The sequence below is a fragment of the Haliotis rufescens genome, unplaced genomic scaffold (assembly GCF_023055435.1).
Source record: "Haliotis rufescens isolate VD_foot unplaced genomic scaffold, xgHalRufe1.0.p SCAF_1, whole genome shotgun sequence".
NCBI classification, from domain to species: Eukaryota; Metazoa; Mollusca; class Gastropoda; order Lepetellida; family Haliotidae; genus Haliotis; species Haliotis rufescens.
In genome coordinates this window covers 26,239,269-26,311,357 of record NW_025963779.1, presented here as the reverse complement: position 1 = coordinate 26,311,357, position 72,089 = coordinate 26,239,269, and the positions used below count along the sequence as shown (strand labels likewise).

Here is a 72,089-nt window from a genome sequence, read left to right as displayed (position 1 = left end):
GACGACTGGGCCACCCGTGCCCCCGAAAACGTTTGAAAGCTTAAATGAGGTCTTGAATGTTGCAACCCTGATCAAACATTTCTTTAGCAAGAGTGGTATTGGACTTTCAAATTTGATATCTCAAAAGCCTGGTGCCTTCACTGGCTATACTAATGGACATTAATTTCATGACACGATCTTCAGAATGCAAACATTTACTTTATCCTTCACGCTTAAATGTCAAATAAGCGTCACTTGGATGATCCACGCAACACGTTTCATCAAACACACAGTCGTGTTGCAATTATTGACCTCGCGTTCCGACATATGACCATGATTTGATGAACAACGACCACCTGCAAAGGTTTATTAGATAATTGTTCGACGTCTCATGACCCTGACCTCTACGCAAGGACAATGTGTACTTAACGGTTCGTGTTAGCAGACACAAGGTCACGTCAGAGACTGTTTGGTAGAATATCAACCAAGGGCTTCCCAAAGGAATCTAAAATCTTGAGTGAGTGAGTGAGTGAGTTTGGTTTAACGCCGCTTTTAACAGTGTTCCAGTTATATCACGGCGTGTCAGCTTAATGTGGGAGGAAAGCCCGAAGTGATGCAGGTCCTAGACGTTTACCACTTCGGTGAAACCCACGAGCACGGGTATGGTGCTGACAAACCTAGAAACATAATTGGGGCGAACCGGGATTCGAACCCACAATCATAGGTTTCTGGCGTGCCCAAGGGACGCAATTCTGCACAGCGAATTGCGGCGCCTTAGACGACTGGGCCTCCCGTGCCCCCCTAAAATCTTGATTCTAATAACAGTGACATTACATGTACTAAAGAGGCAACAGCGATACTAATGAAAAAACACCAGCGTTGCCAGGAAACAACATGGTAATTCTATTATTTGATAAAAGTCACAAATTCATTTTGCCTTCTATCCCTGATTTAAAATAGAAATCTCGTCTTTATGGCACTTATTTGAAAATAATCCAGTTAACGCGGAAACAAAGCTGACAAGAACAACGTCCATGGCGTGTGATACAGAAGTGGTCGAAACCTACAGTGAGTGAGTGAATATGGAATATGGAATATATAGCAATATTCCAGCAATATCAATGCGGGGGACGCCAGAAATGGGCTTCACGCATTGTACCCATGTCGGGAATCGACCCCGGGTCTTTGGCGTGACGAGCGAACGCTTTAACCACTAGGCTATCCGACCGCCCCTCAAAACCTACAGACAATTACTTCTCCAATCTTCTGTATAATGTTGACACCTGGCCCTGTAGTGTTCAGTACCCTATCCAACCAAGAATTCACATACTAACCACAATATGTTTGAGTACATAGTGTATTTCGGGGCGGTGGGGCAGCCTAGTGGTTAAAGCGTTCGCTCGTCACGCCGAAGACCCGGGTTCGATTCCCGACATGGGTACAATGTGTGAAGCCCATTTCTGGTGTCCCCCGCCGTGATATTGAAGGAATATTACTTAAAGCGGCGTAAAACCATACTCACTCACTCACATAGTGTATTTCAATTTAGCTTTCAGTTTTACTGCTTGTTTTAGCTCTGCGATCTCCATAGCGTTTACTTCTACTTAGGGAGCGGTCGGGTAGCCGAGTGGTTAAAGCGTTCGCTCGTCACGCCGAAGACCCGGGTTCAATTCCCGACATGGGTACACTGCGTGAAGCCCATTTCTGGTGTCCCCCGCCGTGATATTGCTTGAATATTGCTCAAAGCGGCGTAAAGCCATACTCACTCACTCACTACTTGCACTTAGGTCTCAAGGATCAGTCATGGTGTCAATGTGTAGGACAGAGCTGTCAGTACTCGGGCAAATCGGACACTACTGTGTATCAGTTAACACCTTAACGACAGACATCCCAGCCTGTGGATAAACGCGGGATGGAGTGGTCGATAATTATCTTGGTCCTCAGAAACATGGTCCGAGGTACGACGTATTTGCTTTTAAAAACAGTGATATGTAATAAAACCACACTTTGTTAATTTAAGGGGTATATATTTATACCGGGGGTAGACTCATTTTGTCACCGTCTTCATAACGTGCGCTGCCTAATTTTAAATGAAATGTCAGACTATGTTCCAACATTTGTCTGTTGACAACCATCCAAACTTTAGCCCGATCGATTATATATTCAGAATTACTCACGCTGTTTTGTACATCTAAATATATACGAACTTATGCATTCTAACAATGAATCAATGAATGGCTATGATCTTATGTGTGTCCCAGAAAACAATTGTGCCTGTCTCTTGGAGTAACACGTTAATGGTGAATCCAGTGCAAGAAATGGTTCGGGCATTCCCACAATTCCCTATTTGGATATTTGTTTTTCGGGTGAACAATTGACTTGCTTTTGCATGTGTTTGTGACGGGAGTCATCAATCGAACATGATACGCGCGCTTTTTCACGAACACCTGGTATAATCACTATTTGATAGTGATTCATAAACATATGCTCATGATATTGTCAGAATCTGGACTCTGGAATCTAGACAATGGACTCTGTTTTTAGCAGATTATGTAAATGGTTTTGTCGCTTTTGTGTCAAACTACAAGTACATACCTTCGTTGTCTTTTTTTATGTGCTGAAGCAAGTGATTATCACCAGAAATGCATTGCTTACAAAGGAAACCGTGAAAAATGGTTTTATTTAATTTAATTCAAGTATTCTTTATTAGTCAAATCTGGAATTCGAAAACACACATGTACATTATGAGATAGACTATCTGGTACAACATAACTAGCGTGTGATTTCCCAAAATATTCAATCTAAAAAAGTAAAAATATTAATATGGTGACCTTTTATATAAATAACTTACAAGTAAATATGCACCTTTTAAACACAACATAAGAAAGAATAGAATTACCTGTAAACTGTTTCCATAACCAACTCGTAGTGTCTTCACTCCTCTAGCATCTGAAGGAGGAGAAACTATTCCCCAAATAAAGACCATTAGGCCGACACTGACGCGGCTGTACGAGAGCATGGTGCAAGGCGTGTTCTATTGACAACGACGAGGATATGAATGGAAAGCGTGGGTCTCTGGCTCTCTCCGTTATCGCCACAGCCATCTTAAGGCGCCACGAACTCTTTGATCATGTCATCTAAAATTTCAACCAATCGATGCAATAATCGTACGTTGCTATAGTTACATGTTCCAATGTTCAATGAAGTTAGTCATGCCAAATGTAAATAGCCGAATTGCTATGAATCTCAGAACCTGGCCGGAAGTTAGAAATTTACAAAGTTACTCTGAAGGTGAATGAGTCAATTGTGAGATTTATGCCCTCGATCATAATCGCAGCAACCCGGGTATTTCCTATCAGAATTTCTTGTTGCCTTTGGTAACGCGCTGTTCCCGGGGCTACACTTCCCGTGTTAGGCGTAATTTACCATGAACCGTAAATCAAGTTGGACATAAACAATTTCTCAGGTAGCGATCTCAGACAATGGAGGTTTGCGATTCATTGACTCTGAAGACGCCCAACGCTGATCTTTAAGAAGTTTTATCAATAATGAGTAGCATCATCTTTGTCACCGTGACAATTAAGGCGGGCAACATGAAAGCAATAATCAATGTATTAATCTCTTTTGAAAAAAAAATGTAATTTCTTATTTATTTCCAATTAATATTCTGAATATTTTGATCAGTTCGGCAGTCTGGTCACATGTAGAGCTGGGACATTTAGGAGAAGGGGCATGGTAACAGAATAGAAAGGGAATATAAAGCGCGATGGAGTGAATGATCAGGGATCAAATACATACAGTCATTATAACAGCGCGGTAGAAGATTCACATCCGTTGTGAGACATTTAAACTGGATTCTATTTTTCATTTAACTTTTGAAATTTTCTTGCTTTGATAATCAGGCGGGTATTACAATTGTATATTTGGCATTCAATGACAGAACAAAATTGTATATTTTTTTTTCTCTTGTTTACTCTTATCTTTTCGGAATATCCTTAAAGGTTAAATTAATCGATGACATACAATCAATAGCTAGATCATATTCCTACACAAGCATTCATATATGTGATGTGTATAAAATGATCAGTATTTCCACAGTTTTCTACGAAGTGAGGATAAGAATTTTATTACAATTAAGAGCGACGATTCGGTGTATGTTCTAACACTATCATGGATGGGGACACAGGAAATCGGCTTCACAAATTGTAATCATCTGGGGAATCGAACTCGGGTCCTAGGCGCGACGAGCGAGCGCTTTGACCACAATGCTACCTCACCGCCTAAGTTGATTATAAGTGCTTGATAACGGTGTTAGAACCTACACCAAAACGTCGTAATAAAGAAGTTGTTCTTTAAAAGTTCTTAATTCTTATCCTTACTTATTAGTACAACAACTTCTAAATGCCTATCAAAGAAGGTTTCTACGAAGACAGATAATCGATTTGGCAAAATCCTTCAATGGTAAAATTTGTGGTCACACACACTCATTGTCTACAACATTTGCTGACATAATAGACCTGGAAATATAACACGTCTCCTCCTCTATGACACATAATTCTATCTAGGATCTAGTGATTGACATGAGACTTTCCCGGCGTTACTCGGTACTCTAATACAGTAAACCTCGGTTATAACGAACTCAAAGGGACTTCTAATTTTAGTTCGTTATAACCGTAGTTCGTTATAAGCATATATACAGCATAACTACAGCAAATAGTCGGGACCAAACAGTAAGTTCGTTATATCCGTCAGTTCGTTATAAGCGAGTTCGTTATAACCGTAGTTGACTGTACTTAAACAGGATGGCAATACCAACTGAGTAATATAGGATATTCAGTTGGTGACATATATCTATAATACACATCTCCATATATATTCTACAATATGTATTACATTGTTTACAGTCGAGTTGTGGCCTAATTATCAACTCAGAATAAAGACAATCAATGGCAATTTAAGCTCCGCGCCCATCCTTGTTCAGCCCACTGTTCCAGGGAATCGATATATGCGCCCACTAAGTAGAATGGCGGTTACTGGGGACAGGTCATAGCAGAGGCGTGATCGGCGTGCCTAATTAAAGCATTAATATATGGACCGCTCAAAATAATATGAGATGTCTGTTACCATACGTTGGGGAATTGACAGAACGGATACAGCCATGAATAATTTAGACCTGTGCATCCGCGAATACGCTGTGATAAAACCCCTTGTTAAATGTTAAATTATTTCAATGTGTATGGTTGTACCATTTGTGTAGATTAGGTCCCTAAGTGCCCTTTTTTTGTCTTTATAATCAACTTGGGCAGTGGGGTAGCATTGTGGTCAAAGCGCTTGCTCGTCACGCCTAGGACCCGAGTTTGATTCCTCAGATGATTACAATGTGTGAAGCCCATTTCCTGTGTCCCCATCTGTGATATTGCAGGATTATTGCTAACAGTGGCGTAAGACCATACTCGCTCACTCATTCACCCAAAACGGCACTCACTCACTCACTCACTCACTCATAGTCGACTTATGAGTAACTTGGATAATTTTGTATTATAATCTCCCGACGCTTCCCCTGGATAGGGCAAAACGACATTCACTTGCTTACTGTTTTGACAGATTTCAGCCGGTAACAATGTTTCTGTGAGGGTAAGCAATACTTTTTGAAAATAGTAACCCTTCAAAATAAACTTTTGCCAATCCTTCTGTCGCTAAGATTTGCACACAATATATGGTGTCGATAATCGACTATCTTTAATGGGTACAGAACTGAGAAGTATCACTCAATTGTGAGTGCATGCAGATTGACAGGTCAGGACAACTGAAGTGGCCCCGAACGTTCAATACTGCTTATGCTAGGATACATGTCAGTGGATTAACGTATCGAGAGGGAACTCTAGGGCCTGTATCGAGGGAAAGCCTAGCCTGGTAGCTAATGTAACCATCATTCTTGATTGTCTGTTTTCGTTCGATTTCGCAGGGTTACACGCACTACACAGAAACTGAACTGGACTGAACTTTCTAGTCGATTAACATGTTTGTGTTATTGTTTAAAAACATCATGTATCATTGAAATATCGACGCCTTGACCTTGGACGCATTCTCCAGAGAGGGCAAAGTGCATTCTAGTATATATCTTCTGAATAAATAATAGCGACAATATATACACACACACACACGCACGCACGCACGCACGCACGCACGCACGCACGCACGCACACACGCACACACACACACACACACAGACTGCCTCCGTGGTCTAGTGGTAGAGCGTCCGCCCGGAGAGCGGAAGGTCCGGTGTTCGATCCCCGGCCGCGACAGACCAAAAGACGTTAAAAATGGTACCTGTTGTTACCCTGTCTGGCGCTCGGCATTAAAGAGCTAAAACAAGGACTGGTCGACTTGGAGTCAAAATACTGTGTCTGAGTAGGATATTCATGTTAAAACTGCTAGCACTATAAATCGGCATCAGTCCGGACAAGTACAAGCAGCCACACACACACGCTATATAAGTGCAGACGCGATGTTAAACCAAATTTCACCTCACCACCTCACCACCTCTCTCTCTCTCTCTCACACACACACACACACACACACACACACACACACACACACACACACACACACACACACAGAGTAAACTACGGTTATAACGAGCCCAAGGGAACACTAATTTTAGTTTGTTATAAGCATGTGTACAGTAAACTACGTTTATAACTAACATGTTTGACGAACTGACCGATATTACGAACATATTTTTCAGTCCCGGCCATTTGTTGTATATATGCTGTATATATGCTTATAACGAACTTCGGTTATTACGAACTAAAATTAGTAGTTCTTTTGAGTTTGATATAACAGTAGTTTACTGTATACAGCAAATGGCCGTTATATCCGCCAGTTCGTTATAAGCATGTTCGTTATAAACGTAGTGTTTGCTGTATACATACATACATACATACATACATACATACATACATACATACATACATACATTTACGACTGTATCACGTGTATGTGAGTATGAGTATCACGAGATACCAGGTAATCACGAAAAATTGAGCGTTTCCTGATCCACACCGGTGGAACGGGTAAATATAAAATATCAACGCCAGAGAAGAAATGGACTAGATTATCTGCCGAAACAGTATCCACTGCGCGTAAAAGGCAAAATAATGGTGAAATTATGTCAATGGATCACTTAATATCTGTGATGACACCAGGTGTTCACGAAAGGGGTAAGCATGTTCCGCCCTACCGTAGGGAAGTCAAACTTAGCATCTCCCCTGGTGAAAACGTACAACCATATCAGCTTCCTTCTAGAACATGTTTCTGGGTAGGAAGCCTTATCGGGTCGCCAGTTCCCAAACTCACCCGCTGATTGTTTAACGGTACTACTATAATGGTTTCTGTGGAGGACATCGTGCGTTCGTGTCTGTTTCATCTTCATGGATCCTCCTATCCTTCATGTGTCTTGTGAAAGTGGACATTTGAGACATCAAAATAAACATTCAGATCGTAAGAGCTTATTGATCATACCACCTCTCTGTTTCACAGCCGTAGGTGTGGCGTGACTATGTGCTTCTGATTCTTGTAGTTTCCCTAAGTGTCGTTATGAAGGAAATATGATCAAACTAGCTGTGTCGTGTTATCATTTGGAACTATTTAATCATTGATGTTATAAACCGAGTGTTCTAACAGAGGTAGTTTGTGACCATAGTTTTGTACAGGCTAAAATCTAGGACCCTTTGTTATTATTCAATACCATGAGAAGTGAAATCGATAATTATTGTACACCTCAATCAACAATATTCCATCAATATCATTCTCGGTCAAAACAGGTTCCCCAGTGCCACATGCGAATATCATGGGGACCGGATGGGCAGGGTCAGTTCCTTGGTTGATTTTGTCCCATCGTAATCGAACGGCATGGAACACTGATCATGATATGAGCCACTGTTTAGAAAGCATGAACAGGCCACCCTGATATATATATCTTGAATACAGATGACTGGATCGTAAAACATCAAAGTGATATATTTAGAAGGTAAATTCAATGAGACTTATATTGCCGTACCTCTCAGTGTTTGCGAAATGGGGCGAGGCACTATGCCCTGCCCTGTCCACGTCTGTCGTTTTAGTAATTAATCTAGTAATTTGAGAATAACGACATTTGTCGTAAGTTTGTCGGTTAGAGTTTTAGAGTGAGTGAGTGAGTGAGTTGGGTTTAACGCCGCTTTTAACAGTATATATCACTGCGTGTCAGCTTAATGTGGGAGGATAGCCTGAAGTGATGCAGGTCTCAGTCGTTTACCACTTCGGTGAAACCCACGAGCACGGGTATGGTGCTGACAAACCTAGAAACATAATCGGGGCGAACCGGAATTCGAACCCACAATCATAGGTTTCTGGCGTACTCAAGGGACGAAACTCTGCACAACAGCGAATCGCGGCGCCTTATACGACAGGGGCCACCCGTGCCCTCTTAGAGTTTTATACGTACCCTTGGGACATTGGGGACGCTTTAGAGTATTTAAGTTGACGGCGTGCCAGCTGGAGGTGGGAGGAAAGCCACGGACGTTTACCCACGAGCAGGGTATGGTGCTGACAAATCATAGATCACAATCAAGGCGAATCTTGGATCCAACCCACAATCACAGAATCCTGACAGTACTAGGGAACGCATTTCTGCACAACACGTTAAGGTGCTTAAAACAACTGGGACAACTGTGTCCCCGTCCATTGGGAAATAGAACTCAGAAACATATTACATGCTAGGAAGTCCAGCTTGAATTAACATTTAAAAGCAAATTTTATCTAAAAAAAGTGCAACATATTAAATTTCCTTTACGTACATGTCACCATACACAGAGTTCGAAATACGTATTAATCTGACATCATATATAAGTATGAAGAAACTGAGTGTTTTCATAATGGTATGCCCTTTACCCAGATGTTGTTAAACAGCATGATTTCACGTACAAAGAACATGATTTTAAATATTTCTAAGTGTAAGTGTGAGGGAGTGAAGTTTGAGGGAGGCCTGGGCATAATCGAGTCTACTCCAGCCAAACAAGTGGTTGGGGTGAGCAGCGATTAGCACTGTTGGATTCCTATAACATTCAATCAGTAAGACCACACAATTTACAACTGGGGACCTTTTTGTTCTGAGAATTAGTGAGTGAGTGAGTTGGGTTTAACGCCGCTTTAAACAGAATTCCAGAACTATCACGGCGTGTCAGCTTAATGTGGGAACAAACATCCCGAAGTGATGAAGGTCTCAGACGTTTACCATTTTGGTGAAACCCACGAGCACGGGTATTGTGCTGTAGAAGTCTAGAGACTCACGATCATAGACTTCTAGCGTTCATAAGGGACGCGACCCTGCACAGCGAATTGCGGCGCCTCAGGCGACCGTCTCCCCGAGAACTCTAACAACAGCCTGGTTGTGAAGATCAGCAATACTCCTACCATACGACGGATACGACAGCATACGACGACGTCGCTGTCAACCAAATCACTAAGTGTGGCCTCCCGATCCATTCAAGTACGTGTCAGTGGATACGTAGGTGTGAAAGCTCGCCGCAAAGGTCAATGCATGGGATAGCATCGTGTATCGTGTTTGCACAACGTGTCATTATTCCTCTCAATGTCCCTCATAAACCTTCTGGCACTAAATTGCACATAATTGCCAGTTATACCAAGTTACACACTCAGCGATGCTGTTTGTTTTATTCACGATAATTGTGTATACCTTTTTCTTTATTCTTGTTGCATTTGATACCTTCAATCGAAACAAAATAATATACTGTAGAGCAAACAATAGGTGATGTATATGGGTATGTCCCGACCACTGTGACCTGAGACTAATTACATCGACAATATTGTCAACTGTTACAATTGTCACATGTCTGGAAGACCATAGGGTCTCCAGTTAGAACAGGTCCACATCACTATTGCTTGCTCCCAGTTGGGACCTGGGGTAGAACATGTCCCCATCACTATTGCTTGCTCCCCTGTATGGACCTGGGGTAGAACATGTCCACATCACTATTGCTTGCTCTCCTGTATGGACCTGGGGTAGAACATGTCCCCATCACTATTGCTTGCTCTCCTGTATGGACCTGGGGTAGAACATGTCCCCATCACTATTGCTTGCTCTCCTGTATGGACCTGGGGTAGAACATGTCCCCATCACTACTGCTTGCTCCCCTGAATGGACCTGGGGTAAAACATGTCCCCATCACTATTGCTTGCTCTCCTTTATGGACCTGGTGTAGAACATGTCCCCATCACTATTGCTGGCTCCCCTGTATGGACCTAAGGTAGAACATGTCCACATCACTATTGCTTGCTCTCCTGTATGGACCTGGTGTAGAACATGTCCCCATCACTATTGCTGGCTCCCCTGTATGGACCTGGGGTAGAACATGTCCCCATCACTATTGCTTGCTCTCCTGTATGGACCTGGGGTAGAACATGTCCACATCACTATTGCTTGCTCCCCTGTATGGACCTGGGGTAGAACATGTCCCTATCACTATTGCTGGCTCTCCTGTATGGACCTGGGGTAGAACATGTCCCCATCAATATTGATTGCTCCCCTGTATGGACCTGGGGTAGAACATGTCCCCATCACTATTGCTTGCTCTCCTGTATGGACCTGGGGTAGAACATGTCCCCATCACTTTTGCTTGCTCCCCTGTGTGGACCTGGGGTAGAACATGTCCCCATCACTATTGCTTGCTCCCCTGTATGGACCTGGGGTAGGACATGTTCCCATCACTATTGCTTGCTCCCCTGTGTGGACCTGGGGTAGAACATGTCCCTATCACTATTGCTTGCTCCCCTGTATGGACCTGGGGTAGAACATGTCCCCATCACTATTGCTTGCTCCCCTGTATGGACCTGGGGTAGGACATGTTCCCATCACTATTGCTTGCTCCCCTGTATGGACCTGGGGTAGAACATGTCCACATCACTATTGCTTGCTCCCCTGTGTGGACCTGGGGTAGAACATGTCCCTATCACTATTGCTTGCTCCCCTGTATGGACCTGGGGTAGGACATGTTCCCATCACTATTGCTTGCTCCCCTGTATGGACCTGGTGTAGAACAGGTCCCCATCACTATTGATTGTCCCTCTGAAAGGACCGAAGTAAGAATAGATCCCCGGCACTATTGTTTTTCCCTCTATAGGGACCTGCGTTAGAATAGGTCCCCGACAATGTAATTTGCTATCCCTGTAGGAACCTAGGGCAGAAAAGGTTCCAAGCCCTTTTGTCGTCCCCCTGTATGGACCTGGCGACAGGTATGGGATAGCATGGCGCATCATGTTGGCAAGTTACGTGTCACATTAAATAAAAAAAATAATCCATCTGATTGTCTGCCACAAAATGTCTGGAATGACCTAACCAGGTCTTTGGTAGGGAAAATATGACTGAAAAGCTTTAACTGTAAGCAAAATTTCCATTCCACGAAAACATGTCTATTTTAGATCAACTACATGTATTGCCCTTTCAAGACGTCATGCATCACCCCTTAAACGACCCACGCCATTGGGGAAAGATGGCACGCAATCACGTCAGTCAAAGAGTCTGACCACCGACCCACTGTCGTCGACTCTTACGACAAGTGGGTTTTAGGGACACTGAGGTCTAACACCAACTGCTGGGGCGTCATGTATATTGCATGAAATAACGGGAAAATGGACGAGAGTGTCTTTCAAGAAATACACAGCCATATATAGATCTGTCTGGAACTCAGACCAATTTATTTTTTTTGCCCTGCTGATACCGATTTATGCATCACATCACTTAATTGCATTGTCTATTTACTTTACTTCAGTTCTTTTCATAGTTAGATTTATGCATAACGATTCAGGGTGACAACAGATTCTCCACAAGACTATTTGACAAGAGGCATTACAGATCAATTCAACTTCCAATAGTCAACTTTCTCTTTATGTCGAGCACCATTCCACCAGCTCCATCCTCTACATTTCACAACTTGCGAGGTACAATCGAGCATGCTCTTTCTTCAAAGATTTCAAAGAACGTTATACGAAGTTTTTTCGTTGGGGTTACACAATTTAAGACCGCGGTAAAGACTAATTTATTATTATTATTCTGAGTTGAAAGGTTATTGTAGAGGTATTTTCAAATTTGACACATCAGTGAGAAAGATGATGTCCGATGAATTTGACTTGTACTATATCTTCCCGTGTTTTTTAAGGTGAACAATTAATTTACCCTTGTATGACGCTCACCACCCGTGGGGAAAATAAGCTCACTTTTACGCGAACACCATGCGTCATCATTATTTGATAGTGATTCCTAAACACATGCATACGATATAGTGGGAATCGTACAATGGACTGCTTGAACAGAGATATTAAATGATAATGGAAATGTTTTTTTTGTCCCTTTTATCATAAACATCATTAATATTTTCCTACCGATCATTTTATGAACCTGAACCATAGCTAATTGAAAATTATATTGGTACATATGCCTCCAGCAGCATCAGTGATATTTTAAAATTATTATTTTTGTGCGCGCAATCTCGGTTAATAGTGACAAATACTTTTTCTTCGATGATGGAGGGAATTACGAATATGTTATGACGTCACATGACATGTGGGTTTTGTTTCAGACGCGTGAGTTGATGTCCATTAACGACCGAATCTGGGTCAGATGAACCAGTGACTGAAACATGATCAACGATTCCTACCATCAGGATATTCAAGTATCCATGTCACCGAGTCTATGTACCAAATGCTGAATAAACTGGGGACCAATTCCTCCCCGGAATCCTCACTGGTAACCCAAAGCCTTGTAAATGGCAGTTGTAAGATGAATATTTCATTGTAATGTGTTTTGGAGCCTCACGGTTTGCAGGATTTAACCGTTGCACGGGTGTTGCTGTGTGCATTTGATAAGGTTCTGCATTTTGACATTTGGAATATGGCCAGATGTTCAAAGAAACGTTCCGACATCTGATAACGCCATTGCTAGTCATTATTCATTTTTTACTGGCATATCAAGAAGGGATGACGTCATCTGTGGAATCATGTTCATATGTTTATGTCAAACGATGCACGTATCACTGACAGTGGCAAATATCAAATATAATTTATTGACACTGACAACGATAACGTTTCTAATGTATGAAGACCCAGAAGTTTGTCAAGGAGAGTTTGTCTCAACTAGTTATAATTGAAGGGGTGCTCTATTCCGTGGCAGTGGCTACTTGGGGTGGCACAGTTTGATAAGGCGCCTCATGTTGCCCTACCAAGTCTCTGTTGATCGGGACCCGTACGTTTCCTTTATAAAGAAGCAATACTCATCACAGTAGAAAGGTACCACTGATATACCTAGAACGCATGGTATTACTTTGAATATTTTATCAGAAGATCAAACTTGCTTATTACATTTTAAACCCTTTGGAACATATCGATTAATGTTATGTCAATAAAACATGTAACTTTACTAAATTTCCCTATTAATTGAGTCATGTTAAGCAAATCATAATTCGGAATTGATTGACCATTTTTCATAAAAAGCAGCAAAAGGTACTTATAATGCATTGCCCTAGGCTTATGTAACTTACCCAAGACCTTGGCCCAATTGACAAGGGCATCTCTATGATAAAAAACGTTCAGTTGCATTTAATTGTCCACGCAAAATGCATTTTCCATACCGATACTCAGAGGCATTGCAATACTTGAACTTCTACCCAGGAGCAAACAGAAGGATAATGACCATCTCCCAGCCTTAATGATGTTTGACATACTCTTCATCAAAGCAAACAAGGATGCAAGAACATATTAAGTAGAAGCTATTTCCTTGCGGAGAACCTTCATATTTTTATATATTGACGTGCTGAGGGTGTATTTTTGTAAGTATATACAAATACACTTGTTTTCTTTGTAAACCTTAAGGAATATGGAAAATTAATGTTATCTAAACCTACAAACTTATCAATAAAAGAGCGGAAGGCGTTAATTGAACATTAAATATTCATCCCTTCTGGAACGTTTACAAAAGCAACAAAGCCTCAGGCTGTTCTTAATTGGCATAAACCCAGATTTGTTATGGCAATTTGGCCTTATAATACTGAGAAACATTGGTGGTACCAAAGTTTGCTGAGATGTCTTTGTCCAAGGTTAAACTATTGTATTTCGTCGCTGGTATTGTGTTGACGCTTCTCAACTTTAGTGGTCATTATCATGGCTGTATTGATGATGCTTTAATAAGTAAATATGTATTTCCTCACAATCTCCAACCGGGAGCTTCCAGTTACAATGAAGGCCGATAAATCATGAAATACTACCTTCAAAATATAAGCATCTGTTAAATCTTTCTATGGTTATACTACTTATTATCTTTTAGTGATGTCAGTTATAAAACAGTTTTGGGGTCAATTAAACCAAACAGAATCAGTTTATCTCTGTAAGTCTTCCCCATAAACAGTTGTGGGGAACTGTTAGTGCGTCAAATTTCAAGGACTCATGTGATCTCGAAAGGGGGAAATGTAATTGTTGAGTGCCTGCGTTATGCATGTCATAGCTTTAAAGCATGTTTCACGGCATGTCAGCGTAATGTGGATGGACAATACAAACGGATGCGTGTCGTACACTTTTACCATTTTCGTGAAAACAACGAGAATGTGTATTGTGATGACTAACCGATGAGCATAATCAGGACAAATCGGGGATTCGAACTCACGATCATAGGATAATGACACGCCAAAGTAGCAACTCCGCATATTGAACTGCTCTGCTGTTGGCGACTGGGCCACCCATGACCCACTGCCCTTTGGCTTAGCGCCTTTGTATAGGTGTGAGTGTCACAGCCAAACTGATCAAGCAATTCCTTTCGAAGACCTGAGATTCCCCGCATTTAAAACAGCGCGTGAATCCCTTTCTAGGTATTCACCGATAGCTGTAATAGTGCTAAAAGCTGTTTAAATATTAAACGTTGACGCCAGTGAATAATCTGTCTTGGATATCTGCCGAAACAGATGCCATCGGGCGTAAAAGGAATACAGAGGTGAAGATTATATGAATGGATCACTGAAAATCAGTGACGACACCAGGTGTTTAGCGAAGGGTAAGCATGTCCTGCTCTCTCTGAAGCACCCACCACACACAATTTGCTTTAAAAATGTAAACGTTTGTACTCCTGCCATGTCATGGCGGCCTGTACTCAATGCAGTCCGCGCCAGACAACCAAGTAATTGACCAGACAATGGCATATTTACTGATTTTGTTGAAACGTGAAACGACATGTTAATTTTGAATTACGTCTGCTATGTATTGCTTAACGCCGCATCAGCAATCTTGCAGCTATTAGCATCGACTGCTGTGTACATGTGCAAAGATTCTGGGGTTCGCTAAGGTAATCGTATCTCCCATACTTTAACATACATTTACGGCTGTGTAATGGCGCCCTGGCGCTTAAGAAAGAAATGTTTAAGATAAACGTTCATTTTGCATCTCAGTTAGGGCAGATTTAATGTTTTAATGAAAGAAAGTTAGATCTATTTTACATTTAGCATAGTTGCATTACATGTGCATTCACTCACTCATAATACATATTAAAGTGGTTACTTGTTCTTAGGATGATGCTCTGATATGGAAACAACTGAAAATGTGCAGTTTCTTGACATATCGTTGATAAATTCACTTTAGACAAATGGTACCGACACGACAGACACACATTTACAGATAGACAGTGCAGTACACGTTACAGAGGCTTGAAAAGTCAACATTTAATCAGCGGACAAGTACAAGAGCGAACATGGCAAGCAAGCCTTCTTAGGAAACGTTGTGAATTAGCTCCAACGTTGTCGAATTAGCTGCCAACGTGGTCATTAAGGTGTTTGGGCTTTATTGTGGTAGTATTGTGAATAACAGAAGTTAATAACCTACACGATGGTGACCTAGGATTTGTTCGTGCTGTGTGTCCAATATTAAGAAAACGAATGTCATTTGTCTGGACCTGGTGATCAGAACAGAACAAGTTTATTACTCTCGGTTCGAACTCTTCGGCATGCGATGTGGAAATGACAAATGAATATATACAATGTGAGAAGGCGAGATGGACACTTGATTTACCAGATGATTCAACATTTTCCATTATGACCTTACGAAACATGTAGAGTTTGTTTTACAACAGAAAGTCTGAATTTAAAAATGTTTGGTGTCTCTAAATATGCTTTTTGTGTTCAGTTGTCTCTCTTCATTGAACTATTTCAGTTTTTAAAACATAATGGAATCCATCATCAATATCAATAATCAATGTTACATAATTTTCCTTTCCTTTCATATATTGATATTTTAGTCCATCTTCCCTCTTTTCAATAGGCAAGTGGTGGCATGTTCAAGGCTTAGAATATGTATTTGCTGTATAATACGACGAACCTATCACCAAAGCTTGGAGTAAAGGTTTTACTTGTGTGAGATGTGTTCCTCTTCTTTTAGATCCAGTTGATAACACGTGTCAAGATAAAACGTTTCTATTGTTACTGACTCTCTCTCTCTCTCTCTCTCTCTTTCTCTCTCTCTCTCTCTCTCTCTAAACAGACTGTTTCAGTCATCTCTACACATACCACTCAACACACTGCGTCAGACACACACATTATATTACGTTCACCAATTTAGAATTTGGGATAAATCATTAAGGCAAGAAGTCGGCATCCCCATGGGCGCCAACTGTGCTCTCCGTCTTGCTTATCAGTTTCTTTATGCACATGAATCGGAATTTCTGCTTGGATTGGCGAAATCAAAACAAGGCAATTTGGCCAAGAAGTTTATCTTAAGCTTCAGGTATAGCGATGATCTGAAGTCGATCAATAACAATGAAGGAGCCAATTCCCTTCCACTGATCTACACACCGAAATGACAAAACACTCTCCACTGTATGGCAGGAGGGAGTTATTTCATCTTTCCAAATGAAAAACTTAACCTTAATGTCGAGTAATATTCCAGCAACTCCAGACTTTGGTGTCTACATTTTCAGCTTTTGAAGTACAATCAAGAAATCTCATTCTACGAAGATTTTAACCAGCGTCATACGACTCTTGCTCAAAAGTTGTTTGATCAAGGTTATAACACGAAGGCCCCAGTAAAGCTGTCATAATGTTTCATGGTAGATATGTGGAGGACATCTCCTAATGTCATCAATGTCATCAATGACAAAGTCCGATGCAGTTCCCAACTTGTACTTATACCATATGTCCCCGTGTAGTTTTGTTGGGTGAACAATTGACTTGACTTTGCAAGTGTTTTCGAGAACACCCGGTATCATCACCATTTGGTAGTGATTCATAAAAACATGCTCATGATATAGTCGGAATCGTACAATTGACTTCTTTTGAATATCGAAAGGTTTTGTCGCTTTTATTAACACACCGATAAAACGCACCGTTTCAGACATTGATGAACACATTGCCTAACGCTGATAAACACTTTGTGTCAGACATTGATACACATATTGCTTAACACACATGTACACAACTTGATACATACGCTTTCACACATGGAGAAACACAATCCTAAACACACTGGTACAAACACTGGCACACTGATACATGAATGTACATCTACCTACATACACACACTACCTTACACTTGCTTCACACACACGCACACGTACGCATACAGGCAACGCTACTCTCAAGGTACATTTTCCACCTGATCACAATCGTCACGATATGGCTGAAATATTGCCGATGTGACGTAAAGCATAAACTCACTCACTCACCTAATCACAAAATAACACGATACAATCTTTCTTAGGAATTTTATTTTGTTCTAATCATAAGAGGGTGGCATTTAAAATAACTTCAAATGACAACTTTTGACGTCATGCAGTGAGATTTGTTGAAGCAGGTCTTAAGCAAATCACATGGCTATTACATACGAAAATGTCCTGTTACGAAATGCTTTGCGACATCCTTTTAATAATTTTACAATAACAAGCACAATTATTGATGCTTCAAAGGTATTTATAACATGAAGTACCAAAATAACACAACGCGGGAATAACACGACCATACTTATCAGCAATTCAAAGGTTTGTATCGCGACAGGGGGTATCAATGCAGCCAGCTTATAATTTTATTGACATTTTGATTGGTACATTTCTTCATCGTATGCCATGGATATTTACGTTTCCTTTGATCAATTTCAAATAATGCGCTCAGAAATAGACATGCTATACAGGCTTCATACACGTAATAGTTTCATTAATAACAGACTATATTGAATGAGTCCACCAAGTCAATGTCTGGGGCATTAAGCATTCGCTTCATACGAAACATTAAATGAATTGCTGATAATGGCCACGAAATCCATTTTGAATGGAATTATCTTTCGTTTTATCATAAAAGTTGTTTCGGTGAGGTCTTCTTTTGTATATCTTTTACAATAGCAGATAACATCAGTGATGCCATAAAGGGCAGATTTCATTGAGATTTCATATCTTTTATCATTGATAGAAACACTTCTTGTCGTAACAATGTCCAGGTCGTCATTTGTTGTGCTTCAGGCATTTCATAATATTTTCTGCCTCCTACTTTATTGATCCGTCGACTCACAATTTCACAAGTGATTACAGATTTTTTCTCCTGACGAGACTCTTTGAGACCTTTCAGTGAATCTGACAATACTGGGAGCGAAGTAACCCTTTGACTTTTCTTCAAAAACGAATACCTTTTCATTTCCCTTTATTTCTCCCGACCAAAGATTCTTTTTATAAATTGCTTTAAACATGTCAATATTTTTCAAGGATATTGTTGACAATCGACCAAATGGTTTGGGAATAAAACGCGATTGTGAAATGACCTTTTTCCTTTCATAAGCATAAGTTCTGTCTTTGGATTAAACATGTCTTGGGTAAACTACATTATGCTTTAATATAGGTATCGTTTTCAAGCCACATCATATTTTGACACAGATCGACCGTGGGTATATGCTCTTCAGTTGACCTTTTCAAGATGTTCGTACAGATAGGCAACAGGTTGACTGACACGCATGGTCTGACCTTATGGCATGACCTGACACCCGTATAGTGGCTGATACACGCTGTGTCCAGTGTTTAAAAGAGTGCTGATATTTATTTTCTTGGAGACTGAATGTATTGAGAACAGAGCACGCCATAGTCTTTCTCGATTGTCAGGCTCCATCTTTGTATTGAAACAAAACAGATGACATATTAACCAGTTACATCTTTCGTTCAATTATCGAGATGAAGGACCAAGAGTTTACTCAAGACACAGATAGTAAATATGTAAAACCTGCTGCAAAAGGTTCAACGACACTGAAAGAGTTTTCAAATGCAATGCCCATGGCCATTCCACGTCGTGCCGGTGCTGGTGGAAATGGGGATTTCAATGAAAACTTTAAATGTGCGTTGAAGAATGCAAGAATGGAATCTGAAGTTTCCGAAAACCTTCCAAACATTCAGCCGAAAGTTTGGATGTCTTTTGTGAGTGAGGGTCCAACTCCCAGAGTTGGTGACCAAATCAGGGCACGTGATACGGTTGAAATTGTTGATGCTTGTGAAACGATGAGAGACATTGAAGTTATGGTAACTGCAACGACGTCGTTGCTAAGTACAGCTGAAAGTGATCTGGAATCGACAAAGACAACTCAGCAGCCAAATGACACTGATGGGGATTACGCCTTGCTTCATATAATAACAGGTACGACATTACCAGTTCACGTTTGCCAAAACATAATGGCAAGTACACAGTCACTCTTTTGAAGGAATGTTCCTGATTCTATTATATTTTTATTTTCTGTAGATAATTGTAAGTACTTCATATTGACTTAACGAATTGTATGAATTGTATTGTTCGTGTTCCAAAATTGTTTTAGATGTATGGATGTAACTGTAGACAAATGACTGGTATCGACATTGTCATCATTTCGTCATTGTTTCAGATACCTGACATCTTAACTGCCGGGTAAAATATAGATTATGTTCGATGGTGGCTAAAAATGAAGCAAACAAAAAGTGGTTATTCGATGAGGATATATTTGATATGGGTATCATAGTTATGTTTTGAACTTCAACTTTGTAGTGTTTTTCGCGACTGTTTTCAGACTAGTAATGTTTTGATAACTTTTGAAACTTTCCAAATTCATAGGGAGTACTTGCTTTTGCCCGGCAATGTAATACCTTTGTGTAGGGTTTTACATGTGTGTCAGTATTTTATGTTGTGGATGTATGCAATAACCTCGTCCATACAATTCTGTATAAGAACAGACTCTTTGATTAAAAAGTTCCACAATATAAAAAGGGCAACAAGTATTAAATCTGACATACCACTGTGTTACCTGAGTCATTACGAAATAGGTGAATATAATAAAACAAAGCGAACCATACTACTGGGTGTCCATGGAATATACTCGGGTGAGATTCTCTATTTGTAGGAAGATATCTCATCTAAGCAAAATATCCATATTTGACATCAATTTAACAAACTGTCTTATATTGGTATAATGAAAGTAATATGTTGGTTAATATTAGAGTACATGATACATGATAATCATCTTCTATGCCCGAATGACAATTTAAGCAGGGAGATGGAGTTTCATATTTTATATGAGATATTTGTCCAATCGACTATTTACTGACTCAGATGAAAATCATGGTACAAAACACGATAATATTTTGTCTGCAGGTGACGCTGTCCAGAGGGGTGTGTCTACAGAACTCAGGTATTCATAGCCAATACACACACAGGCACACACACACACACCACATACACACATACGCACCACAGACAGATATTTAAATTTATGTATGCATATGTATGTGTGTATGCATGAATGTGTGTGTGTTCTCAAAGTATTATGCCATATCTGAATACATTTCTTTGAATATCGACCTGTTGAACATAACGTAAGACACTGAATCGTACGTTAAATATCCATGATGTGCATTGATGAACCCTGTAATCAGTCAAAGTTAAAACAGATTGCCATGTTTAGGAGGCGCATTTATTGCATATACAGTAATGGGCTCTCCGTCTTCATGTTTCTGCAAACAGGAAGAATGTTTTCAGAATACTGAGTGGACTATACGGCATATTCTTGGTCATGCTTGGTGCAGTGTTACCCATAGCAGAAACATTCGTAGATTCTCGTCGCCCATATTTCTTTGAGGTAAGCTACCGCGCATAACATACTCTTCTTCTTTACTCCTATTTTAGAGTATTTGATTTATACAAAAAAGTCCACGGTAATCCGGACAGTATCTTTCTGACTGATATCGCTGGGATTAACAATGTTCCGGAATACAAATCATACAAACGTAAGCTTCACCAGAGGTAGAAATTAGTTCAGACGTTCCTGTTGACAAGGGGAGGTTGGGTAGCCTAGTGGTTAAAGCGTTTGCTTGTCACGTCGAAGATCCAGGGTTCCATTCCCCACATGGGTAAAATGTGTGAAGTCGATTTCTGTGCCCCCCCCCCCCCCCCCCCCCCTAGTTATAGCTAAAATCTTGCTTAAAGCGGCGTAAAACCATACTCACTCACTTCTGTTGGCTACTCTTGAATCCTATTAGGATGTCGTCTTAAGCCATGCAGTCTCGGGAAAGAAAAGCTATTTGTAATGTTAGAAGGCAATGTAAATCTACATGTAATTACATAGAGAAAGTGACTTAATTACATTTTGACGAAATTACTTGACTGATTTGTATCAGTGCACCATGTAACAAACTCTACATTATCACGTGGATACGTATTTAATTAACAATTGTCCAGACTATGTCACGATAGCTTGGCTTGTGTAACCGGAAAGATATATAACAAGCTACAGTCATTACTCAACAGTCTTGTGAGTCCTAGAAGCCTCCCTAATATATACTCGTTTACATGTAGGAGGAGGCCACGTGCTAACATTGTTGGGAAAGAAAAGTGATGCCACCAGACAGGAAAAATGTTTAAAACAATCATACTTTTTACTGCTGGGTGGTTGGTTAAAAAGCATTGACTGGTCACGTCTAAGGCAACAAATTCAAGTCCCCGCGTTGGTCGATTGTGGACACCTGTCCCGATGGCTCTTAATGAAATAAACCCCGATTCTTGTATCTGACCGTGTGCTTTTCTAACCTGGTGTTTGGTTCAATTTCCAGGCGTTCTATGTCTACCTGTACTGCACCAGCATGGGATTCCTTCTGTATGTCTACCTCTACCTTCTGCGCAGGCGCAGACGTAGCATTCGAGATTTCGTGCGGAACTTCTCTCGCAACTTCCGCCTCAACGTAGATGACCATTCCCGGTCATCGAGTTCTGCATCTTCTTCTTCAAATAGACAAAGACGTAGGAAAGTAGCATTTGATGACAGCACAACTAGTCGTCACACCGGTAGCTTTTATCTGAGGCTCGGTGCAGTAGGTGAGAGTAAATGACAGATATGTAGACCTGTGGGCGATGTATTTAACGAGTGTAGAATTCAAATTAAAGAATACACGGGCTGACATCTAATATATAAAATTTCACAATGCAGAGTTGCGTCTCTTATGCGATCCGGGGCGGTCGGGTAGCCTAATGGTTAAAGCGTTCGCTCGTCACGCCGAAGGCCCGGGTTCGATTCCCGACATGGGTACAATGTGTGAAGCCCATTTCTGGTGTCCCCCGCCGTGATATAGCTTGAACATTGCTAAAAGCGGCGTAAAACCATACTGACTCACTCACTCACTCACTTATGCGATCCTATGGTTTTAAGTTTGAATCTAAGATTCGCCCTGATTATGAATCTTGGTCTGTTAGTACCATACCCGTTCTTATATCTAACTTTGTTTTTTAATTATTAACTTAAATATACAGGTATTGTTGGGTAGTATACATAAATGTAGTTTATATTTGTTTAAAACTTGAAAACCGGCACCGAGTTGCCATGGAAACATTGTCCTTCAATGTTATTGTTCAAACGCTTTTTTCCAATTATTGGTCAAGACTGCACTTAGCCATATTTTTAGTTTTTTTTACAACATTAATAAGACATGCCGCCCCGGGCTATATACACTGACGGCCTAAAGAAACTTTACCATAGTTTTAAATGACTCTTTAAAAAAAGAACACAACAGATAGATGCATGAATGTATAGAAAATATCACAATCTCAACGAAATCAACATTTAAAATGACAGTCATACGGCATCCGATATTGGCACGACAGTAGCAAAAACTAACTTTCAACGTAATGGACAAAGGGCACAAACGCGAAACCTCTCCGACGCACAGATAAAGTCAGTCGTTGCCATTTTTCTTTGAGGGCCTGGATCAGTTCTTGTCGGTTGGCTAGAGGATGTGGTCGCTGTGGAACACGACGATCCATGACATCTTAGGGGTGTTCTATGGAGGAAATGTCTGGGGAGCGTGCTGGACACGGCAACATCTTGACGTTGTTGGCTGCAAGGGAATTAATTCCTCCCCACACCCTAACACCCCCTCGACCATACGGCACGATCTCCCGAACGCTTGACCACCCGGCGGTAAAGCCGCTCTGAAAAGCCAGAACCGGCTTAAATCAGTGAAGACCCTCTGCCAGTCACGTCGCTGCCAACGACGTACAGTCCGGGCCCATCTCAATCTCTGACGATGATGTTAGGCTGACAATAAATGCCCTCGGTAAGGTCACTAAGCCTTAATTGATTGAGCCCCGAGTCGCCTGACCACTGTCTTTCGACAACCATATGCCCTAAGACATTCGTCGCTGATGATGTCACTGTCAGGAATGGATGCAAAGTACGCAAGTACCGGTCTTCATTAGGTGTAGTTGGGTCTGCCTGTCTGATGTCTGCCCGGTCTGTCTGTAACGTTGCTTCAGGTTAGTTACAGCAACACGAGAGCAACCAAAGTGTGTACCAATGTGGGCATGGGCGTCTCCCATCTATATCATACCCAGGGCCTTGCGTTGTTCTGGTGTCAGTCGTGGCATTTCTGTGGTACTTTATTATCAGTGTGAGTGTCTGACATGTCGTCCGCATCATTTATAAACCCTTATTGAACGTGTAGTTTCGGCTGCCCAAGCGGCACATGTTTTTCACTATTTCACATTTTCTACAAACGAAGAACGTGCCCTGGACGTGTTCTTTCTGCCTAGAGCATTTTGGGGTTTTGCATTGATTTAGTTAGAAGTTGCGTTTTTAAATTTTTGCAATTTTATTTTGAAAGTGGTAAATTTTAATTTTGCATGTCAGTTTATAACGCATGTAAATCAGAGCTATTTCCAACAATAGGATTTCAGGAAAGTCTTTTTTGTGTACTCGCAAGTTGATCTAATTCAGGTTTTAGGTCTTACCTAGACGCATAACGCACAAACGTGTGTGTCGCATAAATGTGTCACGACAAAACTCATTGGTTTTATTCCATTCTTTGACCGATTGTTCGATATGTCAACGTCTCAAGGGCGTTGGGGTTTATTCCAAATGGTTTCTCGACAGTGTGCGGAGTTTGCTGAATGAATTCTGTCTCGGCACCGTCCGTAGCCCGAGTCCTCCCATCCCTTTTTACAGTTATATGCTGTGTTCAGATTATTCAGAATCGATAGTTACTTGCACTTCACACCATGGATATCGCATTTAGTGTATGTTTTTATGCTAGAAATGTATGGTGTGTTCCAATTCAGAGAGTTTTTAAGACAAGGGTTATGTACGTCTTCAACATGCCAATGTCAAAAGATCTTAGTAACTCAATTCCATTACTTTTTATAATTGATGACCATTGTTGAAGCCCTCAAAGCATTTCATGTGCGATGCAGGAGCGTATCATGTATGCTGAGAAAAGGCTTAAGGAAATCAGCTGACGAAGACCTAGAAGATACCATCAGTAGATGTCCTCAGTAAATCAGTAGATGCTCTCAGTGAGTACCGCCTTCCAAACGGGTTAACATCCTGTCAAAATTGAGCAAAAATAAGCTGCTACATGGAGCATGATGCACATGTCCTATTGAAAACCTTAACATGAACATCGACCTTAACAACGACCAATTCAGCTCTTGTCGTCCTAAACTCACGAATCACTGTCAATTTAAGACGGTAAAATCACGAATTCAGTTTAATTCATGTGCGCACACCCACGAATCACCGTTAGTTCCCGACCCTACACTCACCAATCACCGTTAATTCTCGACCGTACACAAACGAATCACCGTTAATTCACAATGATGGCGACGGGTGTACGGAAGCACCCGTTTGAGTGAAAATCAAGGTCATGACACACACAGAGGTGATATAGGTAAAACTAAATATACCAATTAACCCTGACAATTCAAGAGTGACAGCCGAGCTGATCATTTCGACAATGTTTTGTGCGTGTACGTTTTGTCAAGTAAATGTCAAGATTCACTTCCTCATAACACCTATGTCTCCAGGCTTTGGCATTGGCAGCATGATTCACAGTGGACTGACCATAGGTCACTATTTCGAGATAACGCACTACCATGACTCGTGCAGTGACGTCATCCAAGCCATTAAGCCCGTGGCCAAACTCGCATTTACCTTCGTACAGCTGTACTTCCTGTTCATCAACTCCAAGGTCAGTGGTCACAGATGTTATCAGGGTTCGTAGCCCCAAGAACGACACGACGTCAATTTAAAAAGTTGTAATGAAAGGGGCAAATGTCACTTACTTCTTGTGAATGAGAGAGAGAGAGAGAGAGAGAGAGAGAGAGAGATAGAGAGATAGGTGTGCGTGTGTGTGTCTGTGTGTGTGTGTGTGTGTGCGTGCGTGTTAATATGTGGGTGTTCATATTGAAAAAAGCTCGCTATTTCTCATTCACAAATGCCTTAAATCATTAATCTACGCCCGATGTTTCTTTAATTTTATTGTAAGAGACATTTTATTTAAATTCCCTCTGTGACTTAGATGTGCATCTACCGCTACAAGGTTCTGGCACAGTTTGGACTCATGCACATGTGTGGCACCAACATATGTGTCTGGCTCAGGAGCATTGTCGTGGAAACGTTGCACGTGACACAGAAGTGGGAGATGCGCCAGGCCCTCGATCAGCAACAGACTCGGGTGGGTTCTACTCCTCTCAGTATGAGACACACGGACAGCTCTGCCATCACAGGTGCAGGTGAGTATAGGCAGGTATAGGCAGGCTACAGGTATGGACACGAAACAGTGAGTGCGGTCAATCGTGTTTGATTGTTTAAAGAATGTGGTAAACATGTGTTCGAAGTTCAGAACGTAATGTTGGATTAAGCACCACCATTTCTACACATTTCTAGCTAGGGTCGGACATTATTAATTGTCCACCTGTCTCGAGAGGTACATAGGTTGACGTACCCCCTACGTTAGAGGGTACGTCAACTCATGTCACCGAATGGTCCGGAGGACAAGTTCAATTACCAGCGCATAGCTATTGTATGACATGTATGAATACAACAGTCAGGCATGTTTCCACTTCGTTTATTTTTCACATTCATCGAACAACAACAGACGACAGAAAACAAACTGAGATTTATTCCCCAAGATCTATTTCATTCGGAAACTATCGTAAATATCCGGAAATATTAAGTCGAGATACAAAATTGTGGTTTGGTATGCTGCAAATGTAATGCAAACATGGGAAATTTACCTAATATTTTTGAAGGGTACATTTGAAATAACAGAATGGGTCTCAGCCGATCAGAATCCGAAGGTCATGTTATTTCTGCCATGTGTGCAGTTAATGTCCAAATTTACTCAATTTGCTGAGAATGGTTTTCAGAATTACCTCCCTTGCAGGCCGTCATCGAGGAAGTCACTAACAAGCACATACTACTTACATGCTTATTGTTATTTATTTCATGTTAAAAGGTTCACAAATCTCAGCTTATTGTTTTGCAGCATAAAATATGTTTCAGCCCATAGTCTCTTTGTTGCCGTTTTTCAAAAAGTTTGGTTAGCTTTTAGCATTGTAGCTTTATCCTAATATGAGTAAAACAACATCATCGTGTAAATACAACTAGATAAATAGATATAACACAATATGATAAAGCAGACACAATAATGTTTGAGTGACTTAAACCAAACTTGCTACTGATGCAGATTGACCTGTTGACCTCCTTAAGCTGTAGTCAATGAAGGTTGAAGGCTCGTGTCTACTTTGTACCACAGAGTGTGTCTCTGGTCGACTATGTATACTGTTCATAGGAATCTGATGGAAGTACAAGCGGGTTTATTACACCAACCACCGACTCCCAATTGAAACTGGCCGATGGTATAACCTCAATAGGAAAGATAGGCTTTGCTCTCTCTGGAAAAATAAAATTGGAGATGAATTCCATTTGATACTAGAATGCCATGAATTGGATCATTAAGAAATAAATATCTCCCATTATATTATTGTAAATATCCAAATACTGAAAATGTGTTTCACTTATGCCTTGTGCTTATAAACCTCTCCTCTTACGACTAGCCCAGTATGTAAAATATGGACTGCGTATGCTCCACTAACTATTGTCTCATTTCTTTGTATATATGTCTCTCTTGTCAACTTCTTCATGTCACCACGGTGACTCATAAGAAATAAACATCTTCAATACTAAACTGAACACCAACACAACCGTTGACAAGCCGAGCGTGATAACTGTGAAATGCATGTTTCATAAGTAAAGAGCGTAAATTTGGGATCGTGACCACGAGTGCTTGATTTGCGTATAAAAGAGGGATATGGTGCGCGGTATCCAAGCATACATTCAGACAGCAGAACAACGAGCAAGCCTTAGTATTAATACGGAAGGCAGCTATGAAACGAGGACCCTATAGAAAAATATTGCTCGAGGATTACGCAGTACTTCTATGTTGTTGTTTCAGCAGAAAGGGCGGGGTCGTTCTTGCCTGAATTAAGCTGTCACTGGGATGCCATGATGGGGAAAGTCGTTGAGCAGGCCGCCTACTACCTGTACCCTTGTACCATTGAATACAGCCTCATCTCCGCAGGTAGACAGGTCATACTGTTACAGTAAATGCATTACCTCCTATAATCTGAGATCCGTGAGGATCCGGGGCAGAATAGGTCTTCAGCAACTCATGCTTGCCGTAAAAGGCGACTATGCTTGTCGTAAAAGGCGACTATGCTTGTCGTAAAAGGCGACTAACGGGATCGGGTGGTCAGGCTCGCTGACTTGGTTGGGCATCGTATCCCAACCGCGTAGATCGATGCTCATGATGTCAATCACTGGATTGTCTGGTCCAGACTCGAATATTTACAGGCCGCCGTCATAAAGGTGGAATATTGCCGAGTGCGGCGTTAAACAACAAACAAACAACAAACAACATCATATAGTCTGATAACCTAAGAGAAATCTGAATGGATAGCCATATTCACTGTATTTTTATTCTCATAAAACAACAATTGTATTACAATTTGAATAACTGAATACAATCATTAATTAAGTTGTTAGTATTATCTGACCTGGAAAATGTTTACTGTAGACACTATGCAAGAAATAAATACAGGAAAACCTTGTTAACTTGAGTTGTGGAAATTGAATATCGAATTTTTCGCAAATCGAGAAAAGCGACATTGCAATGTTATACCAAAGTACCTTCCGGGATTCTTCTAGACAATGTGGTGATTGGAGATTGGATTTGACCAACAAATTACCAAAGTTATCAAAACGTTAATAAGCCAAAGAAATCGAACTGCAAACTTAAAGTAAAAACACGTATCAAATACATCTCCGTCGAAAAAATATTTCTTGTTTGTTTCATTTAAAGTCACCATCAAACATTGGTGTATATTGTCTTTTGCCCATCAGGGTATAATATAACCTCAAACGATAAATTGAGCTGATCGAGCTAAGCCATGGTATAATATCGACCGAGAGTCTCTAAAGAGAGAATGATGCAGATGTTCAAATACATTTAGGAGAAAGAAAGTATTAGCCTCACTTGAAGTTTCATTGAAAATAAAAATGGGTCAAATATTGATACAATATCCAAGTTTAAAATGACCTTGTTTTTCTACAGGTATATTGTACCTGATGTGGAAGAATGTCGGCAGTGACCATACACACAGACCCCAGGAGACCGATGAGGAACACGAACTACACCGTATGAGCGTCGACTGTGCTGGGTCCAGCAGGGGTCTCTTCTGCGGACTTCTCGTCCTTGTGTTCGCCGTCATCTGTCTCGTCGCCTTCTATGTTTTCCTGGGGGAGGAACATCTCGGCTCTATCGCCTCCCTTGTCGGGCACCTGTCAGAAACGTCGATATATATCGTAGCCACTGCGGCTCTAGGTATTGGAAGTTACCGTATGAAAGGCATGCATTTCGACCGTCAAGGACACCGCGGCCTTGAACAAACGCTACTCTTGATCAGTTTAAGTGGGTTAATGCTCTATTCCACGTTCAGTATTGTATCTGCCATGTTTCACTATGGTACTCTGGAGGGTTGTCTCACTATCGTTACCAATTCTATCATGGTGTTCCAAGCATCCACACAGGCGTTGTTCATCATTGTCGGGCTGCGCATGACGGTTGCTAATGCACACCAGGTTCGGGCCAAACCAGGAAGAGAATGTATCACCTTTCTGTTGATAAGTAATTTTGCTATGTTTGGAATTAATGTCTTTGAGACACAGAAGATGGAACACAACCCCCTCCAGGTGGCTCTTTATGGAACCAAGGCGTGGTCAATCTTCACTCACGTGTCCGTTCCCCTTGGCATATTCTACCGGTTTCACTCAACAGTGTGTCTGTCTAACATATGGAAGCAGGCATGGAAGAGGGAGCTGTCAAACTGACAATTATTAGTATAAATATAAGCGTCGTTACACACGGGTATTCGCATCCGAAATGAAAACGTTGGGAGAGCATACATTCCCACTGGACTTATAGTCCCAGTATTAAAGGTATCAAACAAAGTAATACCCACCTATCATTTCCGTGATTTCTAATAACATGTTATGTATTGATCGGCATTTGTGATGACTTTAGCAATGCTTGTTCAAGGGATGCGACTCAATTATACATATTTCCAATAGACAGACTTTACTGACGAAAGACAAGCTTGTAACCAAGTGATAGTTTTGTGCCATGTATTGTTTACTTCTCTGTTGTACTAAATGGTAGTTTCTCCGTTATGTGTAGGTTGAGTTGACTGTTGTACTGAATGGGTACATCTCCGTAATGTGTGTAGGCTGTATTGACTGTTGTACTGATGGTTACATCTCCGTTATGTGTAGGTTGAGTTGACTGTTGTACTAATGATTACATTTCCGTTATATGTGTAGGTTTTGTTGACTGTTGTACTAATGGTAACATCTCCGCAATGTGTAGGTTGAGTTGTCTGTTGTACTAATGGTAACATCTCCGCAATGTGTAGGTTGAGTTGACTGTTGTACTAATGGTAACATCTCCGCAATGTGTAGGTTGAGTTGACTGTTGTACTATTGGTAACATCTCCGCAATGTGTAGGTTGAGTTGACTGTTGTACTAATGGTAACATCTCCGCAATGTGAAGGTTGAGTTGACTGTTGTACTAATGGTAACATCTCCGCAATGTGTAGGTTGAGTTGACTGTTGTACTAATGGTAACATCTCCGCAATGTGTAGGTTGAGTTGACTGTTGTACTAATGGTAACATCTCCGCAATGTGTAGGTTGAGTTGACTGTTGTACTAATGGTAACATCTCCGCGATGTGTAGGTTGAGTTGACTGTTGTACTGATGGTAACATCTCCGTTATGTGTAGGTTGAGTTGACTGTTCTTGTTATGGTAACATCTCCGTTACGTGTGTAGGTTGTGTTGACTGTTGTACTGATGGTTTCATCTCCGCAGTGTGTAGGTTGAGGTGACTGTTGTACTGAATGGTAACATCTCCGCAATGTGTAGGTTGAGTTGACTGTTGTACTGAATGGTAACATCTCCGCAATGTGTAGGTTGAGTTGACTGTTGTACTGAATGGTATCATCTCTGTTGTACTGAATGGTAACGTCTTTGTTATGCGTGTAGGTTGTATTAACTGTTGTACTAATTTTCCGTTATATGTGAAGAATGTTCAGGTGACCAAATGATAACGTTAGTGGACATGGTGATAATATTTACATGTATTTTCAGGCGCAAGCCTGTTAGGTTTTTGGGAAGTAATCTAAATAAAATCCATTAACTGAGATCATGTCTTATGTTGTTCCGTTCTGTTTGTCTACATCTTGTTCTACATGCCTGAATGAATCTGTCAGATGACCCTTGAAGATCACCAAGCTTTAACGAATTTCACTGAAAATCTTAACACGTGAATAATTTCGAAGTGATGGACTTTCATTCTTGACTGTCAGCCATATATTGACGGTGGTGGGTCTGTGTCAATGCACGGCCACAACAGAACGCCCACTCCTGCGCGTCATAACATTAATGAATGCATAGTAATTATCATCTGCCGTCAGAAAGTGGAAGACAATTTCAATGTGACGTAGGTCATAGGCGTTACCATTTAGGTGACACCCACGAATACGTGACAAGGATCAAGAGAGGAGTGATTCTGGGACCCCCTTTCAACGGCTACTGGCAAACTTGATACGTGTGAAAGGATGGGTAGCCAATGTTTTTTTTAAAGATCCCTGATCCGTTATATCCATATTATGCCACCCTATAGCAAGGCGTCACCCGGCATCAAGATTTTCATAATATATATTGTTATCACTTCACAACTCAGATAGGGCGGTGGGGTAGCCTTGTGGTTAAAGCGTTCGCTCGTCACGCCGAAGACCCTGGTTCGGGTACCAACATGGGAACAATGTGTGAAGTCCGTTTCTGGTCTCACCCGCCGTGATATTAATGGACTATTGTTAAAATAGCGTGAAACCACACTCCGAGAACACAGATGAACACACCTTGAGTGTCTTTATATATTTTATGGGCGCTTCATTAAATAATAAATCCACATTCAATCATGGATACACGTTGGAGTGTGAAGTCATTTGTCCCCGATTAATAATACACAGTAACATAGCAATATTTTGAACATATCTTTAATACCCTACTTTAAGGATGAAAACAGTCGAGATGCACACAGATATAAAGTTTGATAATCCACATCAAGAATATCATCATATCTCTTGTCGAATTTTAGGTTAACTCGGTTATAAAATACCATGACTAATTATGATAATTCGGATGTAAGAAGGTAAATAATCATAAAGTAAACAACACACTACATTTTGTGTTTGCATCGGAATGCAATGATTATGTCATACATAAAGGGTCAGATTCACGGCGGAACCTAGTCGTTTGTACGTTTATACATTTTGTAATCTATTAAAAAATAATAATATATTCCCTCCCTAAAAATCACGAGAAGCAATAAGTATTTTAAGTGGCCTATTAGAGGCGTTCACGGAATACACACAATAATGTTGATGGTGATATTATGCCTGCGCTAGTAACGATATGTCAACTCGAATCAGTTGTGGTGTTCCATTCGGGGTGGTATCCCAAGCGTGACAAATCCACCCTTATGTCTGGCACGGGAACAACACCCTGGGTGGGACTGCCCGGTCTGTAACTAGGTGGTAGTGCTGGAAGCCGTCATTAAAGCATGGATGCTATGCCTAACGTTATGTCTCAAAAGCAAGAAATAGGGGGGATTGACAGATGTTACCCAAGTGCAGATGCCTTTGATATGCAACTGATGGTAACATTTCCTCAGATTGTAGTTAAATTACCGGATGAAGGACATTTTAGCAGAAGGGTCACGCTTGTTCAAATTCAAAACCGGAAATCATCATGAACGTGTTTAGGCACGGATATATATTACAAGATCCTAGTTGCACTGGAAATATTATTTTCGATAATGTTTTATTCATTTCCAAATTCAGTTGTTTTCATATTGTCAGGTTCGCAAAACGGGTGTCACTAATTGACCAATTCGAAAGCTATACCCGGGGGCAAAACTAACTGTGATCGTCTTTTTTTATATCATCTGAAGGAGATAAACCAACTATGCTTGGAAATTAGAGGAATGTTATTCCAAAATGATATCCTGTAAATTTAATTTGTAACCGAACGCTAAACATTTATTCGGAGTAATATAAGTGTACACAACTTCTATATTTCACTTTCAAATTCTGCAGTTGTTATACCATCGTGCTATGGTGAAATGTCTTGTTTGGTTCATTCCCAGTTGGCCAGTTGGTCAGGAAATGCACGCGGTTTGAAATGAAAAGAAAACGTATTTGAGATACCTTGACAAAACTGATCTTGTTCAATCGGTAAAGCTATATAGTGCAAGGCATAGCTATTTTGATCAATATTTAGTTATCAGTAAGTTTGTAGAATATTCCGCTGCATCTGCTTGACGTACAATCATATTCATGAAACGTCTACTTACCTCAACCCTTGCCTTTAGAGATGGTCATTGAGGTAGTCTAAAAGACCTGAAGTAAAGCGTGGCCCAAACATCTCAATGGAATTCTCTCTCTGCACCTTCTCCGTCTCTCTCTCTCTCTCTCTCTCTCTCTCTCTCTCTCTCTCTCTCTCTCTCTCTCTCTCTCTCTCTCTCTCTGTGTGATGCCGGTTTTATGGACCAAGCTCACTGAGAAACATTATGCAGCAGTTGTAACGTGAAGACCAGACACAATTTACTCCGAGCCGACCGGTCCTTGTTTTATCTCTATAATACCGAACGCCAGGCAGGGTAACAACAAGTACCATCATTTAACGTTTGTTGATATGACGAGACCAGAGGTTGAATCATCGACCTTCCACTCACCGGGCAGACGCTGTATCCACTAGACCACGGAGGCGGTCCTTTAGTGCAATGGTCACACGGTGGCTTTCTTTAAGAGAGGGAATGTGGTTTTACTCCGTAGTTTGCAATCTTCCACCCAAGTCACAGTGGACTGTACGATATCGAGTCTGTACCAGGAAACCCAGTGATTGATAGCTCGAGCAACAATGTCGGAGTACAATGACCTTCAATCTGCCAGTTCACACATTTTAACAACCCGATGTTCATTAGTTGGTACAAGCCTGGTGTGTTGGATACATTTCTTTCCTTGAATATCCACAGGAAACTTCCGTTTTAGCTTTGAGATAATTATTCTCACATTCTTGCGATCTATTGCACATTCGTTCATGCCGTTGGCATTCAGAGGCAGAATAGAAACCCAGTACCCCATGCGCGTCGCAAATGTCTTCTAAAATGAGGCTTGTATGACTTGGCTGAATGTCACCATATGCTAAGCATACCAATGTGCTTGGCCGAGACAGGATTATGTAAAGGTCGGCCTTTAAATAATCCTGTCGCTGCAAAGCCAAATGTTTGTTGGCTTTTAATGTTGCATTTGACAGTATTCCAGCAGAAGGTGGTCTGTAAATAATCGAGTCTTGACCAGACAAACCAGTGGTTGATATTATTAGCTACTCCGCACCCGGTCTGATTACGATGACAAACAATCAACCGCGTCACCGTACCTGACCACCAGAACCTTTTCATCGGCTCTTGTGACCAGCATAGGTTGATGGGGACCTATTCGAATCCGGAATCTTCAATATGGTCGATCCGATATATAGGTGATTGACTGCGTAAAACAGAACTCTGGGTTACCTAGCCCAATGTAGGGCGAGTAAAAGCAGCCTATTCAAGTATTATTAAAGTATTTTGTCGATCAAGGGGCGTATTGATGAGTGAGTGAGTGAGTGAGTGAGTATGGGTTTACGCCGCTTTTAGCAATTTTTCCAGCAATATCACGGCGGGGGACACCAGAAATGGGCTTCACACATTGTACCCATGTCGGGAATCGAACCCGGGTCTTCGGCGTGACGAGCGAACGCTTTAACCACTAGGCTACCCGACCGCCCCGATCAGGCGTATGAAGGGATATTTATGCATTAAGACAGTAACATATGAAATGTCATATTTTGTTTGAATTTTCACTCTTCAAACATTTGCCACAATAGTCGTATTTATCAAATATAATAATTCCATGTGTTCCTCAGGGAAAAAGGAAAATGTTGTAACTTAAATTTATTGTTCGACCAGTCTGCTCACTCAACATCTATCAAACAAACAAACAAACCATTTGTCAAGTTTGAATGCTTATTTGTGTGTGAAAAATGTCTGAACTAAATTGCGTTCCCTTTCTGTGCTGTGCGCATTTCTAATGGGGTTTGAAAATAACTTGACATTTCACCATAACACGTTTTAGAAACATTTTCGAGGCAGAAGTTGAATTTTAAATTTAGAATTTGTTTAATCTAATAAAATAAGTTTGCGATGAATTGTAAAAATACGATTAATAAGAACATGATCACAGTGACGTTTGTTAAAACACACAACACCATTCGAGCAATAACGCTAGCAATTATTGATTAATTAACTATGGAAAATTGGTACGTATCCGCTTTCTTTTTTGTTGGATATCAATATCAAACATATAATGGTTTTCAGCGCTTATTGATTACTTGGACGGTTTTCAAACATGTGAATTAATGCGAATTACATATCTTCTGAAACATGGTCCATATAAACTGATGAGCAAAAATATACCTCTCGGTTATATTTGTGCAAAAGAACTGTACTCAGTCTTGCTCTTAGCCAGTACGGAAAGAGTACTTCTATACTTGAAAAATAATAAAAAATCGCACAAAACAAACTGCTCGTGGGTATCATAGACATCTTATCTTTGAAAATCAACAAATTTGCTTTTTCAGTACAGAGTTTCAACATTTCAACTATTTTGTTAGGTTGCAAATCTTTTTCTAACCCCATTCTTCAATGAACCAATTTACTTCAAATTAATTAATTTAAGAAAGGTGTTTTATTTTTTCGCAACGAATACATTTTAAGTGCAGTCATTAAAAAAAGCAATTAGCATTGAAGGGTACCAAGTCAAACATACGTGCCGATGTCTCTTCAACTAAAGAATAACCGCACACCGTGACGCAAGGCAATGACCGTTCCCCTCTGTTGACGCTTATTTGTGTAATCCTATATGCCTTTTACGAGTCAATGGATATTAAGCTCACCTGTATCCAGCTGGTTTTAGATTTTCAAGATAAGTAGACGTAATCATCGCCTCGTCAGTGTGGAGACAGATTCAGCATAGTCAGCCACTGAACCACTGCATAATCCTTCTAAATCAGTGAAGAGGCGTTTGCGCAATGCTTTAAATAGAATACCCAGTGCATTCTGCTTCTCTGTAGGATACCCTTTGTTATTGTGTTGGGCTGAGTATATAAGGTGCATAGTAGCCACTGGTCAGTATGTGTTTTGGATTATTGCTTGGCGTTCAGTTCAGATGGTATGTGTTGATTTTTTTCTGAAATATTTTGTATGTAAATCGATCATTACTTTTCTAATATTTGTACAAACATGGGCTTTTGAAATGAGTAATATTAGTTTCGAATTACAGATTACAGATTGGTGGTGTTATGATAAAATTTCATATGTATTGCAATTTAAGGAGTATTTGAAATTTTAAAATATATACATTAACGATAGACGTGACTTTTAATAAACTACATATAGTCGTGCAAGTGATTTTGCATGACTACATAAATTTATATTATCGTAACTACGGTTTTGATTTTTATCCTATTTTTATACTAAGTTTGTGTTTATCAAGTGTTAAGTGTTATCTGGGAAAAGTTTCACTTTATGTTAGAACTGTACAATACGTTTGAATTTAAACTTACATTACTTCTGATTAATGAAATGTATACATGTGTTTTACTGGAGAATGTGAAGATAACTTCTGCATATGAACATGTGGATAATACTAATTTCAGATTTTACAATTTCAAGTCGCGTTTGCTCAAGAAAGTGAGAATGGCATTTCACCTTTGGAGGAATCAAAGTCAGGTAAGACGACCATACTATGGAACACCGTAAGGGACATTCTCGCGATCTCGCATTCTCGCGATCTCGACCTTTTGAAACGAACTAAAATCCGAGAATGCGAGATCGCGAGAACGCGAGATTTGGCAAAATATCGCGTTCTCGCGATCTCGCATTCGCGGGTTTTTGATACAAAGCACTTTTTGTCAAAAGTCGACAACGCGAGAATGCGACATTTGGATATGATAAAAAATCTCGAACACAGCGAATCGCGGCGCCTTAGACGACTGGGCCACCCGTGCCCACTGATGTCCCAAGAATTTCACATCGAAAATGTACTGTTAAAAGCAACCCCTTCACGCATGTGTCTTGAATATACCAATGCGACGGTGTATTCTTTATAAACAGGCTTTGTCATCGCCTGCACTGTCTCCAATCTCCAAATAAGGTCCCCTTTCACGCGATCCATAAACACTGGCTAAAAGTATGTTCAATCTTAAATCAGGCTATTTGTTATCCGACCTTACTTTAAACCGACCTTGCCCTCGTCCAAAACTATCACCGATCTTTGAATAATTTGGCTCTGTTATCCGCCTTCTATATAATCCAGCATGGCTCACCCAGGGGTGTGTGTGTGTCGGGTGGTGTGTGTGTGTGTGTGTGTGTGTGTGTGGGGGGGGGGGGGGGGGGGGGGGGGTGGGGGTGGTGTGTGTGTGTGTGTGTGTGTGTGTGTGTGTGTGTGTGTGTGTGTGTGTGTGTGTGTGTGTGTGTGTGTAGGGGTGGGTGGGGGTGGGGGTGGTGTGCATACACAATCGGTTTTACACATTACACCCGTGTTTGGAGAATCGAACCCGGCCCTTCGGCGTGGATAACGAACACTTTAACCACTAGGCTCCCCCGCCTGCCAGATGAAATGGAAACATATTTGCTATATTATATCCGCCTTCTATATAATCCAGCATGGCTCACATCCGCAAGTAGATGAAATTGAGTGAGTGAGTATGGTTTTACGCCGCCTTGAGCAATATTAAATCAATATCACGGCAGGGGTGTGTGTGTGTGGGGGGGTGGTGGTGGTGTGTGTGTGGGGGGGGAGGGGGGTGGGGTGGTGGGGTGGTGGGGGGTGGTGGTGTGCATACACAATTGGTTTTACACATTACACCCGTGTGGAGAATCAAACCCGACCCTTCGGCGAGGATAACGAACACTTTAACCACTAGGCTACCCCGCCTGCCAGATGAAATGGAAACATATTTGCTATATTATATGCTTCTCGATTGAGTCATGCTACGGCGATTCATCCTAAAGTATCCCCGATCTTTAAATTAGGCCATCGGTTATTCGAACCCTGTAAACCGGACTGGCTATTTGCCAAAACTATCTCCGATCTTTGAATCACTTTCTCCGCCCAAACTATCTCCGATCTTTAAATCACTTTCTCCGCCCAAACTATCTCCGATGTTTGAGTGTCATGTTCTTTTATGCAGGGGATGGCACAGTGACTTTCTTCCTGCCCCAAGATTCAAACTCGCGAGACCTGAATGGCAGCTCGCAGAATATTGACGGTAAGTGATTCCTGCTTCCACTTCCAACAGAACCCCAGTCTATCAAACTACAGTAAACTACGGTTATAACGAACACGCTTATAACGAACTAACGGATATAACGAACTAACTTTTTAATCCCGACTATATGCTGTAGTTATGCTGTATATATGCTTATAACGAATTACGGTTATAACGAACTAAAATTAGTAGTCCCTTTGAGTTCGTTATAACCGTAGTTTACTGTACGTTCACCCCAACAGTGGACGTTAGCAACAATTTAGCAAATCACTTCGTGATGTCCGATAATCATCCAGTAACGTCACGTACAGTTACGCCTCAGACTAATTTACATGTGGTATGAGAGTGAAATACACAGAGAATTAAGAACAATCCTCCTGAATCTGATTTGCCATAACGATTCAATAAGTCCAAGGGGATATGTTCTAGTGTTCAGGTTCACGCCGTGGTACCCATTACTTGCATCATTTCAGTGAGTGAGGGAGTGAGTTGGGTTTAACGCCGATTTTAACAGTATTCCAGACTGAGTTATATCAAGGCGTGTCAGCTTAGTGTGGGAGGATAGCCCGAAGTGATGCAGGTCTCAGACTTTTACCACTTCGGTGAAACCCACGAGCACGGGTATGGTGCTGACAAACCTAGAAACATAATCGGGGCGAACCGGGATTTGAACCCACAATCATTGTTTTTTGGCGTGCCCAAGTGACGCAACTCTGCACAGCGAATCGCGGCGCCTTAGGATGTTTAGCAGTCATAAAGCAAGTCATCTACTTACTATTTTAAGTTAATAATTACCATTATTTATCAAAGTTTGTTTATGTGTTTGTTTGTTCTTTAAAGATCAAGCAGCAATATTCATGCATATATTCGGCGGTCTGTAAATAATCTTGTCTTGGTCAGACAATCCAGTGATATGACGTCATGAGCATATATATATGCGCAATTGGGGTACGATGACATGCGTCAACCAAGTCAGCGAGCCTGGCTACACCCAATCCCATTCGTCGCCTCTAACGACAAGTATCGCTTGCTGAAGATCTTGTTTTCTGACAGTACATAGACATTAAAGATTGATAATATTGCGATTGGGTACAAATTTAATGTCTCCCATTGCACCGGACACCAAACGTTGCTGAAGACCAATTCTAACCCGGATCTCACTCACCAAACTCAACCAAGTCAGCGAGCCTGACCACCCGATCCCGTTAGTCGCATCTTACGACAAGCATAGGTTGGTTGCTGAAGACCAATTCTAACCCGGATCTCACTCACCAAACTCACTCACTCAACTCAACCAAGTCAGCGAGCCTGACCACACGATCCCGTTAATCGCCTCTTACGACAAGCATGGGTTGCTGAAGACCAATTCTAACCCGGATCTCACTCATCAAACTCACTCACTCAACTCAACCAAGTCAGCGAGCCTGACCACCCGATCCCGTTAATCGCCTCTTACGACAAGCATGGGTTGCTGAAGACCAATTCTAACCCGGATCTTCACGGGACAATAATCAAAGACAATATATTAGTGTCACATATAGAAAATTCAGAGTTTCAAATATACCTACATGAGTCGATACAAGTTAAAAGCAATGCGAGGCTTGCCGAGGAGATTTAAACTTTTATCGATGATTAATCGGAAAGTGTGGATATATTTCTATTTATCATCCGAAATCATTCTTCTTCTTCAGTTAATAAGCATAAGTAACGATTGTCTTAAAAGGAAAAGGGGCGGCTAACCTACTTCAGCGTCATTTGTCATTTGGTGTCATTTGGTTGTGACGTGATGGTAACGACGACGTCACAATGCTCTGCAAAGCATTGTGATGCAGTTTCATTGCAGCGATGTATCCCCTAGGAGATATCGCTTGATCTCACCAAAGCGACACTCTTGTCGAAGCGACACTAATTACCGCATGTAGACATAGACAGCAACATCATATGGACACAAATAATAGAATAAATCTATCTTTAAAGGACTATGTGTAAGATTCTACCATGGTGTGATATCTGTCACTATATCCGTCTGTCCTGAGCCTGAGGGGGTGTTTGGAAACGAACCCATCTCAGGTTCGCTGAACCATACGTGTATTCGATTGTATCTGTGTCATTCTTCACAAGTGGACAGGCTACTGATTTTTGTCTTAAGCAACATGTAAATATCCCAGCCAGAGTAGCATGCCTGGCGCGAAGAGGAGAGCCATGATACGTACAAACAAGATGTCTTTGAGGACAATTCCCACTAAATCATTATCAGGCTAAGAAAATCAGTAGTTCGCGAAGTGATTGATTCTATGACGACAGGACATCTGTCTATTGTTTTTCAAATTTATTATTGATATTTGGGATAGTACTATTTTCTCATCGCCTCGCGTAAAATGCAAAACATTGAGTCATGAAACAATTGTATCTGGAACCACCCAACAAGTCAAGGTGGCGGCAGTCGTGTACAAGCTGAACGTCGTAAAATGATTTTTTTCTGAAGCCCCTACGTCGTGTTTGTATTCAAAGGTAACAAATAGACGCGGTCGGCTGGACGTACGATGTTCTATATTGACGAACACGAAGAAGGTAAAAATAAAAAAGGTTTGACTTTGAAGTATTGAAACGTAAACATTCATGTGTGTGCTCTGAAGTAGACTAAAATCTAGTCTCTGAAATGAAACCAGTTGTTCATTTATCTTAATAAAAATATAATAAAAAGGAGCCCAGTGACTCTCTTCATTTTCAGATACTGCAGTGATCTAGACTTGCCAAACATTATAGACTTGCATGGGCTGTATTTGATATATATTTGTATCAGGGTCTGTAAGACAGACTAGCTCTGAAGTTAAACTGACACGTACTTATCTTATTGGCTGACCGCGGCGTGACCACTAGATGACCGCTACATGACCATGATAATGAACACTACATTTTTTCCCAGCAGGAAGTGAAGATGCTCAAATGCTGCCTACATTCAGCGACACGACTGACGGGAACTGTGGCGCATCTGCAGCTGTGAAAGTCATGGACGTCAAGTAAGATGTTCTATTCTATTTATTCTATATTCTTCCAATGTATGGGTTTACATACCTGTTGCAAAGTTACATGATCACAAACAACATGGAAGAAGCAGTTCCACAAATAAAGGTTGTGTCATGATTGTGTGTGTCTTGCGCGCGAGACCGAAGCAGATGTATGAGTGAGTGAGTGATTGGGTTTGGTTTAACGCCGTTTTTAATTTAACAGTTATCCAGTTATATCACGGCGCATCAGCTTTAATGGTGAAACCAACGATAATCACCTCTGATTGAAACAGATGGTTTGATGGCCGCATCACCGCGGAATCTAGTACTTCAGTCTTTGGGGCGGTCGGGTAGCCTAGTGGTTAAAGCGTTCGCTCGTCACGCCGAAGACCTGGGTTCGATTCCCCACATGGGTACAATGTGTGAAGCCCATTTCTGGTGTCCCCCGCCGTGATATTGCTGGAATATTGCTAAAAGCGGCGTATAACCCTACTCACTCACTCACTCACTACTTCAGTCTTTGTCAGTTGGTATTACGGTGAAACTTGTTGACTATATACACATCTACAAATTTGTGACACAAAACTGTGTCTGTGTCCGATTGCTGTCTGATTTTTTATTCTGAGGGACATTCGTACCGCAGCTTGATGCACCAGTGTAGGTTTCAATGATGCTTCAAAAGAAACACACGCCAAACGTAGTTTTCCATCTCCATCTCAAACTGCCGCACATCTCTATAGAGGAATGAACCCGCCCCAACCCCCACCCCGACCATCTGGTCATGTCAGGTGTATCTCGCCGTGATATTGCGGGAATATTGCTAAATCGGCGTAAAACCATAGTCACTCGTTAATTCTTAAAACCTGGCCCACCTTAAATCTTCAAAGATAAAGTTTCAGTAAAAGGCTTCTAAAATGTCACAGTATATGATCAGTTTCTTTTTCTGTTGAGTATACATGCCTATGTTATTATCACCCCTACTGGAGATGGTCTTTTCCTTCAGAGGCAGCCTGTTCCTGATGCTGAGTGGACTGTACGGCATATTGCTGGTGGTGCTGGGATCAGTCATACCAATCACAGAGTCCTTTGTGACCACAAGGCACATGTACGCATTTGAGGTTGGTATTTAACAGATCCGTGAAGATCCGGGTTAGAATAGGTCTTCAGCAACCCAGGCTTGTCGTAACAGGCGACTGACGGAATCGGGTGGTCAGGCTCGCTGACTTAGTTGAGTTGAGTGAGTGAGTTGGCGTAACGCCGCTTTGAACAGTATATCAGTTATAGGCCTAATGTAGGAAGAACGACCAAAGTGACGAAATTAAGGTACAATGTGGTAGAAGTTTGCAACAAGCCAAGGGTCATAATCTTGACGTATCTGGGATTCGAACCATCGAATCCCGGCGTGTTATTATGGCCACATCTCAAACACACTGTATGAAACAATATTAATATTCTTTTATTAACAGCAGCTTTCGAGAGTCATGTAATGAGAATATATCCTTCATCTCAGGGTTTTTACATCTACCTGTACGTGGTCAGCATCATCTTCCTCGTCTACGTCTACGCTTACTTGCTCCGGAGGAAGAAACTCAAGACGGAATTGCTGACGAAGACGCTGACACGATCAATTTCCATCACGAGAGGGTGGGCAAAGACCTCCACCAAGGCAGATGACTCCTCGTCAACGAGAGGAAAGCGCAGGAGGCATATCTCTGTAGACGTATCTCCTCATACCGGCAGTTTCTACTTACGCCTTGGTGCCGTCGGTATGTAAATAAATAAATGTTGCATTATGGATATTTTTACTCGTTTCTCTCTCACACATTACAAGAAAATATAAAACGTCAATGCCAGAGGATAACCAGGCTCGATTATCCGCCGAAAAAGAATTACATGGAAAAATAAAAGGCAAAATATGAATGGATCATTGAAAATCTGTAATGACACCAGGGGTTCGCGAAAAGGGTAACCGTGTAGGACCCACAATGTGCATGCGAAGTAAGAGTCTGTTTGTTGCTGGACGTCGCACAGCTGTACTCCTGCCTTGCGACGACGTTGTAAACAACCCGGACAGTCACGTGATGGACCAAATCATCAAGTGACACGATGGCGTATTTTCTGATTTTCTTAAAACGATATGTTAGTTTTGAATTTCCTCTGCCGTTTACAAGCGCAGAGAACCCATACAAATGGAAAGGAAGCGAGAACTTTAGAACAGCTGTTTATGACTGAGCGAAATCTTCATGTGGGCGAGTCAGTCAGGTCTTATCAAAGTGAACCCAACAAGCAGGGCTGTGGTGCTAATAAACCAATGATCATACGAGAGTCGAATTTGGTATTCGAACTCACGATTAGCGGATCCTGGCACAGTCAAAGGACGTAACTCTGCTCATATATGTTTGGCCCGTTAGACCAATCAGCCACCCAAACGTAGATACAGCAGCTGGAAAGGAGTTTTATTTGACAATTGCCTTAAGAAAGCCTTTAATTTGGATGTGGACCACTGTCCTTACAAAGGCGTCTGTGAGTGTGTGAAACCTTAAGCATTCGAGACAGTCAGTATATAATTGTATGTGTTTCCCTGCAGGTTTCGGTATCGGTAGCATGATCCACAGTGGCCTCCACTTCGGGCAATACCTGGTGTATGAAGACGGCCTCGCACACTGTTCCAACATCATGAAGTCAGCAGAACCCTTTCTCCACCTCATCTTCACATTCACACAACTATACTTCATATTTCTCAATTCGAAGGTAAATCCTTGTGTGTCATGCACGTGAGTCATGTGTAACTGGGAGAAGGGTGGTGTGGGTGTAAATCATTGTGTGTCATGTACGTGACTCATGTGTAACTGGGAGAAGGGTGGTGTGGGTGTAAATCCTTGTGTGTCATGTACGTGAGTCATGTGTAACTGGGAGAAGGGTGGTGTGGGTTTTAATCCTTGTGTGTCATGTACGTGAGTCATGTGTAACTGGGAGAAGGGTGGTGTGGGTGTTAATCCTTGTGTGTCATGTACGTGAGTCATGTGTAACTGGGAGAAGGGTGGCGTGGGTGTTAATCCTTGTGTGTCATGTACGTGACTCATGTGTAACTGGGAGAAGGGTGGCGTGGGTGTTAATCCTTGTGTGTCATGTACGTGAGTCGTGTGTAACTTGGAGAAGGGTGGTGTTGGTGTAAATCCTTGTGTGTCATGTACGTGAGTAATGTGTAACTGGGAGAAGGGTGGCGTGGGTGTTAATCCTTGTGTGTTATGTACGTGAGTCATGTATAACTGGGAGAAGGGTGGTGTGGGTGTAAATCCTTGTGTGTCATGCACGTGAGTAATGTGGAACTGGGAGAAGGGTGGCGTGGGTGTAGATCTTTGTGTGTCATGTACGTGAGTCATGTGTAACTGGGAGAAGGGTGGCGTGGGTGTTTATCCTTGTGAGTCATGTACGTGACTCATGTGTAACTGGGAGAAGGGTGATGTGAGTGTTAATCCTTGTGTGTCATGTACGTGAGTCGTGTGTAACTGGGAGAAGGGTGGTGTGGGTGTTTATCCTTGTGTGTCATGTACGTGACTCATGTGTAACTGGGAGAAGGGTGGCGTGGGTGTTAATCCTTGTGTGTCATGTACGTGACTCATGTGTAACTGGGAGAAGGGTGATGTGAGTGTTAATCATTGTGTGTCATGTACGTGAGTCATGTGTAACTGGGAGAAGGGTGGTGTGGGTGTAAATCCTTGTGTGTCATGTACGTGAGTCATGTGTAACTGGGAGAAGGGTGGCGTGGGTGTTTATCCTTGTGTGTCATGTACGTGAGTCATGTGTAACTGGGAGAAGGGTGGCGTGGGTGTTAATCCTTGTGTGTCATGTACGTGAGTCGTGTGTAACTGGGAGAAGGGTGGCGTGGGTGTTAATCCTTGTGTGTCATGTACGTGAGTCGTGTGTAACTTGGAGAAGGGTGGTGTGGGTGTTAATCCTTGTGTGTTATGTACGTGAGTCATGTGTAACTGGGAGAAGGGTGGCGTGGGTGTTAATCCTTGTGTGTTATGTACATGAGTCATGTATAACTGGGAGAAGGGTGGTGTGGGTGTAAATCCTTGTGTGTCATGCACGTGAGTAATGTGGAACTGGGAGAAGGGTGGTGTGGGTGTAAATCCTTGTGTGTTATGTACGTGAGTCATGTGTAACTGGGAGAAGGGTGGTGTGGGTGTAAATCCTTGTGTGTCATGCACGTGAGTCATGTGTAACTGGGAGAAGGGTGGTGTGGGTGTAAATCCTTGTGTGTCATGTATGTGACTCATGTGTAACTGTGAGAAGGGTGGTGTGGGTGTAAATCCTTGTGTGTTATGTACGTGAGTCATGTGTAACTGGGAGAAGGGTGGCGTGGGTGTAAATCCTTGTGTGTCATGTACGTGAGTCATGTGTAACTGGGAGAAGGGTGGTGTGGGTGTACATCCTTGTGTGTCATGTACGTGAGTCATGTGTAACTGGGAGAAGGGTGGTGTGGGTGTAAATCCTTGTGTGTCATGTACGTGAGTCATGTGTAACTGGGAGAAGGGTGGTGTGGGTGTTAATCCTTGTGTGTCATGTACGTGACTCATGTGTAACTGGGAGAAGGGTGATGTGGGTGTTAATCCTTGTGTGTCATGTACGTGAGTCATGTGTAACTGGGAGAAGGGTGGCGTGGGTGTTAATCCTTGTGTGTCATGTACGTGAGTCGTGTGTAACTTGGAGAAGGGTGGTGTTGGTGTAAATCCTTGTGTGTCATGTACGTGAGTAATGTGTAACTGGGAGAAGGGTGGCGTGGGTGTTAATCCTTGTGTGTTATGTACGTGAGTCATGTATAACTGGGAGAAGGGTGGTGTGGGTGTAAATCCTTGTGTGTCATGCACGTGAGTAATGTGGAACTGGGAGAAGGGTGGTGTGGGTGTAGATCTTTGTGTGTCATGTACGTGAGTCATGTGTAACTGGGAGAAGGGTGGCGTGGGTGTTTATCCTTGTGAGTCATGTACGTGACTCATGTGTAACTGGGAGAAGGGTGATGTGAGTGTTAATCCTTGTGTGTCATGTACGTGAGTCGTGTGTAACTGGGAGAAGGGTGGTGTGGGTGTTTATCCTTGTGTGTCATGTACGTGACTCATGTGTAACTGGGAGAAGGGTGGCGTGGGTGTTAATCCTTGTGTGTCATGTACGTGACTCATGTGCAACTGGGAGAAGGGTGATGTGAGTGTTAATCCTTGTGTGTCATGTACGTGAGTCATGTGTAACTGGGAGAAGGGTGGCGTGGGTGTTTATCCTTGTGTGTCATGTACGTGAGTCGTGTGTAACTGGGAGAAGGGTGGCGTGGGTGTTAATCCTTGTGTGTCATGTACGTGAGTCGTGTGTAACTTGGAGAAGGGTGGTGTGGGTGTTAATCCTTGTGTGTCATGTACGTGAGTCGTGTGTAACTTGGAGAAGGGTGGTGTTGGTGTAAATCCTTGTGTGTCATGTACGTGAGTAATGTGTAACTGGGAGAAGGGTGGCGTGGGTGTTAATCCTTGTGTGTTATGTACGTGAGTCATGTATAACTGGGAGAAGGGTGGTGTGGGTGTAAATCCTTGTGTGTCATGCACGTGAGTAATGTGGAACTGGGAGAAGGGTGGTGTGGGTGTAGATCTTTGTGTGTCATGTACGTGAGTCATGTGTAACTGGGAGAAGGGTGGCGTGGGTGTTTATCCTTGTGAGTCATGTACGTGACTCATGTGTAACTGGGAGAAGGGTGATGTGAGTGTTAATCCTTGTGTGTCATGTACGTGAGTCGTGTGTAACTGGGAGAAGGGTGGTGTGGGTGTTTATCCTTGTGTGTCATGTACGTGAGTCATGTGTAACTGGGAGAAGGGTGGCGTGGGTGTTAATCCTTGTGTGTCATGTACGTGACTCATGTGCAACTGGGAGAAGGGTGATGTGAGTGTTAATCCTTGTGTGTCATGTACGTGAGTCATGTGTAACTGGGAGAAGGGTGGCGTGGGTGTTAATCCTTGTGTGTCATGTACGTGAGTCGTGTGTAACTGGGAGAAGGGTGGCGTGGGTGTTAATCCTTGTGTGTCATGTACGTGAGTCGTGTGTAACTTGGAGAAGGGTGGTGTGGGTGTTAATCCTTGTGTGTTATGTACGTGAGTCATGTGTAACTGGGAGAAGGGTGGCGTGGGTGTTAATCCTTGTGTGTTATGTACGTGAGTCATGTATAACTGGGAGAAGGGTGGTGTGGGTGTAAATCCTTGTGTGTCATGCACGTGAGTAATGTGGAACTGGGAGAAGGGTGGTGTGGGTGTAAATCCTTGTGTGTTATGTACGTGAGTCATGTGGAACTGGGAGAAGGGTGGTGTGGGTGTAAATCCTTGTGTGTCATGCACGTGAGTCATGTGTAACTGTGAGAAGGGTGGTGTGGGTGTAAATCCTTGTGTGTCATGTATGTGACTCATGTGTAACTGTGAGAAGGGTGGTGTGGGTGTAAATCCTTGTGTGTCATGTACGTGAGTCATGTGTAACTGGGAGAAGGGTGGCGTGGGTGTAAATCCTTGTGTGTCATGTACGTGAGTCATGTGTAACTGGGAGAAGGGTGGTGTGGGTGTACATCCTTGTGTGTCATGTACGTGAGTCATGTGTAACTGGGAGAAGGGTGGTGTGGGTGTAAATCCTTGTGTGTCATGTACGTGAGTCATGTGTAACTGGGAGAAGGGTGGCGTGGGTATTATACTTGCGGTATTATACGGCATGTTTGAACACATTTGGCCGTATGTTTTAGATGCAAGACATATGCAAATTCAAAAATTATTCCTGAGGGATTCTTTGCCTGAAGTACTTAAAGTAATGCATGCAGTCTGATTGGTTTGTTGTACATTCGAACAGAACATTTATCGATAGGGGGACGAATCTCCTTGGAATGGGACGAGTTGTGACGAATGGTCTTTTCTATTGCGATAAATACACTCGACGCTTTCGCTACCACAGCTTCGTTGTGAGCACGATTCGAAATACACGATGCTTGCAATCGCCGTCAAACACTAGGGAGAGATATATCGTGCTAAGTTAGTTATATGATAGATGAAAATTGTAAAGTCATTTTATTTTGTTTTGTTTGGAAATTAATCCACTAATACACTGGAAGACCGAGGATTGGATACAGGTGGATGTTTACTGTTTCAGATGTGCATCCATCGTTACAAGATCATTGCAAGGTTTGGGCTGATGCACATGTGTGCTGCAAATATATGTGTCTGGTTTAGGAGTATCGTCGTTGAGACGTTGCACACGATACACACGCACCATCGTGGTCAACATAACGAGAGTCATCACCATGACTACCACGCCGACCACACAGTAAGCTATGGTACAAACGGTCATGCCAATGAGTCTCTGTGGGATGAGGACAACACAACACTTATACACGGACGGGCGCTTCAAGGTATCGTTATTTGTCTTAGGGGAGTCTATATGTATGCACTTTCTTTTATAACTTATAAGTGTTGTGTAATGGCGATAGTGTCATGATAATACAGTTAAAGTGGAGAAACGTTGCCGTGCAAATAGTGCGGAAGCCACGGAATAATTGTATGTTAAATGCACATAGTGGCGCAATGGTATGTCGATATGGGCGTAATGGTGGCGCGATAGTGTTACGATACTAACGCAATTGTACCACAATAGCAATACCAATTGTGCCGCAATACAGGCCTGAGGTCGATTGCAAAGGAACATATTGTGATGGAGGAGTATCGCGATATTACCGCGACATTAATGGGCGAAGTGTATCTTTTCAAAGCCTAATTCGTCTGTAGAAAGGACACATGCGTACATTATTATTATGATGATTATGATGATGATGATGATGATGATGATGATGATTTATCATGACGGATTTTGTTCTGCAGCATCAGTGTTGACGTCGACTGGAGATGTCTGTCCACAGAAAACTATCATGACTGAGCTTGTCGAGTCCTCAGGCCCCTACCTGTACCCATGCACTATTGAGTACAGCCTGATGTGTGCAGGTAAGTGTGCAGCCACTGGTTATTTGGGCTACGTAGTTTAGCTGAACGTAGAGCGGGTGAGTTTGGTTGAACGTCGCTTCGAACAGTATTCCAGTTATATCAAGGCGTGTCAGCTTGATGTTGCTAGGGAGGCCCGAAATGTCTCACCACTTTAGTGAAACCACGAGCACGGGTATGGTATTGAGAAACAAAGACAATGAATCATCCGGGACTCGAACCCACGATCACAGGTTTTTGGCGCGCTGAAGGCACGCACCTGTGCACAGTAAATTGCAGCGCCTTAGAAAATTGGAATAGCCCTGTACCCTAGCTGACTGTGGTACAAGGAGAGAAAGACGTTCACGATAAGTGAGTGAGTGAATCTTTCTATTCACTATGTCATGGAGAATGAAAATATTTGAGTTAGGACCAGTCTGACTGTGTCTGCAAACCGTTTATTTTACCATAGTTAGTGATATTATATAAAAAAATGAACTGTATTGGCGCCTAGTCAGCATTCAAAGAATGATTCTACATGGTTATATTTTATAAAATATAATTTGATTGCATTTTTTTAATTTAACAAAAAATGTTCGCATAATACACAACTGCTGATGGGTATCTTAGACATACATGTACTCGTATCTTGGGAAATCAATAATCTGCATTTTTTTAAGCACAGATTTACACAATTTTAAACATCGTAGGGGCCATGTGTTTGCAAATTCATTTCTTACTCCAGTCTTCATTGAACCAACTTATGTTTGAACACAAGTACACAGCCACAGATGATTTTGTTGCAGGAATGATTGGTTGGTTGGTTTGTAGTTTAACGCCGCACTCAGCAATATTCCAGCTATATGACGGCGGTCTGTAAATAATCGAGTTCGGACCAGACAATCCAGTGATTAATATCATGAGCATCGATCCACGCAATTGGGATCGATGACATGCATCAACCAAGTCAGCGAGCCTGACCACCCGATCCCATTAGTCGCCTTTTACGACAAGCATAGTCACCTTTTACGGCAAGCATACTCAAACTTAACAACTGTTCTTTCAAATATCAATTACATAAAAAAAGTAAACAATGTTTACTTTGTTTTGCCCCCGAGTGTCTGTGAAGGTTTATGAGTGTTTCTAATACTCCAAGAGAAAGAAAATATTTCTCTAAGTTAAATGCATGTTACAGTGTGCATAAAGCCTGAGTGTGAGGCATAATGACGTTCTACATGAAATCAAAACACAACGCACAGAAAAACGCGCTTACATAGTTTAATTTACAAAGCGGCCTGCATGACGACGATATTGATTAGTGCATACCTGCGACGTAAAGCGTTACACCGCTAACTTCGAATTGGGAAATGATGTACATTTCCTCTCTACCACATCTTCGCGAGGCAAGAGCGTCCATTAGACTTTTTATCAAAGTCTTGTTTCCACCCCTGCCACATCAAGCCCACATTCCTGAGCTAAATATGATTTGACTATGGCACATATCGATAGTCCAAACAGAGAAAGTTTCACAAAATCAACATTCACGACTGGTACACTTTCGTATGAAAGTGATTTTCCGCTACCTGCCTTTGTTGACACGAATGTATCTTTTTCCTCTCCAACCCCCCACAGCTCAAAGTGACAGATGTCTACCACTGGTGTGCAATCAATGCAACTTCGAACGTGGATCTTAAATCTACAACGGCGTTACTGAAAATGTTGCTATATCCCAACATTTGAACGTACAATTTAACAGCTGTTATAAACCTATATAAAATAGCTACGCGATAAATCGCATGAACATGGTTCTATCATGACGTACTTTCTATTGATTCTAACATGCGCTCGTAACTTGATGACGTCGTAAATTGGACGACACTATGGCAAGCCGTTTTCACATTTATTACGGAATTACAGACATCTTCAATTGTTTTAAAGATATCGGTATTTTATTTAAAGATATCAATAATGTTCTTAAGATATCAAAAAATAATTAGAGATATCTTAAATTCATTTCTGATATCCATAATACAATTACTGATATCTTAAAATGTTACGGTGATATCAACAAATTAGTTTGTGATATCTCTAAATATATTTAAGATATTATTAAACAATTACCATTCTAGTGTACATAAATATATTAGAAATAAATTCAAGATATCTTAAATTCAATTCAAGATTTCTTGAAATAAGTTATACATATCCACAAATGCATTACAGATATCTTTATTTCAATTCAAGATATCATTAATTCTGACCGCTACTGATATAAAAAATCCAATTAAAGATATCATTAAAAATTCTGATGATATCTTTATATCAATTATTGATATCAGTAATCTAATATAAGTAACATTATTAATGTAACATCTTTAATAATGGCAACAAATGAAGATATCAATAATTATATAATTGATATCTGTATTTAGTTTCAAGATATCAGGAATTGAATTATTGACATCATAACAAAACATGACATTTTGATATCTTTAAATCATATTTTGATATCAATAATCGAATTTGAGATATCAGCAATTTTTTTCAAGATATCAGTTATACGCTTCACCACATAATTAATTCATTTCGTGATATCTTAAATTTTACTGCAGATATCTACAATTATCTGCATTTAAGATGTCTTCAATTCCATTCAAGATATCTTCAATTCGATTGAATTATCTTCAATTCAATTCAAGATATCTTTAAAACCATTGAAGATATCTGTAATTCCGTAATAAATGTGAAAACGGCTTGCCATACGACACTACATTTTGAGGGATGTGTCCAGTGCATTGTTCCCATAGATGCATAGCTGGACAAGGCAGATAAAAGCAATGGCCGAACAATCGCTTCCAAAAGTGGGAGAGATATATATATCGGTATTGGGAGAAAAAGTAAAGAAAATCAACGTAAAGGTTGTGAGTATATGCGGGATATAATAGCTGAGTCCCAACATGGGCCACTTTGACATAGAATAGTTGAGTCCCAACATGGGCCACTTTGACATCTAACAGTTGATTCCCAACATGGGCTACTTTGACATATAATAGTTAAGTCCAAACATGGGCTACTTTGACATAGAATAGTTGAGACCCAACATGGACCACTTTGACATAGAATAGTTGAGACCCAACATGGGCCACTTTGACATCTAACAGTTGATTCCCAACATGGGCTACTTTGACATATAATAGTTAAGTCCAAACATGGGCTACTTTGACACATAATAGCTGAGTCCCAACATTGGCTACTTTGACATATAAAAGTTGAGTCCCAACATGGGCCACTTAAACATATGATAGTTGAGACCCACCATGGGCCACTTTGACATATGATAGTTGAGACCCAACATGGGCCACTTTGACATATATTAGTTGAGACCAAACATGGGCCACTTTGACATATAAAAGCTGATTCCCAACATGGGCCACTTTGACATATGATAGTTGATTCCCATCATGGGCCACTTTGACATATAATAGTTGAGACCAAACATGGGCCACTTTGACATATAAAAGCTGATTCCCAACATGGGCCACTTTGACATATGATAGTTGAGTCCCAACATGGGCCACTTAAACATATGATAGTTGAGACCCACCATGGGCCACTTTGACATATGATAGTTGAGACCCAACATGGGCCACTTTGACATATATTAGTTGAGACCAAACATGGGCCACTTTGACATATAAAAGTTGAGTCCCAACATGGGCTACTTTGACATATGATAGTTGATTCCCAACATGGGCTACTTTGACATATGATAGTTGATTCCCATCATGGGCCACTTTGACATATAATAGTTGAGACCCAACATGGGCCACTTTGACATATATTAGTTGAGACCAAACATGGGCCACTTTGACATATAAAAGCTGATTCCCAACATGGGCCACTTTGACATATGATAGTTGAGTCCCAACATGGGCCACTTAAACATATGATAGTTGAGACCCACCATGGGCCACTTTGACATATGATAGTTGAGACCCAACATGGGCCACTTTGACATATATTAGTTGAGACCAAACATGGGCCACTTTGACATATAAAAGTTGAGTCCCAACATGGGCTACTTTGACATATGATAGTTGATTCCCAACATGGGCTACTTTGACATATGATAGTTGATTCCCATCATGGGCCACTTTGACATATAATAGTTGAGACCCAACATGGGCCACTTTGACATATATTAGTTGAGACCAAACATGGGCCACTTTGACATATAAAAGCTGATTCCCAACATGGGCCACTTTGACATATGATAGTTGAGTCCCAACATGGGCCACTTAAACATATGATAGTTGAGACCCACCATGGGCCACTTTGACATATGATAGTTGAGACCCAACATGGGCCACTTTGACATATATTAGTTGAGACCAAACATGGGCCACTTTGACATATAAAAGTTGAGTCCCAACATGGGCTACTTTGACATATGATAGTTGATTCCCAACATGGGCTACTTTGACATATAATAGTTGAGACCCAACATGGGCCACTTTGACATATGATAGTTGATTCCCATCATGGGCCACTTTGACATATAATAGTTGAGACCCAACATGGGCCGCTTTGACATATAATAGTTGATTTCCAACATGGGCCGCTTTGGCATATAATAGTTGAGACCCAACATGGGCCACTGTGGCATATAATAGCTGAGTCCCAACATGGGCCACTTTGACATATGATAGTTGAGACCCAACATGGGCCACTTTGACATATAATAGTTGAGACCCAACATGGGCCACTTTGACATATGATAGTTGATTCCCATCATGGGCCACTTTGACATATAATAGTTGAGACCCAACATGGGCCGCTTTGACATATAATAGTTGATTTCCAACATGGGCCGCTTTAGCATATAATAGTTGAGACCCAACATGGGCCACTGTGGCATATAATAGCTGAGTCCCAACATGGGCCACTTTGACATATGATAGTTGAGACCCAACATGGGCCACTTTGACATATGATAGTTGAGACCCAACATGGGCCACTTTGACATCTAATAGTTGAGACCCACCATAGGCCACTTTGACATATAATAGTTGAGACCCACCATAGGCAACTTTGACATATGATAGTTGAGACCCAACATGGGCCACTTTGACATATAATAGTTGAGACCCACCATGGGCCACTTTGACATATGATAGTTGACACCCAACATGGGCCACTTTGACATATGATAGTTGAGACCCAACATGGACCACTTTGACATCTAATAGTTGATTCCCTTTATGGGCCATTTTGCCACGTGATATTTGAGACCCACCATGGGCCACTTTGACATATGATAGTTGAGACCCACCATAGGCCACTTTGACATATGATAGTTGAGACCCACCATGGGCCACTTTGACATTTGATAGTTGAGACCCAACATGGGCCACTTTGACATATGATAGTTGACACCCAACATGGGCCACTTTGACATATGATAGTTGAGACCCACCATGGGCCACTTTGACATTTGATAGTTGAGACCCAACATGGGCCACTTTGACATATGATAGTTGACACCCAACATGGGCCACTCTGACATATAATAGTTGAGACCCACCATGGGCCACTTTGACATATAATAGTTGATTCCCTTTATGGGCCATTTTGCCACGTGATATTTGAGACCCACCATGGGCCACTTTGCCATATGATAGTTGAGACCCACCATAGGCCACTTTGACATATGATAGTTGAGACCCACCATGGGCCACTTTGACATTTGATAGTTGAGACCCAACATGGGCCACTTTGACATATGATAGTTGACACCCAACATGGGCCACTTTGACATATGATAGTTGAGACCCACCATAGGCCACTTTGACATATGATAGTTGAGACCCATCATGGGCCAGTTTGACATATGATAGTTGAGACCCATCATGGACCACTTTGACATATGATAGTTGAGACCCAACATGGACCACTTTGACATCTAATAGTTGATTCCCATTATGGGCCATTTTGCCACGTGATATTTGAGACCCACCATGGGCCACTTTGACATATGATAGTTGAGACCCACCTTAGGCCACTTTGACATATGATAGTTGAGACCCAACATGGGCCACTTTGACATATGATAGTTGAGACCCAACATGGGCCACTTTGACATCTAATAGTTGATTCCCATTATGGGCCATTTTGCCATGTGATATCTGAGACGGATGATGCAAATCGCCGTGCATGGCTGGCGACGGATGTCTGTTCTAGATGGGGTGACATGGGAAATCATGAAAACATCGCGTTCAAGATAATTGCACGTACATAGCCACTTGCACGCACGTGTGTGTTGCTGCCTGTACCAGTCCGGAGTAATATGACACTAACAGACATGTGTAGTTATTCATACCGTCAGCTTAGTACACGATGATTTCACCCTCACCGGATTTTATTACACTCTGAATTAGGTTTTGGTTTGGTTTGGTTTGTTGTTTTACGCCGCACTCAGCAATATTCCAGCTATATGACGGCGGTCTGTAAATAATCGCGAGCCTGACCACCCGATCCCGTTAGTCGCCTTTTACGACACGCATAGTCGCCTCTGAATTAGGGCATTTAATGTTTTCTGATTATTATGATCATGAGAACTTGTTTCTGTGCAAGTGTTTCTTGAATACATTGACATGTAGTAATGATGATAATAATACTGCAGTATTTAACAAATGTGAACACTCTTTGAGAATACAGGATGTAGTCAACATATGTCCTATGTGATACAAATCTATTACGTTTTCTTTACAGGCATTCTATACGTAATGTGGAAGAACGTTGGATACCGACGGAGGAGAAGCCGCACTGATTCTGATGACGAAGATGAAGACGATGAAGCCATGAGCCATCAGAGAATGAGCGTGGACTGTGCAGGATCCAACCGAGGCTTATTTCTCGGCATCCTTCTCACGGTGGGGTCAGTCATCTCAATCATAGCGTTCTACGTCCTAGCGGCCCAGGAGGCTATGTCTAGCACAGCTATTATCCTGACACACCTCTCTGGCACCTGTATCTATCTGCTCACCACTGTGGCACTTGTTATTGCTGCCCACAAGATGAAACATCATCGCTTCCACTCTGAACACAAGGGTGATCTGGAAGACACACTCATCCTCATTTCCTACACTGGACTGTTGTGTTTCTCAATCTTTAGTCTCGTTGCTGCCATCTTACATCCGTACGACGAAAGGAGTGCCCTGACGATTGTTTCCAATATAATGATGATGGTACAAGCTACGATGCAGACAATATTTATTTTGGCCGGAGATCGTATGACTGCTGCAACACCCATACAGGTTAGGAAGAAACCTGGTCGGGAGTTGGTAACCTTTCTGTTGCTGTGCAACTTCGCTATGTGGGCAATGAACACCTTTCAAACACAGAAGCCCAAACATAACCCCATTCAGGTGGAATTCTATGGACATGAAGCATGGGCTATATTTACTCATATTTCAGTACCTCTAGGCATTTATTATCGATTTCATTCCTCTGTGTGCTTATCAAATATCTGGAAAAATGCCTGGAAGATGCAGAGGCACATCTGAACTGCCCGGGTGCACGTGGTTAGCAATGATGTTTTGTTTTAATCGTTTGAAACGTACGTGAATGGCATTACCATCGCATCTGCCTTCACAGTAGAATCGGTAGGCAGCATTCTTACAAAAGGAAGTCGGATATACCGGAAGATTAATGCTTAAATGATGTGATTAAATATGTTTTAACTGGAGATGTTCATGGATATTGATTTTCAAGTCTTGACTGTATTCAAATGAAACTCATGCTCATCATGTAATGAAACGCCAGGACATTGTCAGCTTCTGTGTTTTGCAACATGCCATTCGAATGCTCTGTAATCAAGAAGATATAATACATATAATCAGATGTTGGCTTCTCTACTTTCACTCACACTTAACCACAACGTTTGTTTGTTTGTTTGCCGCACTCGGCAATATTCCAGCTATATGACAGGGGTTTGTAAATAACCCAGTCTGGACCAGACAATCCAGTGATTTACATCATGAGCATCGAACCACGCAATTGGAATACGATGACATGCATCAACGAAGTCATCGAGCCTGACCACCCGATCCCCTTAGTAGTCCGGCAGAGAGGACAAAATCCAAGAATAGGGAGATAAAGTTTTTTTTATTGCTGGATTTGTTTAAGTACACAATCTAGGCTATGAAATTGACTGATGACACTCTGTCATCTTTGGGCATTTTAAAATATTCAAGATGGCCGCTAAAACATGAAAATATCTCTTCCGTGCTAATTGTATGGAATATGGGACTACTTTTGGTGCATATCACTATTGTTTTGCCTTCAACATATTAGAATATGTTATTCTTAATGAAATAGTTTCATTTGGAAATGTAATTAATCAGAATAATAGGCAATATTGTCTATGAAAAAACCCAAATCAGTACATATCGTTATATATACATTTGTTATTATATTATTCAGTGTCAACTGGGATGCTTGTGGATTTTCTAACGATTGTTAATGTTCTATAGTTACAAAATAAGATAAATTCCCACTGCATTTTGAAATCAAATTATAAAGAACAATAAAGATAAATAAAAATAATAGTAACCTCAAAAGAGGTGCAAATAAAGCAAAACCTATTATGTCTGTTATACACATGGTTATGTTAAATTGTGTTAAATACTTTTAAGAAATTCATGCCAAAACAAACTGGGCCAAAAAAGATTGGGCCAACATTTTTGGAAAAAAAGAATGGAACAATTAATGACTCGTCCCTTTCAATAGCTGCCTCAAAGCTTGAACTTGACATCTCAGCATGCACTGCAAACACGAAAACGACGTTTTTTTCCGTATATGGTCATTTGACGGAAAAACGACTAAAAATTCATTAAAATTCATTAATTGGTTAGCGTCTAGAAAGTGTCCGGAAAAGAGTCGAGTTTTTCAAGCGTAAAATGGACGGAAAAACGATGCTTTTTGCTCCGCCTTGTACAACTGTTAACGGCCAATCAGATGGCGCTGGTCCCCCGACGCACGTGATGCCCAAGGCTTCTTTTCGGAAGCATTAGGTTTCGTATTTCTGGCATGCCTTGCTCTAGTATCTGTCGCGCGCAGTGCAGCGAGATTTGCTGATTAGTCAGTTTTAGGATATGTAACATGGTAATGGAATTTAGACCCGCGCCAAGAAGTCAAACCAAACCATGTTACCAAGTTTATTGAGATAACATATCCCTCCGCTATGCACAGTTACCTCTATCGGATAATGGGTTGTGTTTCATTTGGTTATAACAGTAACTAATTTTGTAATGTGAAGTTTACACGATATACGGCTTTTCCATAGGACGAGAGGTGGGTCACATGACGTTTATCAGGTGACTGTATTCTTGAAATTACGTAAACACTGACTACTTCCACATTCCTGGGGAAAACCCTGGGAATTCCCAAGTACGAATTCATACAGAAGCGTTGTTTTTCATCATTTAGACCCTTTAAATATATAACGTAGCGTCTTAGCATACTCTGGGATAAGTCATAGAGTTTGGTTGCATGCCCGTTCAAGGATACCCATCCTAGAGAGAAAAAACAACCCAAAAATCCAAACTATCGTAGTGACAATCTACAGCAATCTATGAATTTACCTTAGTATCTATTTGACACATCTTTACAATCACGTTTCGATGATCGGCCAATTGATCAGTGATGACAAAGGCTTGAAATCGCCACAGGTTGATTAACAACTTCGGAAATATCTCCCGTCACGTTTATCGTGTCGGCCATTTTGTACTTGATGTAAATGTATTACAACGCTATGTCATTGTGATTGACTTATTGAGGTAGTTCTTAACGGACCTTCTCATCTAATGAGGATATTTTTTGGAATACATTTCTTGTAAACAAACTAAAACAGATGTTCCTCGCTTTGGGGGGAACTATTTTATTCCGGAATGGCCTATTAAAGCTAATAGTAAGTCAAGGCACAATGCGTGTATATGATCTGTTATTATATGTGTTTAACAAATACAGTTTTGGGCGTTAATAAAATACACTGACGCAAGTATATTCTAATCAAATCAATTGGATAATTGAATATGCTTTATTTTACATATTACATAACATCACTACACAAAATTTGGACAGTTGCAGTAACACACTACGGTGATCGCATTAAACACCACTTTGAACAGTATTTTAGTTATATCACGGTGTATCAGACTGATGTGGGATAAAAATCCGAAGTGGTTCAGGCCATCCAACGGGTGTTCGCGAAAGGTGAGCGTATTCTGCCATACAGGTGGCACCCGTCACAAACACATGCAAGGACAAGTCAATTGTTCACCTGAACAAAGCACGGAAACACACAATGATGCCCGTCCTCACTATTACCGAGCATGTAAATTATACTGTCCGTCAAAAACATGGACGAGTATAAGCAACATGTTCCTACAGGTAATACATGTCATACATTTGACAAAATGTATTGGCTCAGAGCATTATTGTTCATCACAGCGTATAGACTCGGCATGCAGATGAACTCATCAGCGCATTTTTACACTTTATCTTTTAACTGGCATGTTAAACTTCTATTTCATAACTAAGTTTTATTTGCACGGATCACTATGGAATCTTGGAAGGGACATTGTCGCGTTGTCGTATTGCCGCATTGACGCCCTTACAAAAACAAGCAAAACGTGTCGAAATTAACCAAAGCGCGACAGTTCGACAACGCGATATTTTGGCCATTTGTCGCATTGTCGCGTTGGCGCATTGTCGCTCTTTGAATAATCTTTTTCTATATTTTACAAAAGGGCGACAATTCCGTAACGCGACATTTTTCAATGTCAAAATATGTCTCGTTGTCGCCCCACCACAAATATGTATAAAAGGCGTAAAGTTCAGTTAATGTTACAGTTAGGAAGCGGTAACCAAGTCATATCTGTCGTAGAAGTTCAACTTGATACATGTACGTCTTGAATTGAAAACACAAGTCCGTCCGCGAGTCCATAACGTTTTATGGTGAGCTCTTCTCTATAAGTGCTTAGTGTTCAACTCCCAGTTTCAAACACGTTGTACCTCATCAACAATCCACATTCCTCTAGTGCAGTGATAGTCCGGAAGATCTTGCTCTTGACCGTATCAGACAACTGACGAGTGCACGCCTGACCTGTGACCTCATTACACCCCTCATGAGGTGTTTGCAGAAGGGAGAGGGGCAGGAAATGTGTGCTCCAGCCCAGCGCGGAGCTCGCGACACACTGTATACTGCATGTTGTATACAGTATATTGCAGTTGATATACTGTATACTGCATGTGATACTGATTTGCGGAAAAGCTGCAACTTTCAAGATTCAAGATTCAGTTTGCATTTATTTCATATACAACAGACCGCCGTCATATATCACTGGAATGCTGCTGAGAGCGGCGTTAAAACAACTTGTTTTCATAATGGAGCGCTGCAGTCATTTAAAATGGAACCGTATACATGTGTTGTACCAACTCAATCACTCTGTTTCGAATATTCAGCAGCAAAAATATATAATAACCAGCTGTGAGGAGAGATATAAGATTTTTATAAGCAGTCAAATATGGATGATAAAGGACCCCTCACTGATTAGGTTCTTGTTTACTTAAGGGCAGAGTTGGCCATGTTAGATGATATAACGGTGTCCTCCCAGATCGCCTAATTTCTCCCCACAAGGTACCAAAATACAATTAGGTGATGTGGGTATGCCATGCCTGGAGTGCCTCTAGTGTCTGCTTCAACCAACTCACTAACCGTGTTATTGATGATGAGGAAGAAACCTAAACTGATTGTATGTATGTGAAGAAAACCTTGAGCCAATATTCATTTTTGAAAGTTGAGAATAATCAATTATCCTTAAAAAGAATGCCGTGCTTGTTGACTTTATAATGTTTCGACAGGCATTTTGCCAGTTATCTTGCTTATTTAAGAATCAAATTATGTTTTAAATGATACCAGTTCCTTTAGAATACCATATTCAATTTAGTTGAAAGCAAAATATTAGTGATTTGCTCCAAAAGTGGTATCATATTCCATACTGTTAGCAAGGAAGCGATATTTTCATGTTTTGGCGGCCATCTTGTCGGCCATCTTGAATATTTCAAAATGCCCAAAGATGACAGAGTGTCATCAGTCAGTTTCATAATCTAGAGTACATCATTAAACAAATCCAGCAATAAAAAAAACTTTATCCCCTAATTCTGGGTTGGGGGAAAATATTCATTTCTCTGCCGGACTATAGTCGCCTCTTACGACAAGCATAGTCGCATTTTACGGCAAGCATGAGTTGCTGAAGACCTTTTCTACCGCGGATCTTCACGGGCCCTTAACCACAACGGATTTAGCTAAGTAAGAAATGTACCTTTCATATTTTGTATACAAAAATGACCGGTTACCTGAGTGACCAAGCACGTTCATAACATATTTCGCCCATTAATAGTAATAGATCCATTTCGATTTTTTATTTGTCCCGTTTGTCACGATTTTCTCGCATTTTTCAAATCTATACGTGATGGTCAATTGTGCTGAGAAGCAACTATGCTCCAAAACATTTTCCTGCAAGTTAACTGGAATAATGTCTATCACTTTGATTGAAGCTCGACAAAGTTAAGGATCATGTGTCAATAAACAACTCGTATGGAGTTAGTCAAATTCCCAATGTTTACACTTCCGCTCAAATGTGCCGCCATTGGTATATGCTTTCAGTTTGAACAAACTGATTGAAAATCCCCGTGCGAAGGAATGGTTGAAAGCTTCAAAAATATATTGGTTAAATATTTGAAGAGGATCAAATGTCTACGCATCTATGTTTTAATAAGCTTATGAAACCTACTAAAAACTCAGTTTATCGATGGTGAATGGAGAGCGTTAATTTTCTGCTCCACTGTATTTGTGCAAGTCATCGTTCTTCACATCGAGTCACAAAGCGCATTAAAAAACATTCAAACTGTAATACATACCAACTGACATCTGTTAAAAACAGTCAGTGTGAAACACTGCTACTTCTCATACTGATATGTATACTTAGATGTTCCATTAATGCTTCTTAAACCTCAAATTCTGCAAAAACAAACAACAGGTACCGCAACTTCTTCGCCGAAACTTTACACAAAATGGCGACAGAAGTTGAAAGGCGCATAGCGGTACTTTTCTCAGATGAAACGAAAACGATGATGATTAACTTTGACAACTCCTTGTGGGTCTGTGTTGTTCACGTTTTGTGACTGATTACCTTTTTGTTTGATGCGATGTATCTATTTCTGAAAAGACGCTGAAAGGTAAAATATGGTAACAAATGCAAATCTTCTTTTTGAAGTCTTTTGTACAACTTATTATAGATATAATTGTTAAAATAATCGAAGTAAGATACACTGTGATAGATTGGATAAAAAGACGTCTGAAACTTCTTAAAAATTTCAAGTGGTTGTTTATTAAATAAACATCAAAACTGAAGCAATTTGTTTGTTCTCATTTTGACAGCTGACAAGTTAATCAGTTTCATATTTCAGTATGATGCATGTTGTTTTTTCAAGTGAGCGATATGGAGCTTATCTATCAAAAAGAACATTTGGATGCAAATTTCAAAATAATTAATGCATATAGTGTCTAAATTAAACATATACTGTAAAATACACTTATTATATGAGAAAATTAGTTGTGTTGTGTTTTAATATGTTTTATACACTACAACAATAAAACTTATTGTTTATTACCATTCTCAATTTATAGATTGTTTAATACATTAAACATCTCTACTCATGTGTGGGTTGAGACGGTAGGGGTGATGCTTGACTGGCTTGGCTTCGCCCACGTCCACGTTCACGTTTTAACCATGACAATGGTAGTATTAGGAAACAAGCCTACGGGATCATTGATCACACTCTTCAGTTCTTCTCCTTGTTGACTTGGACGATGGCGTAGCTTGTCCTCTAAGTCAGCCAGGACTTCGCTATTACGGAGTTTGGCTTCCATAACTTCTTGACCATCATTTTCTTTGAGAGTGACTATACTGACTGGCTGTGTGGTACGTCTAGCTCGGTATGCCTTTAGCAAATTAACGTGACAATATATCTCTTTCCTGTGTCCATCTGGTGTACTGATAACATATCCTACATCATTAACCTGACCTTTAACTGTGTAAGGGCCAAAGAACTTAGCTTTGATGGCGGGCTTCTGGATGGGCAAATAGAGTAGCTGATTTGGTCACCAGCTTTGAATTGTCTTGCACGAGCCTTCTTGTCAAGGTGAGCCTTAGCCTTACACTGAGCAGTAAACAGGTGTTGCTCAGCTAAATTGGTTGCTTGTCAGAGCCTATCCTTCATCTTAGCCACAAAGCCAAGCAAATGGATTATCGCCTGACCACTTGTCTTTTACCAACTTCAAGGGGCCCTTGGGAGTATAACTATAGAGCGATTCCAATGGGTAAAAACCTAGAGATTCCTGTCTACCATCCCTAGCAGCGAACAACACATACAGTATTCCAACATCCCAGTCCCTCTCAAGCTCCAGACAAAAACACCTCAACATACTTTTCAAACTCTGGTGAAAACGTTTTAAAAGCTCCTTGAGACTCCTTGAGGGTGATACGCACTAGACCTGTCATGACCTGTTGAAATAGTCTAGACGTGGAATTCGACCCATGATCTGATTAAATTTCATAAGGTAGCCCTGTCATAGTGAAGTACTTAATGAGAGCCTTAGTCACTACAGGCGCAGTGACCTTAACTTTCATTGCAGTGTAAATAGTGGCCTGTCGTGTGAACTTCACTCGTGAATGCCATCAGTGTATATGGGTCACTTTTTCAGTTTTAAGTCTCTGGAAAGTAATATGATAATCATCTGGGCTATTGGATAATGTATATGTACACACATTTAGCGAAACCTGCATTATTGGACTTATCTAGGGCTTGTTCCTAGGAATAAAAATAAGTATAACACTAAAATATGGCATAAACACGAAGTTGAACTCGAAAAATACGTGGTCGGTCGAGTATTTTTATTAACTGAAAGTAATACATAGAATCCTATTCCTCGGACCGTCTTGATATAATTGTAATGGTTAACTGTTAACGGAGCTCTTACAACGTTATTGACAATCAGTCACTTTTCATCGTTACACACATGTGGCAAATGTAATGTATCCATGAAACATGTTCACGCGTCAAACATTGCTGCATCTGGAACACCTACATGTATTACAGTCTGGTCGTTGCGACAAGGATGTTTTATAATGAATATTAAAATGAATGCAAATTAAGCATTGTGTTAATACCAAGATTGTTTTAGAAAACAACATGAATTCAAAAATCTAGTTATCGATCTCTTCTATATAGAATTTCAACATTTCTGTTTTGCTATACTGCAAAATACATGTAGAACTGGTTTTTTTAACTTTTAGGGTGGACATGGATATTGAAAACAAATGATCATCATCCTTAGTTTGTCAGATGCAATTTTAATGTTTTGTTCCTAATCTAATTAATATATGATTCATAAATGAAAAAAAGGGAATTATGTATAATACTATGTTTCATGTGTTAAATTACCTTATATGCGTCGCAATCCATGTAACATCTGGTGAATATGATTTTGTGCACGGTTTATTTATTTTTGTTCAATCAATGTAGAACATCTGGATAAAGCTCTGCTTGACTTGGTTATGCGTATATGTCAACAGACGAAATAAAATGATACGAGATAAAATTAATACCACCGGGACATTGAAATTTTCCTGTTCAAGGCAGTGAACGAATATACAATCATGATTCCTTTCAGCAATTAGGTGGATATGACCGTCTTAGATAACACTTTTCTTTGAACACCTTGCACCTTGTTGTGGGTACAGGGTTAATCTGGCTACATTCGCAATCGCCTAATTACCATTTGAGCTAATTTGAGTTTAGTGACATTGATTACCCTACATACCCTCAATAATACCTGTTGAATTAACTTTATTTTTGCGTATATATCCATGGCCCCTTTTCAGTTATGAAACTCGATATTTAAATGACCACCAGACGGTGCAGTAACGAATCGTATTATATAACAGCATGCAGGTGTCACACGAGGCACACACTTCTTCAAGGAGTGAGGCGATAACAACAACTAAACTACTGAATGTGAGTACGTCGTTTCCAGCCATTGATTGTAAGAACAGTAGTTTTATAGGGTTCTTGTATTAGAGACGACAGTCTACTCACGACAGTTTCTTGTGATTCACCCAGTTTACTGTTTTATCATTTCTAGATTGTGACTTTAGAACATTATGCTTTGGTATTATAATAGCTTAATGACATGCCATATTTCTACGATGTTGTAAAACTAAGAAAGGTGTCTGTCTAATAGAACAAACAATAAAATAACGAAACTGATCCAGGCCTGATAGATACATTGTATACATTTCAAATGAATCAAAACGCTCTTTGAAATCTTGGTGGAAGGTGCATGCTCGACTGTATCTAAAAAAGCTGTAAAATGTAAACATCAAAAGGATGGAGCCTCTGGAACATTGCTCGACATGAAGGGAAAGTTGATGTCATCCCTCATGTCATACCGTCTTGTGGAGAGTGTTTTGTCACTCTGAATCTTTATGCATAGATCTAAATATGAAACAAATGAGGAGAGGATGCTGATCTCTAGTTATTTCTAGTTCAGATGGGTAAATCAGTGGAAGGGAATTGGTTATTTGATTGTTATTGAACGCTTGTTTTGACTTTGCCAATCCGGGCAGAAATGCCGATTCATATGCATAAAGAAACAGATAAGCAAGAAGGGGAGCAAAGTTGTTGCCCATGGGAATGCCGACTTCTTGCCTAAACGCAATCATATGCAGGATTAGTCGGATTTGAATAGAGCTTTATGAGGTATTGTAATGAGAGTTTTATCCAACATTGTTTTAGTGATGGCCCATCGGTCTCCACATACATGCTATTCATTGGGTATATTCGGAAGGCTCCAAGGCAATCATTTAGGCCTTGATGATGGATACTATCTAATACTTTTAAATTACCTTTATAGGCCCCACCATAGACGACGGAGCCATAATCCAGTTAAGAGCGAATAAGTGCTCTGTACAGCTGGAGAAGGGTTTTCTGATCCCTTCCCCACTTTGAATTTGAAACGATTTTCAGTAGGTCAAAGGCCTTCAGGCATATATTTTCCAAATATTATATGTGTGGTGAAAAGATTGAATGGTGATAAAAAATAGTACACAAGAACTTGGCCTCTTATACAACTTTAATCTGAGTGCCATCTGAAACTAAATCAGGGTCTTTATGAGGTTTGTATTTCCTACAAATGTGTATACAATGTGTTTTTGATTTTGAAAAATTAAAACCATTTTCGAACGACCATTTAAATATCTTAGTTAAAAACAGAAATTGTCTTTCGATAGTATGCATGTTTTCACCACGATATGATATGTTAAAATTTCACAAAAAGTAATCCATCAATCGTTTAAACCTTTCAAAGACTATTTCAATACTGAACAATGTAACAGAAAAAAATACTGCCCTGTGGGACACCCTGATACTTATGATAATGATAAGACACTGTTGAACCTAAACGAACTTGAAATTGTCTGTCTAATAAAAACTTGGAAATGAATTGAGGTGAAATCCAAAATCATGTAAATCTTTTAAAGTACCATGTTTCCATGCAGTGTCGTATGTCTTCTTTCTAAATAAAACGAATATGGACACTGCATCTTGGTTATTAATAATTGAAATTTTTAACGAACGACTTTTACCCGACTAAATGGTCTACAGTGCGTTTGTTTCGAAATCCAAACTGAATATTTGTAATTGGGTAGTGAGGTAAATGTAAAGTCACATCGGCAATATTTCAGGCATATCGTGAGGAGACATTTACGCGAAATTTTTTTAGATTGTATAACAAGCTGTCAGCGATTGAAGTAGAATAACAAGAGTATCAGTTTCTGTTTTAAAACTAGTTGAGAACATTTAAAAGAATAAATTATCATTCAACAATTCAATATAAAAATGGTGATATAGATCACCATCAACCAAAGTTAAACTACCATTCTAGGGACAGTGGATACAACTACTTCTGCTTCCTGCATGGAACCCCAATAGGTTTAACCATCCCTTCAGCTGCTGGTGATGGTACGCAATTAAACCATCGGTTAAAATAGACAAATATACTACGTTTAAATCAGAGGTATGAATAAATGTACTTTGAACGATGTGGTCTTACATATCCTCTCAGGGGGTACAATAACTTTACACTACTTCGACCATCTTTGAGGATACAGCCACTAACCATCTAAGTTACAAATATATGAATACAAACGATAGCTTTCTACATAATTATCCAATTTATCAATAAGCTCATTTTTGTTGTTGTTGTTTAACGCCGCACTCAGCAATATTCCAGCTATATGACGGCGGTCTGTCAAAAATCGAGTCTGGACCAGACAATCCAGTGATTGACACCATGAGCATCGATACACGCAATTGGGATCGATGACATGCATCAACCAAGTCAGCGAGCCTGACCACCCGATCCCGTTAGTCGCCTTTTACGACAAGCATAGTCGCCTTTTACGGCAAGTATGGGTTGCTGAAGACCTATTCTACCCCTATCAATAAGTTCAATTAGGAGATAAACGTACTGTGTTTTCAATGTAGATCTAGGTTACCTGAAGATATAACCGCGCTAAATTGAATTTGGAACCGAACGCGCAGCTTGAGGTTTCAAATGTTAAATTTTAGTATCCAAAAATGAATAGTTTGTTTTAGATTTTGAAAATTTAAAGTTATTTTCTAAAGACCATTTATGTAGTTGCCTTTCAATACTATGCATGATTTTGCACGACTGTTAATACTATACAATGTCGCAGACAAAATACTACCTTGTGAGACACCCTGATCCTGATTATAATGCTAACATATAGTATAGAACCCACATTGTCTGTCAGTTAAAAACTTGGACATACATTTGCCAATTTTGGCGTTTAGTTTGCTTAGAGTAGAGGTACGCCGTGCTTTAGCATTTAAGCTTTTGAAATGTATTCAAAATATGGACCATGAGATGGCAACGGAAATAGTTTTCAGCCTATTTCCGTTCCTTCCTTGTTTGTTTGCAGTCATTGTTAAACCATTGTTTACAATGTAAAACAAGTTCATCAAAGAATATTTGGTCAGGATCAGGAACGTTGATAAATGAATGAGGTGTTAATTTGTCTGATGACAGCGTTTAAAAGAAATGCTAGTTTGCTTTGTGCAAAGGGGTTTGATGTGATATTTCGATATTATCCAGTATCACATCCACGGGGATGGCGTCGCCAGTTTCACAACCCGTCTTAAAGTTCTGGCAAGGAGTGTCTGAAGGTAAACACAATGTAAATGCACAATGAATTAAAATTAGGGTTAAAAGATTAAGCAGCGCGAATTAGGTCATATCTTATGTCAGAGTAGAGATGAAAGTCAACGCAACAATTTTCTCATCTTTAAGAGCACCACTGAAGTTTGTACAGTATTTTACATGTCGGCATGGTTGGTTGGTTTGTTGTTTTACGCCGCACTCAGGAATAGTCCAGCTATATGGCAGCGGTCTGTAAATAATCGAGTCTGGACCAGACAATCCAGTGACTAATATCATGAGCATCGATCCACGCAATTGGGATCTTTGACATGCATCAACCAAGTCAGCGAGCCTGACCACCCGATCCCGTTAGTCGCCTTTTACGACAAGCATAGTCACGTTTTACGGCAAGCATGGGTTGCTGAAGAGCTATTCTACCCCGGATCTTCACGGGTCTGGAGCAGCGTCCGGTTTCAATGAACCACACCTGAACTTGGCATGAATATTTCTTTCGTCTCTTCGTTGAATGCTATCAAGATACGAGGTAGCAGAGCACATCTGCTATTTTCCAACGTGCATTATATCTATGTTCTGTTCTGTTCTGTGTCGCTGGCTGCTTGTCCGAACTTATGCTGGTTTTATAGTGCTAGCCCACTGAGATATCATGCCGCAGTTTTAACAGATACACAACACAGATACAACATACTAATTCCGAGCTGACCAGTCGTTGTTGTGTCTTCTTTAAACCAAACGCCAGACAGGGGTCCAACAAATACCATCGTTTAACGTCTTTTGGTGTCATGCAGCCTGGTATCGAATCACTGGCCTTCCGTGCTCTGAGCAGACGCTCTATCCACCAGACCACCGAGGCGGTCCAAAGAAAAAGAGAGGAGTTTTGAGTTGTGTGCTTCTGAATAATGGACAAGGACTAATATTACTACAAGTACTTCTTATAGGAGAGTGTTTCGCCGAAGCGAGGCAGGGTTATTAAGTGAGTTTGTTACCTCACATGTGTATAATACCTTCATGATCAAGTGTTTGCACTTTATGAATATGTTACATATACATGTACAATAAAGACCCAGGTGGTTATTGTTAAAATACATATATAGCCGCCCAATGTTATCCAATTGAAGATGATCGACCTGTGTTGACTGTACATCCCCATTGTCGCTGTGAATATGGTTGCTGTATACTTGAAACAGTGTAACGTACACACGCCCCAAGCACACATCTCTGAAGTACAGGATCATTGTCATTGGCTTTTCTACATTCATGTTGGTAATTCACAATCAGGTTATGTGTTTGATCAACTGCATTTAGGGTTGGTTGATTGGTTTGTTGTTTAACGGCGCATGACGGCGGTCTACACATTAATCGAGTCTGGACCAGACAATCCAGTGATTGATATCATGAGCATCGATCCACGCAATCGGGATCGATGACATGTATCAACCGAGTCAGCGATCCTTCATATAGCTGGAATATTGCTGAGTGCGGCGTTAAACAAACAAACAAACATGTATCAACCAAGTAAGCGAGCCTGACCACTCGATCCCGTCAGTCGCCTCTTGCGACAAGCATGGTCGAATTTAACGGCAAGCATGGGTTGCTGAAGACCTTTTCTACACCTTTGATAACTATCGTTTGATAACTATCGCCAATAGAGAACAGTTCTACATTGAACGAAACTGAAGAACAGAGCGTAATCAAACTAAAAGTAAATTGCCTTCATTCTCTCTCCAGATGTTAAGGTGGACACAATTTTATGGATAACAACTTCAAGCAAGACTGAATGAGGGACATAGTACAGAATTCATTCAGTCTTGCTTGACAACGATGTAAGGATCTATACCGAAACGTCGCTTTTTACAGTATTAAAGAAGTTGTTATCCATAAAATTGTGTCTACCTTCCGTCAACTCCTAAGTAATGCCTATCAAACAATTCAAACAATTTCTCCACATGTTATTTCCCTAAAAAGGTTGACATATGGTACAATTTCTCACGGGTCGTCAAGGGACACAGATACAGATACCACACAGATACAGATCGACTGTTTTAGCGTTTGTACCTTAGAAAATGAATGGATTTTTAGTAAAGCATACACTTACATCCTCTCAACTTCTAAGTCCGACAACTGCGGGTGGGGTAGTGGTTTAGAAACAGGCTGTCAAAGGTTAAACCTTGGCTTGTCGGAGCTCTGTGCCAGAACCAGGTCACTATTCATCCTCAGATTGCAGACATTCAGGAACACGTCTTGTAGTTTGAGTATAAAGGCTGGATACGATCTGGAAAGCTTCACGTTGACATCCACTTCATTTACAATGTGACGATTGAAATGAAAGCCTCCTTCCATAAGTGTTCCTGAGATCAACATCCCAACGTTTATCATAAGGACTAGTCTCTATGAGAAGTTTAGGCTAGGAATTCAACCCGAGGTCTTTAGGTAAGCAGCGAATCGCGGCGCCTTAGACGACTGGGCCACCCGACAAGGAATGAAGAGTGTTTGGAAGGGGTAATCGATTGCCCAAAGCAGTACCACAGACAGAAGAAACCATACCTATTCTTGTTCTAATTAGACCATTAGACATTACATTCATTTGAGGAAATGTCTATTTGTTTCACTCAGGAGGATGAATTGTTATGCTTTGCTGTGATTGTATTTATTATTAAGTTTTGTCTTTTAATACTTAAAAGTTATTATGTTTTGTTTCTTGTTTATCTCATTATCTATGATTGTGCTTGAGCTGGTCAAAGTCGTGCTATGAACGATGAGGCTTCATGGTTTGTTTACATTAGAGACAAGATGGTTTGGGTACAAAATGAATTGACACTGCAAACACGAAAACGTCGTTTTTTTCCGTATATGGTCATTGGACGGAAAAACGACGTTATTTGGACGTTTTCAAACCATCGTTTTTCCGTCCAAATAACGTCGTTATTTGACATCGGAATTTACTGGGAGAGAACGATACCGTTAAGCTCCTCCCTTTCTTGATTGACATTGTCAATCAAGCAACAGCGTCTACCGGTATTTCTACTTCTCAGATTTCATTGGTCAGTCCTCGCGTGTTAGATTACAGGCCCGCGTTTGACGCAGCACTCGAAGCGCTTAGCGGAAGTACTGAAATCAATCGTTCTGCGCATGCGGATTACTTAATGCCTTGACCAAATTTTCCGTTCTGTGCAGGCGCGATTTCGCGTATTGTTTCCTAGATTTAATGTCACCACTATTTGACAATGATTCATAAACACAGTCACGTGAAGGTTCGGAATCGTAACGAGTAACTCCATTTAAATTGAAGAGGATCCCCAGTGATATGGGAGATTCCAAGATGAAACTATTCTATGGCTATCTAGGCTGCCACCCAAACCGATCTAAACGGGACCCGATAGCTTATTGTATGCTATATAGTCATATGGAAG

General features: G+C 40.8%; 3 protein-coding genes across 3 annotated transcripts in view; 2 read left to right on the top strand and 1 right to left on the bottom strand.

Annotated features, from left to right (window-relative positions):
• The window catches only part of LOC124131727 (peptidylglycine alpha-hydroxylating monooxygenase-like), a 24,440-nt gene extending 21,184 nt beyond the window's left edge, over nucleotides 1–3,256 (bottom strand). Inside the window, exon 1 of the mRNA XM_046495196.2 lies at nucleotides 2,879–3,256. Within this exon, the coding sequence (XP_046351152.2) occupies nucleotides 2,879–2,998 (120 nt within the window). The 5' untranslated portion in view covers nucleotides 2,999–3,256. The remainder of the gene's footprint in view (nucleotides 1–2,878) is intronic.
• Nucleotides 3,257–19,216: 15,960 nt separating this feature from the next.
• Nucleotides 19,217–29,718, top strand: LOC124130015 (proton channel OtopLc-like). Its single transcript, XM_048403945.1, has 9 exons — nucleotides 19,217–19,673; nucleotides 20,658–20,694; nucleotides 21,027–21,141; nucleotides 22,112–22,257; nucleotides 22,291–22,373; nucleotides 25,353–25,516; nucleotides 25,847–26,060; nucleotides 27,785–27,910; nucleotides 28,943–29,718. Exons 1-9 carry the CDS (start codon nucleotides 19,217–19,219, stop codon nucleotides 29,716–29,718), a joined length of 2,118 nt encoding a protein of 705 aa, XP_048259902.1.
• Nucleotides 29,719–32,510: 2,792 nt separating this feature from the next.
• On the top strand, nucleotides 32,511–56,878 carry LOC124131750 (proton channel OtopLc-like). The gene is made up of 10 exons (XM_046495221.2): nucleotides 32,511–32,606; nucleotides 36,704–36,776; nucleotides 38,240–38,317; nucleotides 41,247–41,337; nucleotides 42,329–42,443; nucleotides 42,836–43,091; nucleotides 43,913–44,076; nucleotides 48,493–48,751; nucleotides 49,218–49,337; nucleotides 56,085–56,878. Exons 1-10 carry the CDS (start codon nucleotides 32,511–32,513, stop codon nucleotides 56,876–56,878), a joined length of 2,046 nt encoding a protein of 681 aa, XP_046351177.2.
• The last annotated feature ends 15,211 nt before the right edge of the window (nucleotides 56,879–72,089 follow it).

Bases quoted from the DNA above. Each gene is read 5' to 3' on its own strand.
- LOC124130015 (XM_048403945.1), top strand. From the start codon at position 19,217: ATGAAGGACCAAGAGTTTACTCAAGACACAGATAGTAAATATGTAAAA. The intron at 20,695-21,026 runs GTATTCATAGCC...TTCTGCAAACAG, and splicing joins GGTGTGTCTACAGAACTCAG to GAAGAATGTTTTCAGAATAC. The intron at 21,142-22,111 runs GTAAGCTACCGC...TTCAATTTCCAG, and splicing joins GTCGCCCATATTTCTTTGAG to GCGTTCTATGTCTACCTGTA.
- LOC124131750 (XM_046495221.2), top strand. From the start codon at position 32,511: ATGGATGCTATGCCTAACGTTATGTCTCAAAAGCAAGAAATAGGGGGG. The intron at 48,752-49,217 runs GTATCGTTATTT...TTTGTTCTGCAG, and splicing joins ACACGGACGGGCGCTTCAAG to CATCAGTGTTGACGTCGACT. The intron at 49,338-56,084 runs GTAAGTGTGCAG...TTTTCTTTACAG, and splicing joins GTACAGCCTGATGTGTGCAG to GCATTCTATACGTAATGTGG.